This window comes from Dreissena polymorpha, chromosome 8 (genome assembly GCF_020536995.1).
Source record: "Dreissena polymorpha isolate Duluth1 chromosome 8, UMN_Dpol_1.0, whole genome shotgun sequence".
Taxonomy (NCBI): Eukaryota; Metazoa; Mollusca; class Bivalvia; order Myida; family Dreissenidae; genus Dreissena; species Dreissena polymorpha.
Genome location: NC_068362.1, coordinates 34,279,795 through 34,351,883, shown reverse-complemented (window position 1 = coordinate 34,351,883; position 72,089 = coordinate 34,279,795). Strand labels below are relative to the sequence as shown.

Below are 72,089 nucleotides of genomic sequence, written 5' to 3'. Positions count from 1 at the left end.
CCCAATATCCGAGACATTTTACTTTCGCACCTTGCCCTCAATGTCTGGCTTTTAAAGTTTACCGCCTTTTTGCGAATACAATGACGTTTACATATGAATTGCCCAATGAAAATTTCGGCGGGATGACGTCAGGCGCCAAAACTGGCGCGTGGTTTTTCCCGGTATAGACCCAGTGTGTCAACGCTGTAAATGCATTGTGGGAAACGGACTATTTCCAGCATGGCGCCCGTAAAGATTATGAACACGGAAGTAAAAATAGTAATAAATTATTATCAAAAAACAGGCCTCATCAAACCGGGTCAGCCATGATATATTCTTGGATGCAGTTTGTGCTTCAAAAGGAGCTACTTTTCATGCCAGCCTATCGATGTAATATTCACTAAACACGTTGCAATGACTGTTATCTTCGAAATAATAAATAAATATTTACAATGTAATACCTGCATTAAAACGACTTCTTTTACATGCCGGCTACTATTCCCAAATACATCAAGTTAAATGTCACAAATGCTTTTGTTTTACCGCATAGTTGCTGCCCATATAACTGGCTACTCAATTTTTTTGGAAAACACTGAATTATGCGTGACAAACACAACATTAAAATACATTAATATCCAAAGATTCAAATAATTTCCCACGAGATAAGTCAAAAATTGCATAATCAATTGAATGAAAAATTAAAGTAAAAAAGCCAGATTTTACATAAATTTCAGGTTAATAAACACAAGGTTAAGGTAGTTGGTGAGATATAATCATTATACAGTTAGTAAGGCTTCATTGGTCATTGTTGGCACAGTACTTACATGCACCTCAGGTACTCTTAAGTATACTTACATGTACCCTGGGTACGATAAATATACTAAAACGTAACTGAGAATTTTAATGCTAAATCAGTTGTTGTCGGCTAATTTGTAAAAATTAATTATGTTCACATTTAGGTCAATTTTCCTTTTAACAGCCTTTATATTATAGACATGCATACTCAACTAGAAATGGTGCGGCAGAGGCCGACGCGTATCCCCACGCCGCATGTTTGACCCAGGGGCACCCCAGGGTTGGTAATGTGGCCATGCATAGTTGAGATTGACCGTATTGTCATAAGAGAAGTTCATTATCAATTAGAAGTGAACTGGTGTAGAATTGAAGAAATTATAGTAAAAGGCAATTTTTGATGGGCGTGGCCTATGTGGGCGGGTTGCCCCAGGGTTGGTAATGGGGCCATACATAGTTGAGATTGATCGTATTGTCATAAGAGAGGTTCAGTATCAATTTGAAGTAAATCGGTGTAGAAATGAAGAAATTATAGTAAAAGGCAATTTTTGGTGGGTGTGGCCTATGTGGGCGGGGCGCTCCAGGGTTGATAATGGGGCCGAGGTTCCGTATCAATTTGAAGTGAATCGTTGTAGAAATGAAGAAATTATAGTAAAAGGCATTTTTGGGTTGGCGTGGCCTATGTGGGTGGGGTTCCCCAGGGTTGGTAATGGGGCCCATGCATATCTGAGGTTGATAGTTTTGTCATAAGAAAGGTTCAGTATCAATTTGAAGTGAATCGGTGTAGAAATTAAGAAATTATAGTAAAACTGCAATTTTTAGTGGGAGTGGCCTATGTGGGCGGGGCCCCCAGGGTTGGTAATGGGGCCATGCATAGTTGAGATTTACCGTATTGTCATAAGAGAGGTTTGGTATCAATTTGAAGACAATCAGTGTAGAAATGAAGAAATTATAGTAAAATAACCTAAAAAATGAGTAAAAATCTCTGACCCGGCCCGGGCCCAACCACATAACTTTTGACCCAGGGGTCAGATCAAAATTCCAAATAGTGCAGGGTCGCACATATGCTCATAGCTACCATGTGTGTAAGTTTCAAGGTTCTAGTGCATATAGTGTAGGAGGAGATAGTGGCCAGGCCAGGACGGACGGACGGCGGAGATACCCACAATATGATCAATATCCCCACGCTTTTCAAAAAGTGTGGGGATAAAAAGCAACATGATGCAGAAATTTTAAAATAGAAGTTTGTTTAAGGTAAACAATATCGTTTAACGGTAATCAGTAGCGTATCGGATTTTGGGAGGATATACAACTCAGGTACAGTCTAATATCACCGGGTACGTTTAAGTATATACTCCGTACCCGGGGTACATGTAAGTATACTACCCAGGGTACATGTAAGTAGTACCCGAGCCAACAATGACCAATCGAGCCTTAGTAAGTGAGTGATGGTGTATGAGATATACACCCTCAGTAATTTCATACCATACAAGACTGAGCTTTGCTGTTTGATCAGTTTCATCTTTTCTTTAATATCACGGGTTAGAGAAAAAAAACTCTATCATGATAAAAAACAATGTAAATAGAGGGACAAATGCTTACTTCCCATTCATTGTAGATTTAATGATTAATTTGTCCAGTGTGAGTCTTTGCATATAGTATACTGTTAATTTGTTTAACAGTTTAAACACAAGAGTTGTCGTTAAATTAGGACCTCTGTCACACAATATCATAATAAAAAAAATGATAATAATTATAGGCATATGAAATGGCCGTAAATAACTTTAAATAAAAAATAATTACGATTTCTTTAAACTGAATTTTTTTTATAATAGACTTGTTTTTTTACCTCAATTATTCAGCATTATAGATATAGAGAATATTATGTGAGTTTTGGATCAAGTTTATCATGCGAGGCTTAGAACCGATGAAGCGCGAGGCTTGCCGCTAACATGGTTCGTGCCGAGCATGATAAACTTGATCTTTATCCAGTTTATCCACATAATTTTCTATTTATCCTTTTTTGTGGTCATTTATCGTTCAAAAAAAGTATAAATACTTTAAAATTCAAAGAAACAGCGCTGGTTTTCCAAGTTGACTTCAAAGTGTTTGTTTACTTCAACGTCATCATTTGCTATGACGTCACATTTAAACATATAGTGTTCTTAAGATAGAGGTCGGAAAAAATAGCGATAGTATTAAGGTAAAGTTTATACGATCGTTGTTATACTATCGATTTTCAGCTGGTAATAGGATAAAAAAAATGTACCCATGGGGGTAAATACCCCCACTTTTCAAAGCATAGGGGTAAATGGTCAAATTTCGCCTTGGTTGAAGGGTAATTTGCTAAAAGTAAAACCAGAATATAGCCGGGGTACAGACACTCTACTTTAATAACAATTAACAACTAACTATGTGTATTCCTTCATATTAGTAGGTTTCTTAATTTCTTGTTATTTTAACTTGTTGGCAGATTACATTTAAGATCTTCGTCGTTATTATCCACCACCGTGGCCAACGGAGAACTTTTTTGCCAACTTTCAACAGTTGTTTTATTAGCATTTTAGTGGTTCCTTTTTGATTTTAAAACAGAGGAATTTAAATCATTCAGTATTGGCAGTACAATTTTATTACTCGATACAATTTTTGCCATACACAAAGAATCAATTGTACTTTGAGAAGTAATTTGTGTTGGCTTGGAAGAAGCCATGCTGACCACTTCATGTAATTTAATAAACACATAAGCGCTTGACTGTCTGTTAAAAAATCAATACTAAATTTACCATGCATCTAGATGCTACAGAGTATACATACCGACTGGCTAACTATTTCTACAACCAGCTCTAATTTTTACGATAACCAGTCTCATTTTTTGGCTAAAGACAATCAGCTGTTTATATTTTTTGTTTATGATATACGCATCAGTGCCCCAGATAAGCTGTGTATCTGCGTCTTTCACCCTATTAAAATGTCTAAAAACGCAAAGAAATTCAATAACATGCCTATTGAAAACGCAACCATTTTGATTTGTGCGCAAATTCGTCAAATTCAATGCGTACAACACAATAGCTTCAATCGAAAATACTAAATGCTCATTTTCGGTATTTTCTCTTTGAAATTATTATCGTCACGCGTATTTATTAAGCAAGCGCCTGGATGACGGACCATGAAAACAGTCAAGCTTTATTCAAACTCTCTGCGTTCTAGATTTCATAGTTAAATAAAGTGTGATCAAATTGTTTTCCTCGACATACATGCGTTTTCAATCTGACTTTATCCGTCGCTCATTGTGCATGTATTTATAAAGTGCCCGTACTTTCAGTTTCTATAACGATGCAAAATAAAAATGTCTAAGAGAGGTCGAAAGACTTCCGCTATTGTTGAGAAAAAAATATCAGTCGATCGCAAACTGTTTCGAACCAAGAAAGCAAGAGCCAAATGATCATTCGTGTTATCGAATTTTTGTTTGTTTTAAGTTTATATTAAGGACAGTTTCAATGATTAAAGATGTTATGAAACATCAGTTTATTAAAGTTAATTATGATAGTTTAAAGTTTTATTGAATCAGTACAAGTGAGCATCTTCCACAGAAGTAAAACATTAATGATATAAAGGTATGCATTTTTATAAATTATTTCACCCTATTTCAAGAAGGAAATCACCCTATTTTTCAAATCAATGGGTGAAAACCCTATTTCTCAAATAATTATCTGGGGCACTGCGCAGAGAATTTACAGCATTAGCGTAAGTCCAGATTGGCTTGCTTAAATGTACGCACGGAAATGATAAATTGAGCGTATCTTGATATTTCGAATGCGTATATTACGCTGATACGCAGCTTATCTAGAACGCTGATTATTATTAAATAAATAAATAGTGAAAGCTGTTTTTGCAAAAATTAGAGGAATTTGCAACGCAAATGGTCAGTATTTTAATTACCGGTAGAGGAATTTGCAATGCAAATGGTCAGTATTTTAAAAAGTGTGCAACTCATTTTTTCACATTTTTCGACAGTTAGCGACTTTTTTTCTCACAAATTTGAATAGTTTGAGACTCATATTTTCACAAATTTGAACAATGCTCAATTAATTATTTTCACTATTTCCAACAGTAACAAGTCATTTGTTCACAATTTTGAACAGTGTGCAACTTACAGGGGACAAAAATATTTCTAAACTGCACTCGTCCTGCAGGACGAGTGCATTTAAATGTGCACTCGTCCTGCAAACACATATGCACTCGTCCTTGAATATGTGTGAAATAAAGTTTGCAAAGGGCTAATATGACTAATAAAATTTACTATATCACTGCTAAAATGCTGCTTACTCAGTTATTCATGCCAGCTGATCAAAAAAGAAATGTTGAGCAGTGAAATAAGTTATTTATGAGGAACACAAAATAAATAAATGAAGACTGCTGTTTTACTTTTTTCTAATGCTTGCGTGCTTTCCTGTTTGGGATGTTTGAACACCAAACTCCCCCCCATCCCTTTAAAGAACGCTCAAATGTCAGACATTTTTCGGACGAAATTCAGACTAGTTATAAACTGTACTTTGCAGTTAAATAATTCTTTAAAAATCAATACTTACAGTGAATGCAGTCGGATGTTTCCCTGTCAACATTGACACCAATATTTACTCGCGACTTAGTCTCGCATAACAATGCGCACCTGTTGTATGAAATTTACAATTACAATTTCCAGTTCATTCTCGTTCTACTTTCGGAATAGATATGCTTTAAGAAAATGATTTTATTTAATTATTTACGGGTCTTAAAAAACATATTTTAACATCAGCTTTTTCTCTCGTCCTGTAGGACGAGCGCTTTAGGGAAATTCACTTGTCCTTTAAAGATTTCACTCGTCAATATGAGCAGACGAGTGGAATTTTTGTCCCCTTACTTATTTTTCCATAATTGTCTAGATTGCGAGGCTCATTTTTTACAACCTTCAACATTGTACGACTCATATTTCACAATTTTCAACATTGTGAGACACTTTTTTTACATTTTTCTAATGTTTGCGACTGATATTTTAAGTATTTTAAACAATGCGCGACTCATTTTTTCACATTGTTGAATAGTCACCACCCATTTTTCTTACTTTTACATGCAAGACTCATTTTTCCACAATATGAACAGTGTGCGACTAATGTTTTCAAAAAATGAGGCGGCAGATGTTGCTGCACAAAGATAAAAAAGCCAACTGCCATAAATTTTATCCAAAAAAGAGCAACATGGCTTATTGGAGCTAATCAACCCTTTCTACATGTACTTTCAACAAGCACACAGACCAATGACAGTAGGACTACTGGCACTGACCGTTGGTTCATCAGCATGAAAAATGGGTGTCAAAAATAGCACAAATAATGTAAAATGTGTAATATGCATGTATAACGATGAAACTTACCAACCACTCGACCAGGAAACATCTGTTGCAGACTATGTGGGAACTGGGATTCGGGATGCTCTCCCACTGGTATCATATGCAGATCAGTGGTCACAAGAACGTACACAACATCATTAATGTCAGCAATATATATCTCCAACTTCAAACACACAGCTTGCAAAATCGCTGAATATTGCACAAAAGCAGCTTCGTTACAAACTTCCAGCAACTCGAAATCCACAAGCAGTCTCGTTCCCCACCCACTTTGACTTCGTAGCGAAGGCATGTTTTTTTTGGGAAACCGTTAACATCTCACAACTAAACGTATACTACGGAGATTGACAAGTTGAAAAATAAATTACTGTAATCACTTCCAATTTGCGCACTAAGTTAAACTCCAGTTCCAGTTTGTCTTTATTGTTGAAATGTTACTCTACACATTCGCTTTGAAAATAGAGGTTGGCGTGTTGTTGGAAGTACATGTACATGTCGAATGTGTTATTGTAAAAACTATTGGTATTGTGTTTTTAGTGCAGACATTGTATTTAAGTTTCGATTTCTAGCATAAATTTATATATTTTGTTAAATAATTTGCGTTTGAATGTGATTGTTTGTTGCTTACTTGCGAACTATTTTTTATGTGTAAATATGCATAGACGCTAGTGGATATGTAATCAGGTTACCATATTTACAACAATAAAATTTAACGGCTGTTTGTTTTTGTTTGTTTTGTTAATATTTTCTAAAACGTATGTTAAACGAGAGATGAAATTATTAATTAATTTGGGAATAAAATCGCAATATGTATTATTTAAAATCAAATTTTAAGTGTCTAGCGCGTGAATTGTCTCTTGGGGGTGAATTGTGTTTGGGTTGCTATTAACGCTTCCAGCGAGTACTCATTTTATAGCGATTGCGCAATAAAAAACACCACTTTTTCGTAAATTTATCAAAAACTGGACTTTTCCCAGATATGACGAATACGCCAAAAGGTAGATCGCATTCTGGTCCATATACATGTCAAATTTCAGCACAAGTGTTGGGCCAGTTTTCAAGACTCCCAAATCGCGGCTATAACCAGGAGCTTAACGAATTTTAGTCGCCATTATCATTCGTTCAATTGAACGTCATCAAATGATGACGTCAATATAGCACTCATTCCATACAAATCTGATCATTATAGGGTCATTTAATCTATAGCCTAGGTAGAAAGTAATTTATTATTTTTTTATTTAAAAACAGTAAGTAGGATTTCTATATACGTATTCTCATATTTTGACCAAGGCAATTATTTTTTAGTTTTAAAGCGCAAAATAGACGGATTTCTACCTTGTAACCACCAGATACATTGTATATTCTAATTGGCATAGATAAAATTAAATCTATAGCCTAGTTACAAAGTAATATATTATTGTTCAAACGGTACCGCTTTTAAACTGAAAGTAGGATTTGTAGACATTTACGTCTATTTCTACAAACGCGATTATTTTTAAGTTTTAAAGCGCAAAAAAGACGGATTTCTACCTTGTAATCACCAGATATATTCTAAATGGCAAAGATAAAGATATGTTTCTTATTTATACTTAAATTTACTATGCCATGCAGTTAATTTTAAGGTGTGTGGCTCAAAGTCATTTAAAAAGATAAGCAAATATAATCATTTTTCTAAAAATAAATCATCCTCTGAAGCCCCCACTGAGATTCAAACTCAGACCTCTCTCCTCTGTGAAGGAAAGTATTCTATCTTGAAATACAAGGGCATGTAAGAGGAAAGTCAGCTATTTTAAATTTATCAACAAATAGATTTAAACAATATTTATATGGTATTAAAATATGCAAATATTAATGTAATATGACCAGAATTGGAGGTTCAAATCTTTGTAACTTTATTGTTCAAAGCAAAGAATTAAAGTTAAAATTGATGTACATGTAAGCATGTTGTTAATACTAAATTGAGTTTTTTTATGACTCCTTCGCTTCTGTATAGTATGAAATACATATCTCGTGTAACATAATTTCATGTAAACTCTGGACTTTAATGACGACAAGTTGGATGTATGGTTTCCTGTATTGTGTTTTAGGTCAGAATGGTTAACATTTTATACTTGACAAAGATTTGAACCTCCAATTCTGATCATCCGTCTCTTTCTCAAAATTTATTAAAAACCACACTATTTTTTTTAAAACTTGTGTATCAAATGCTAACCATTCTTACCTAAAACATGATTAAGGAAACCGAAATATTGACACAGCGAGTTATTTTATTCTTATGGAAGATTAAATTATGCATGACAAAAATACAATCGGAAATATTTTTTACAATCTCTTGATGCTTTAAAAATATTTTACTGTTAAATAAAATAACACGTCTGACTTGTCGTCATTAAAATCCAGAGTTTGAATGAAATTACGTTACACGAGATACGCATTTCATACCATATAAGAGCAAAGGAGATATTAAGAACTTAATTTAGTATAAGCGACACGCTTACCTAAATTTAAACTTTAATCCAATTCTTAAAACAATAAAGTTGCAAGATACAGTAACATGCACGCACTTCCATTTTGTGTTTTTTTTTCGTTCCATTTTGTCAAAATTTATTTACAACCACACTCATTCTTAATAACATTTGTATCAAATGCTTACCATAACAAAGCCGTAATCCTGTCGCTGTAAGTTATTTTATTCCTATGAAAATTTAAATTATGCATGACAAACACAAAATCCAAAATAATTTTGGAATATTTCTATGCTTTAAAAAATATTTAACTGCACGGCCGACTTGTAGTCATTAAACCCAGAGTTTAAATGAAAATACGCCACACGAGATATATATGTATTTCATATCAAGTCATGTGTGCTGAATTAATGTTACTCAGCTTTACATATTCTACCATTTATTAATTAAACAGAACCTTGTCAAGTTGACGATGCTTATAATTTGAGAAGTTAATGATTTATAATCATCGAGGGGGGTATTCCAGACGTAAAACATTGCATCATTACATGGAAAACAGCTGCACAACTGTATGCGAAAGGTAAAACAGTATATTCTATCGAGAACTAACTTGCAATTTGCATAGCAACGTCCGAAATGTGCAAACTCCGACATCTATTTCGATATTTATAAATTCAAGATATAACGTTAACTGAACTGTTATACAGAAATCAAACTATACAACTTGTGTTTTGATAAAAAAAATAAGCAAAGCAAACCAAAAAAAATTACCCTTTTAACGGCAAAACGATTAATTTATCCAATATTCAACACATGTATTTCCATTCAAATTATGAACTTGAACTTTAACGGTTGATTGTCGTTTCGTGCCAATACCAGTTCGTGCCACTAATATTTGTGTTGTTTATTTTTAAAGGTAAGTTTCGTGAGAAATAAATGTGTTTGAAAACTTTCTCGCATGGTAATGGTATATAAAATTCAACTCATCGGACAAATTCAAGAACACAATGACACTTACCAAGTTTTCTGAACAACCGTACACAGCGCAAAATGCGGGAGCCGCGTGATGTCTATTTCCATATCCACGGGTGTGTTTATGTCAAATGCTAGTGTTTTTCAATAGATCGTATACTTATCTAAAAAACGGCGAAGTAGCGTTCACTTTAATTATTTTGATGATGTTATTTTGTAAATACTTTCTCGCGTTCTTTTCGAACGTTCATTGGCAGCCATATTGAATGTTGGTTGTATACTTCCGAAATTATGTGTTTTAATGACTCTCAAAAATGTTTTTAGTGCAGAAATTGTATTTTTAAGTATCAATTTCTCGGATTTATTTTATATATTTTGTTAACTTATTTGCGTTTAAATTTGATTGTTTGTTGTTTACTTGCGAACTATTTTTCATGTGTACGCTAGTGGATATGTAATCAGGTTACCATATTTACATTAATGAAATTTAACTGTTGTTTGTTTTTGTTTGTTTTGTTAATATTTTCTAAACGGGTTCAGCTATGTATGTTAAACGCAATATGAATTTATTTATTAATTTGGGAATAAAATCGCAATATGTATTAATTAAAATCAAATTTGAAGTGTCTATCGCGTGAATTGTCTCCTTGGGTTGAATTGTGTTTGGGTTGCTATTAACGCTATTAACGCTTCCGGCGAGAACTCATTTTATAGCGATTGCGCAATAAAAAACACCACTTTTTCGTAATTTTATCAAAAACTGGACTTTTCCCAGATATGACGAATACGCCATCGTGTAGATCGAGTTCTGGTCCATATACATGTCAAATTTCAGCAAAAGTTACAGACCAGTTTTCAAGACTCCCAAATCGCTGCTATACGCTGGAGCTTAACGAATTTTAGCCCCCTTTATCATTCGTTCGATTGAACGTCATCAATGATGACGTCCAATACAGCACTCATTCCATATTTAGCTGGTACCGCTAAAATCAATATCTGTTATTACGTGCATGTAGTCTTACAAAGCGTCCCGTTAGTTTATGGAATAACAAAATTAAAACAAGCATTTTCGTTGACCACAACGGGGTTAAATAATGTTTCCGAAAAATACAGAGGAAAGAGATTTATGACATAAAGTGACATATATTTATCATATGTTTATCACTCATAATCACGTTTAAAGAGAAATCAATGTGCGTGTATAGACAGTTCAGTTTGCTCCATGTTCGTTGTTTTCACCTGTATAAAAGAAGTCTTCAATATTGTCATTCACTGTAAAAGAACATTAATTCAAGTTAAAATAAATTTTCTATTGCTTTTTCTTATGGTTGAGTCAAAACACATTTAACAAGTTTGATCGTTCATGAAAAATATTACAGGCCAACAAACATACCTTTGAAAATTTAATTTATATAATAACATTTTGTAGTATACAACTAATGTACGTATGCATAATCTTTTTTGCAATTATCAATGTTTATACTTCAGACCACATTTGCTCTGATGATCATGGGTATCTTGAATTTTAATAAAGATTAAATAACATGTATATACACGTATACACAAGTGGTACTGAATGCTATGGCTTTGAAATATGACTGAGGTGTAAGAATGTTCATTTTATAACCGCAAAACAATTCGTTGACTAAACAGCACATGAATGTATGCATATGTTTGCCGTAATTGTAAGCAGTGTCAGTGCTCAGGAAAATCCAGAAAGTAATAAAAATAAACTGATATATAATCATCGATATTCTCCGCCAAAGATCTATACACGTTCAGCCTCGTTCTGAAATTTGACGCGTCACGTGATATCTTAAAATAGCAACAGCGACAGTATTGTTAAACTGGTCTATTACTTGAGTAATTGTCATCGGATCGTCACCAAACTTCATCAAAATGTGTTTGGCAATAATATCTACGTCAAGTTAAACATTAAATCAGCCACATTTAAGACTCGGACACTCCTGAGCTACGGCCCTTAAATCATCGAAAAATTGCGTTTAGGTTTCGAAAAAGCGTTTTTTGGGGCATGTGTCTTTGGATTGAGATTGCTCTTGTTTTATTACTGCTTTTGCACAAAAATTGATAATAATTGTGTGTCTTACAGATAATAGGAGTGAATTACACAGAGATGTGCACTCCCTTTGTCGCAGATTTCAATCCACTGGTATATCTGGGTCATACGGATGTAGTGGAGAATTTTCTTGAACATGGGGCTGAAATTGAGGCCCAGTCTGAGAGGACCAAGGATACCCCACTATTGTTGGCCTGCTCCGGGGGCAGAAATGAGGTAACACTCCAGTATATCTTACAACAAGACTGAATGTGTTTCATGTTTGCTTGGTACGGATGCTAAAACTTAGGTCATATGTAGCCATTACTTACTTTGTAAATATTGTAATTCCTATCAGTGTTTCATGAAAGATGGAGTATTAAGGAACTAGAGATGTCCGGCGTCCGTTGTGTGTGCCTGCGTCCGTCCGTCAACAATTTGTTTGTGTAGACAGTAGAGGTCACAGTTTTCATACAATCTTTATGAAATTTGGTGAGAATGTTTTATCTTGATGAAATCTGGGCTGGGATTGTATTTGGGTCATCTGGGGTCAAAAACTAGGTCACTAGGTAAAAAAACTAGGTCACATAATAGGTCAAATAATAGAAAAACCATGTGTTGACAATAGAGGTCGCAGTTTTCATCCAATCTTTATGAAATTTGGTCAGAATGTTAATCTTGATGAAATCTGGGTTGGGATTGTATTTGGGTGATCTGGGGTCATAAACTAGGTCACTAGGTCAAATAATTGAAAAATCATCAACAATGTGTTTGTGTAGACAGTAGAGGTCACAGTTTTCATCCAATGTTTATGAAATTTGGTCAGAACGTTGATCTTGATGAAATCTGGGTTGGGATTGTATTTGGGTCATTTGGGGTCAAAAACTAGGTCACTATGTCAAATAATTGAAAAATCATCAACAATTTGTTTGTGTAGACAGTAGAAGTCACAGTTTTCATCCAATGTTTATGAAATTTGGTCAGCATGTTTATCTTGATGAAATCTGGGTTGGGATTGTATTTGGGTCATCTGGGGTCAAAAACTTGGTCACTAGGTCAAAAACTAGGTCAAATAATTGAAAAACCTTGTGTAGACAATAGAGGTCGCAGTTTCATCCAATCTTTATGAGATTTGGTCAGAATTTTTATGTTGATGAAATCTGGCTTGGGAATGTTTTTGGGTCATCTGGGGTCAAAAACTAGGTCACTAGGTCAAATAATATAAAAAAAACTTGTGTAGACAATAGAGGTCGCAGTTTTCATCCAATCTTTATGCAATGTTGTCAGAATGTTTATCTTGATGAAATCTGTGTTGGGATTGTATTTTGGTCATCTGAGGTTAAAAACTAGGTCACTAGGTCAAATAATAGAAAAACCGTCAACAATTTGTTTGTGTAGACAGTAAAGGTCACAGTTTTCATCCAATCTTTATGAAATTTGGTCAGAATGTTTATCTTGATGAAATCTGGGTTGGGATTGTATTTGGGTCATTGGGTTAAAAAACTAGGTTACTAGGTAAAAAACTAGGTCACTAGGTGAAATAATAAAAAAAAAACTTGTATAGACAATAGAGGTCGCAGTTTTCATCCAATCATTATGAAATTTGTAAGAATATTTATCTTGATGAAATCTGGGTTGGGATTGTATTTGGGTCATTTTGGGTCAAAAAATAGGTCACTAGGTCAAATAATAGAAAAACTTTGTGTAGACAATAGAGGTCACAGTGTTCATCCAATCTTCGTGAAATTTGGCCAGAATCTTTGTCTTGATGAAATCTGGGTTGTGATTGTATTTGGGTCACCTGGGGTCAAAAACTAGGTCAATTGGTCAAATATTAGAAAAACCTTATGTAGACAATAGAGGTCACAGTTTTCATCCAATCTTTATGAAATTTGGTCAGAATGTTTATCTTAATGAAAACTGGGTTGGGATTGTATTTGGTTAGCCAGATGAGCGATCCAGGTCATCATGGCCCTCTTGTTTATTGAATAGTACATATTTTTGTTTGTCTAAACATTTTCCATTTTGTTATTAATATTTCTTTTGTAAGTGTCATTTTAAAGGTAATATAAAAATCTATAGCCAAAATGAGGTTTGTGATTCTAAAATTGGTCCGGAAATATTTATTAGCGAACCTCTGTAAGATATCAGGTAGAGGCAAACTTTTTTTAACTAAATGTATGTATCTGGTTGAGTCTAAAACTAAAGTGCATTTTAGCAATTTCTTTTATTTAAAAATCGCTCTCAAGCTAAAACAAAAATCACTAGCCGGGATATGAATTTTGTGATTCTAACTGAACAAGTACCGGAGCTATTTACTTGCAAAACTGTGTAAGATGTCATAACACGGCATACTTTTTTTATTGAAAAGGACATATATCAGCTTTTGTCTATAATTTTCTTTTCTTATTATTTAAATAACGTTTAACATGTTATATCAAAGTTTATAGTCTGGGAAAAAAATAATTTTTTAGGCTGTTCTCAATATTTTTTAAACTGATTATATTATTTATTAAATTTCTTAATAACATCTAAATTCACGTTAAACATGTTCAACATGAAAAATATAGAGCCTTAAATAAACTTGAATAGTTCCAATTGTGTTTTCTAAATTTCCTAAACTTGTGTCTTTATTTAATTTTTGATAACAAAATAAAAACACGAAAAAAATAAGTGATTTTGCTTTGTTTATTATGGATGATTAATTTCAGTTAGATAAAGGTCTTGAAAAAAAAACATCATTGATAAAGGAGCGAACGAATCCACTCAATGGGAGGAGATGTCCCAAGTGTGGATTAAAAGCGTTTATGGGTATGCCCGTGACACCACATGTCTGCACATGTGTAGATACCATAATTAAGATAACATATCACGTGTCGCCTTTAAATAACATGTTAAATGATAATCAAGACCTTATTTTACCAGGGACTTTTACAAATAGGTCCCTGTTCATGCTGAGTTTTATTACTCTTAAATGAATGCAGATGAACCTTATATCTACTAATTACGTAATAACTGATCGATAACAGGAACTATTTAAGTCTTCAAATATATTCGATAAAATCGTTTCGCCTTCTTGTTTTGTTCAGGGACCTATACAAACATATATGTCCCTGTTGTTTTCTTCAGTACCGTTTTGGAGGCGCGTGCAAGTATTCAGGGGCGGTAATCCGGGAGTTATTAATTTCTGGGATTGTCTATATTGTTCAGAGGCACAAAAAGAATATGTCAGGATTTTCATTTTGTAAAATCAACTTATCCTCAGTACTCCATAAAGGCTGCATTACACTAGGTAAAGCTTCAATGTGTGTGTTTGCAGGACTTACAGAAGTGTCAGCAGTGCTTTGAGATAATCGTTCAGGCAAAGGACCGTCAGGCGGCAGAGGCCAATAAGAACGAAAACATCTTGCTGGAGCAGCTTGATAAGGAACGGCAGGAGGAGGAGAATAGGAGAGCAGTTGCAGCCAAGAAGCGTGAGAAGGAAAAGAAGAAGAAGCAGAAACAGGAGTCAACCAAGGATAATGAGAATGAAAGGTATGTTACATAAATTGTAAACATGTACAATCATTGTGCAGTTTTCTTGTATAAATGTAAGCTTTTAATATGGGATTTTCATGTTTTGGGTGTGAATATGTTATTGGAATAGATGTGTTAAGAAGATTTATTTAGCAGCTTTATTCCTCATTTATCTTACCATTGCCAGCTTATTCTCTGTGTATATTGATTTTTAGCTCACCTGAGCACAACGTGCTCATGATGCTTTTGTGATCGCCTTTTGTCCCTCGTGCGTCCTCCGTCGTGCGGCGTCCACATTTGCCTTGTTAACACTCCAGAGGCCACATTTATTTCAAATCTTCATGAAATTTGGTCAGAAGATTGGTCTCAATGATATCTTTGATGAGTTCGAAAATGGTTACGTTTGCTTGAAAAACATGGCTGCCAAGGGGCGGGGCATTTTTCCTTATATGGTTATAGTAAAATCTTGTTAACACTCGAGAGGTCACATTTATTGTCTGATCTTCATGAAACTTGGTCAGAAGATTCATCCCAATAATATCTTGGACGAGTTCGAAAATGATGCCGGTTGGTTGAAAAACATGGCCGCCAAGGGGCGGGGCATTTTTCCTTATATGGCTTTAGTAAAACCTTGTTAACACTCTAGAGGTCACATTTATTATCCGATCATCAATTCATGAAACTTGGTCAGAAGATTTGTCCCAATGATATCTTGGATGTGTTCAAAAATGATTTTGGTTGCTTTAAAAACATGGCCACCAGGGGCGGGGCATTTTTCCTTATATGGCTATATATGCTATAGTAAAACCTTGTTAACACTCTAGAGGCCACATTTATTGTCCAATCTTCATGAAATTTGGTCAGAAGATTGGTCTCAATGATATCTTGGATGAGTTCGAAAATAATTATGTTTGCTTGAAAAAAAATGGCTTCCAAGGGGCGGGGCATTTTTCCTTATATGGCTATAGTAAAATCTTGTTAACACTGTTGGCCATCCTTAAAAAATCTTTTGTTTGGAATAACCCGACCCAGGTAAATTTGGGTGGGTAGGTAGGTAGGGATTTTTTTTTGTATTTTTTTTCTGACATTGAACTCGGACATAGAGCTTTTTTTGATAATTACCTTTAATTATCAAATAAAGCTCTAAGTCTTCTGTCTCATAATAAGAAAATTGGTAAAGATTTTTCTGCACCGTCCGTATCACCACATTTGTATTGGTAATTCCATTTTTTCTATAAAGAACATCGAAAATATAATATAATCGACGAAAAATACTTTATCCGAAAATGACAGTCCGAAAAATTGTGCGCATTTTGCACATGAAATCAAATGTGCCTATCGTTTGACTACATAAAATGAAAAAAACAAGTAACCTAGCAAATACGTAATTAATATACTATTTGGTTGACATATTACTTTACAATAGCTTAGTTTGTGAATAAAAAACAACAAAGTACATTTTAATTTCAATCGATAACAAAAAGGTGTAACATCTTCTACATATAACTAATCATTTAATAATCATCCTTTAATTTAGATAGATAGTCGGTACAAAGGTGTAATGTGATCAGCTTAAAAATAATTTGTTGAGTGTTACGCTTCTTTTTATTTGTTAATTTTTTATACGACTTTTGCCATCGGCCATTATATTGTAGGCAGATGACAATATCAACTGTGTATTCCAGTATCTGCGCATGAATGACCCAATATTAATAGCTCCTCCCATTCTAAGGTTTTATTCAAATAAGTCATCTCATGTGTACGCGAACTCAATGTTGATTGGCCAGCTACCATATGCACTTCAAAACATTCATGGAAACAAAGAGAACAAATATGAAAAGAAACAATCCAGAATAAAATGGCGTTGTTTTTTTTCAATTAAATTTATCAAGATTTTAGCTTTTTCGCAAATTTGATTTTTCTTGAGCCAAATTCGCAATATTTTCACAAATGGCGATCGACAGCGCGAGCCCTGTAATAGTGAGCATTTATTCCAATTATAACACTTTCGCAATGCCGAAAATTTTCCATATCGTGTTTACATCAAATAACGTCACATAGCATGAGTTAAATTACCACCTAAACTGTAATTCCAAACAAGTGTTTCGTTAAAATTAAATGGGCATCGCATATGCATATGTCAAATAAATAGGCAACCCATATAAAAACATGTTTTGTTCATTGCTATTTTAGATATCCTTGAAAGAGTATTCAATTAAAGGATAAAAAGCAGAAAGGAACAATTTAGCTGAAAGAATTTTTGGTGAGCAAAAAAATTAATTTTTTTTTAAAGTAACAAACAAAAAAATTAAGTTTATTTTAGTGGGTCGGTCGGGTTATGCCAAACAAAAGAATTTTTAAGGATGGCCTTAGAGGCCACATTTACTGTCCGATCTTCATGAAACTTGTTCAGAAGATTCATCTTGATAAATATCTTGGACGAGTTCAACAATGATGCCGGTTGGTTTAAAAACATGGCTGCCAGGGGGCGGGGCATTTTTCCTTATATGGCTATAGTAAAACCTTGTTAACACTCTAGAGGCCACATTTATTTTTCGATCTTCATGAAACTTGGTCAGAAAATTTGTCCCAATAATATCTTGTTATCTCAGGTGAGCGACTTTGGGCCTTTCAGGCCCTCTTGTTTTATTTGATGAGGTGAACTTGTTACATATTAAATCATTAAGAGCTAGAAATTTGATACAATTTATTTCAAAATAAGTTTTAATTCAAAAATAGTAGACATAGCTCTTGAATGTTGAAATGCTTGTAAAATGGTGACTGCAATCTACTAGTATTTCAGTAACAGCAAGAATTCAGGTCCAGAGCCTGGGGCAAAGGGCACCCACTGTATTAAACTGCAAGTGAAGAGCAATGAAGGGGAGGTTATCATACAGCCCCATTCAACCACCTCTACCCTCGGTATGTATGCAGTGGGGTTTGACAGCAAGTGGGACCCATGTAGTGTGTCATTGGTCATATTCAAAAATCAGTCTTGCGCTGTGGAAACTACAACTGCAGGTTATAATATTTGAATAAATGTCTAGAGTTTAAATGCAATACATAAGAAAGCATATATATTCAACTTCATACAATTTTATTTCAATGAAAACTGGCTGTGAGAGAAAGTGCTCTGCAAATGTAGCTATTTCATTTGGTATTTAACGTTAGGCACTAGATAGCCTTACAATTATGAAAGGTGTCATGTTATTTTATGGTATAAAAGCACTTTCATTGGTTTAATTTTTCCTAATCACTAAATCTCAAACATCTGCATTAAACAAGTATTCTAACGTCCTTCGGACAAAGACCAGGGCATGAAACTAACTTTTTAGCTCACCTGAGAACAATGTGCTCATGGTGAGCTTTTGTGATTGCTTTTTGTCCTTCGTGCAGCGTCAACATTTGCCTTGTTAACACTCTAGAGGCCACATTTATTGTCCAATCTTCATGAAATTTGGTCAGAAGATTGGAGTCAATGATATCTTGGATGAGTTTGAAAATTGTATCATTTGCTTGAAAAATATGGCTGCCAAGGGGCGTGGGCATTTTTCCTAACATGGCTATATATGACTATAATAAAATCTTGTTAACACTCTTGAGGCCACATTTATTGTCTGATCTTCACAAAAATTGTCAGAAGATTCATCTCAATAATATCTTAGACGAGTTTTAAAATGATGCTGGTTGGTTGAAAAACATGGCCGCCAGGGGGGGGGGGCATTTTTTCTTATATGGCTATAGTAAAACCTTGTTAACACTCTAGAGGCCACATTTATTTTCCGATCTTCATAAAACTTGGTCAGAAGATTTTGTCCCAATGATATCTTGGATAAGGTAAAAAATGGTTTAGTTGCTTTAAAAACAAGGCCACCAGAGTGCAGGGCATTTTTCCTTATTTGGCTATACTAAAACTTTGTTGTCACTCTAGAGGCCACATTTATTGTCCAATATTGATGAAATTTGGTAAGAAGATTTATCCCAATGATATCTTGGACGAATTTAAAAATGGTTCTGGTTGATTGAAAAACATTGCCGATATTGAAAACATTTTCCCTGATATAGCTATAGTAAAAAAAAACAATCTTAAAATCACATTTATTGTCCAATCTTTATGAAACTTTTTCAAAACATTTTTTCTTATGATATCTTGAATGAGATCGAAAATGGTTTAGGTCTTTAAAAACATGGCCACAAGGTTGCGGGACATTTTTCCTTATATGGCTATTGTAAAACCTTGTTAACACTCCAGAGGCCACATTTATTGTCTGATCATCATGAAACTTGGTCTGAAGACTTGTCCCAATTATATTTTGGACCAGTTCGAGAAGGGTTCCAGTTGCTTGAATAACATGGCTGCCAGGGGGTGGGGCATTTTGCCTTATATGGCTGTATGAAAACCTTGTTAACACTCCAGAGGCCGCATTTATGGTCCGATCATTATGAATTTGGGTTAGAATATTTGTCCCAATGATATCTTGAACGATTTCGACAATTGTTTTGGTTGGTTGGAAAACATGGCCGCCAGGGGGCGAGGTATTTTTCCTTAAATGGCTATGGTAAAAACTTGTTAACACTCTAAAAGTCACATATAGAGTCCAATATTCATGAAACTTGGTCAGAACATTTGTTTTAATGATATCATGGATGAGATCGAGAATGGATCTGGTCTGTTGAAAAACATGGCCGCCATGGGGCGGAGAATTTATCCTTTTATGGCTATATTAAAACATTGTTTGCACTCTATACAGGGCTCGACACTAACAGTGGTCCGTTGACCCGGGGTCAGTAAAAAATAGGGAGTAACACTGAAACTAGAAATTTGGTTGATCTGTTGGACCAATGAAACTGGCCAGCTTATTGTGAATGACTGGTGGAAAGCTGTTTTCATCAATAAAACAACTTTGTATGTTCATAATAAACCAATAATGTCTTCATTATTTTATTGACCAACTCGAGACCGGGATAAAAATAGCAACATATTGGAAATTCCATTTTTTCTAGATGCCCGGATTAAAAAAATATGTTGTCGGATCAAAAAATTGATTTGTGATCAGCAAATGTATCCTGCAAATGTCTCCGGACTTTGCTGTGATCGATAGACAAATTAACATAAAATTCGAAGCGTTTGGATCAAGAAATAAACAAAATGGTATTTATTACTAGTATTTTGAAAAAGCAGCAATAATCAGCATTTTATCGATCTTAGTACCACCAGGATATACTTTGTTTACCGTGCGAATTTACACTGGAGGGCGCCGAATAATGTTTTGATATTGCCTGAGAGTGAATGTGCGTATTTTCAAGATTACAAGTTTTTGCGATGTGGAATTTCATTGCGGGGGTGGTTGAACCTCCGCCTAAAAAACCTTAAAGAACCTCCACCTAAAAAACCTATAACTGATGAAGAAAAGCTTGAAGTACAGCAAAAATATGAAAAAGATAAGAGATAGTTTAGTAGATAGTATAGTTTTTTTTTATAAATACACAATGCATTGTGAATAGTCCGGAAAGTAAGTTGAAATTTAGGTAAAATAACAGAGAAATTGTCAGACCACTTGAAATCTTGGAGGACCAGTAATTTCTGAAAGCTGGCGGTCCTTTGGGTCAGTAGGTAAAAAAGTTAGTGTCAAGCCCTGCTATAAGTTACATTTATGGTTTACTCTTCATGAAACTTGGTCAGAATATTTGTACTAATGATATCTTCGGCTGCACAGAACAGGTCAGTTTCTTTGTATCTCGGTGAGCGACTTTGGGTCTTTTATGCCCTCTTGTTTAATTAAATAACGCGTAGATATAAATGTTTTGATATTACTGTATCATGTATGAAATGCACGATTTCCACCAGGATAATGATTACACTCGGTTTTCATCTTAAGTCCCATAAGTAACTGTATACGATTTTATTCTGTATTACACATTTTGGACCGATTAGTGTGCTTTGTATCACAGAGCCACTGAAATTATTGATAGATATTGACACTGGGTTAATAACTCATGACTAATTCACAACCGCGCAAATCTTCGCTGCCTTTGAGGCATTCTCTGATACTAGTCGGCTTAGGAGTTTGGTCAAGGGGCAATAAAATGTTATCAATAAGGGCGCGTGGTGGCTTTTTCCTTTGAAAAGGGCAGAGTGGCCCTTAAGAAAGGAGGATGGCGCAAAAAGTGTCTGAGAAAAACACTATTTGAATCTGGGTCTTGTCTTAAAAACTATTCTCTCAGGTCTTATCTTAGAAAAACTTTGTTACCACTCTAGAAGCCATATATGGGACTCAATATGAATGAATCTTAGTCAGAATGTTGATCTTGACCATAAATAGGTCCATTTTCAAATCTGTGTGGCATGCGTCCAAAAAGTAGGTTACCATGAAAAATCTTTTAAACAACCTTGTAACTGCTCTAGAGACAGCATTTATGCCCCAATCTTTTACTGTAAAAAGTCGGTTATCTATTAACTAAATTACTGGCTGTCCAGTTTATTTGTATGTTTGACCTTTTGCATGTATTATCCTGTTAAATGTTAAAATGTGAAAGAGTGAACACTCAAATTGGAAGATACATGCTTGTATTAAGTAAGACAAATGGTAACGGCGGTAAAAAAAATTTTACTTAAAAACCGTGGTAATGTTTATACATGAAGCAAGCTGTTAAGTTATACACGACATCAAAAAGAAATTGAAATTTCAAAATTGTATAGCAAGAGTTTGTTTAAAACAAAATGTATCAAGTTAATCGTGTCGGCCCATTTACTCAACTAGTTTTAAGTGCTAACATGTCATCATCAAATTTGTTTGAAATTGTGGGCAAAATCTCATCCAATTACCATCCAGATAACCAGAATAACTTCTGAAAGATTGCCCTTGATTAGATTGAAATTGACTCAATAAAATATATTTAATGTTAACCGCTGTTTATTTCAATTGATTATCATTAAATCTAATTATCACATTGTTCACCATCATGGGACGGTGTGTTGCGTGAAAGAAGTACGTCGATATCTCAAAGGTCAAGGTCATACTTTGAGTTCATAGGTAAAATGCTTGTCCGGGCCATAACTTTGTCTTTTATTGTGAGATTTAAAAATAACTTTGCACGTTTGTTTGCCAATATTGGACGGTGTGTCGCGCGAAAGAATTAAGTTGATATCTCCAAGGTCAAGGTCACACTTTGATTTCAAAGGTCAAAAATGTCCATAAATTAGCTTGTCTGGGCCATAACTATGTTGTTCATTGTGAGATTTTAAATCAATTGGCACATTTGTTCACCATCATTGGACGGTGTGTCGTGCGAAAGAATAACGTCAATATCTCAAAGGTCATGGTCACACTTTGAGTTCGAAGGTCAAAAATGGCCATAAATGAGCTTGTCGGGGCCATAACTCTGTCGTTCATTGTGAGATTTTAAAATCATTTAGCACATTTGTTCACCATCATTAGACAGTGTGTTGCGCAAAAAAATTACGTCGATATCTCCAAGGTCAAAGTCACACATTGAGTTCAAAGGTCAAAAATGGCCATAAATGAGCTTGTCCAGGCCATAATTATGTTGTTCATTGTGAGATTTAAAAATTATTTGGCACATTCGTTCAATATCATTGGACGATGTGTTGCGCGAAAGAATTACGTCGATATCTCAAAGATCAAGGTCACACTTTGAGTTCAAAGGTCAAAAATGGCCATAAATGAGCTTGTCCGGGCCATAACTATGTCGTTCTTTGTGAGATTTTAAAATCATTTGGCACATTTGTTCACCATCATTGGTCGGTGTGTCACGCGAAAGAATTACGTCGATATTTCCAAGGTCAAGGTCACACTAAGTTCAAACGTCAAAAAGACCATAAATGAGTTTGTCTGGGCCATAACTGTGTCGTTCATTGTGAGATTTTCAAATCATTTGTCATATTTGTTCACCATCATTGGACAGTATGTTGCCCAAAAGAATTACGTTGATATCTCCAAGGTCAAGGTCACACTTAAAGTTCAAAGGTCAAAAATGGTCATAAAAAATCTTTTTTATTTTGTTCACACTCATTGGATGGCGTCTCATGCGAAAGAATTCAATCGTTCGAAGGTCAAAATGGCCATAAATGATAATGGCATAATAATTCTTAAAAATCGCCATAAATTAGCTTCTCTTGTTTTGTGAAGACAGAATGCATGATAGTCTGTGTCAATGCAGCATGTGGGGGTATACATCACGTCTGTGACAAAGCTCTAGTTATTTTTTATTCCGCTCACTTTCCACTTTCCAACCTTATTAGGAAGAAAGTTAGTGGCTTTTATTTCATAGTAAAATTTGCTCTATATCTCGACTTTACTCTGTGCGAATTTTTTTTAGCAGGATGACCTAATTAGGGCTCCACTAAGAAAATTTGCGGGGAGTAAAGTCGCGATATAAAGTGAATTTAAATACGAAACAAGGGCTGTTTGTAAAACATGCATACCCCCCATATGGGCTGTCAGTTGTAGTGGCAGCCATTGTCTGAATACGTTTTTTGTCACTGTGACCTTGACCTTTTGACCTAGTTACCTGAAAATCATTAGGGGTCATCTGCCAGTCATGATCAATGCACCTATTAAGTTTCATGATCCTATGCCTAATTATTCTTGAGTTATCATCCAGAAACCATTTTACTGTTTCGAGTCACTGTGACCTTGACCTTTGACCTAGTGACCTGAAAATCAATAGGGGTTCTGCCAGTCATGCTCAATATACCTATGAAGTTTCATGATCCTAGGCGTTAGCATTCTTGAGTTATCATCCGGAAACCATTTTACTATTTTGAGTCACTGTGACCTTGACCTTTGACCTAGTGATCTGAAAATCAATAGGGGTCATCTGCCAGTCATGATCAATGTACCTATGAAGTTTCATGATTCTAGGCCTAAGCATTCTTGAGTTAACATCCGGAAACCATTTTGCTATTTCGAGTCACTGTGACCTTTGACCTAGTGACCTGAAAATCAATAGGGGTCATCTGCCAGTCATGATCAATGCACCTATGAAGTTTCATGATCCTAGGCTTAAGCGTTCTTGAGTAATCTGGAAACCATCTAGTGGACGGACCAACCGACTGACCGACATCAAAACAATATACCCCCTCTTCTTCGAAGGGGGGCATAATAAACGCTTATAATCTTTTTACTGATATGGTTGGAAAGTGAGCGTAATAAATAAAATAATAGAGGGTATAAAACGGTGAAAAATAACCGTCTCGGTATGGAAGTCGCCATCTTAACTATCACATGATTATCCCCTCTGATGTTTATTCTCGATACAATATACTATTGTTAATGCAAAATAAATGATTGTGAACAAATACAGGACAAATAAATTAAATATTGTATGCTTTAATTAATATTGGCTTGCTATACTGGTCTGAATATGTGTTTTTAGTTAAATCATATTATATGTTGTTATGCATTTCATTAATAATGTTCATGTTAACATTCTCAATGCATTTACTTCCTATTCTATTTTCAGTGGATATGCCGTCTGGTAAAGATGAAGTCAAAGAGTCAGGCCAGATGCCCATTATGATGCCTGTGCAGAGCTTTGGCAAGCGACACAACCACTTGAAAAAAAGGTCTGCAGGTGATGCAAAAAGATCAGTTGTTGTTCGCAGAACAAATATTACAAAAGTATTTTGCAAATTTGCAAGAGCTTCTTTTGTTGGTCTGTTCATGTTAACTCAAATGCCTTGTGCTAATTCTTGCCCACCTTACCTGAGTGATCATCAGGTCGCTGTTGGAGGCAATCACACTGCATGTTTGCAGCTGACTTCTGGAATCGATTACGCAGTTTATGTAGATGATTTTTTTATTGGCTTATGTAACCTTTTCAATGGATTAGGTCAAGGGTCGGTGGAAAATGAATATCATAACAATTATCAGGTAAGCGTTAACAACACAGATTGCTGTGTAACCCTATACAAAGTATCCTGTGGTGACAAGAGCATTTGTGCCAAAGCGACAGGAATTAACAACTCTGTCTGTTGCTCACTACCAGTTCAGTGCTACCCACATGTCGACCATGATAACAATGTTCCGGTGTGGGTACCAGTACTTGTGTCTTTTGCTGTTGTGAGTGCTGTTGCCCTACTGATGATTTTGATCTGGTGCATTTGCAAAAATAAATCGAAAAAGATGTACCCACAATTGAGAAATTCAATGTTTTACCACAAAGTTTAACAAAGGCCTGTCTTAAATTAATCCCATTAGGGGAACAGAATTCATAATTTTTAGAAAAGACTAAATTTGAATAAATAATTTAAAGTAAGTTTTTAGCTTACCTGAACACAATGTGCTCAGTGTGAGCTTTTACAATCAGTCTGGCTTTTATTTTCATGCAGCATGTAACTTTTAGCTTGTTAACACTTCATTAGTTCAATGCAGGCATCATGGTTGGAGCAGCACAACACATTTGAAACTGTTGGGATTTGTATTATTCTTTCTCTCAAGTAAATGCTTCAGAGTTTATATGTCACTTGATGTGTTTTTGTTACCTTTCAAATGTACATATAATTTTTGTTAAATATCTATTGAAATAACCACAAATTTACCGAAAACAATCCAGTTAAAGCAATAAACAAAGTACGAAAAATAAAAATATGAATATTTACATCTGTTTTACATATTTTTTTATTTCCATATCGTTTGTTTAAAGACACTGGGTATTTAATGTAAAGTTCTATCGGCTCATAATCTTCAATTTCATAATTTTAATACATATATTAAAGAAAACTGACCGTTTTTTAGCAAGGCTGTTTTCATAGAAAACCCGAGGTATTGTCAAAGCCTGCTCGTCGTCTGCCGTTCGCGGCGTCGTGCTAAAACCTTTACATTGGCTCTAAAATCAAAGTGCTTCCACCTGCATTTTTGAGACTTCACATATAGATGCACCTTGATGAGTTCTACACGCCACACCCATTTCGGGTCACTAGGTTAAAGGTCAAGGTCACTTTTACCTCTATAAAAAATAATTCTGACAAGCTTTCGCAGCCGAGCGTGGCACCCGTTATGTGGTGCTCTTGTTAGTTTAAATTTTCCCAGCCTGGGTCTGTTGGGAGTAACTGTTTTATTCTTTATTATATTGATATGTTACATCAGATTGTAGTCCTCTGCAAATATTTTTGGAATAAAACCCTTTAGTTCTAAACTGGCAACGTCCCATTTCACAAAAGAGTGTTCTAATGTAATATTTGCCTTTTATATTGTTATTTAAGACCATTCCAAATATAACATACAGATGTTAGTAAATCATTTAAATGGATGTAGGAGCACTTGAAAAAATACGACAATCTTTTCTGTGAACAAGTTCCGTTTATGTGATTTTGTGGGAATGTTTATTTTGATAAATATGTTTTCCGAGTTCTAATCTTGATCATTTGTGTACTTAAACTGTTTCAATGGATGAAACATTAAAAAAATTCAAACCATTTTAGAATCTAAAATAATAACTGAATCTTGAAGAAATATGCGCTGAATGTTTATAATGTCTAGAACAAGTTGGAATCTGGATCATTTGTGTCAAAAACTTGATCCCAAGGTCAAAATGCAATACACCTCTTGATTCCACAAAATACGACCTAGTCTTGATGACAATTAGTAAGAATAAATATCTTGACATAAACTTTACATAAATTAAGCAATTTTCAAATATTGGTCATGAGTGCCTTACAACTTGATCGCCAGGTGCAATGATTGAACAAAAACTTGGCAAAATGTTTGTCTTGACAATATCTAGGCCAAGTTTTAAGCTGGGCCACTTGCATCACCAGGTAATTTGGGGTCACCACTTGGTCCTCAGGTCAATTGTTTGACAATTGATGTACCTTAAACTCAGGTGAATGCTTAAAGGTCATCATATCCCGTTTTGTTATTTTTACCCAGATTACCTTAGCAACATTTCAGCCTACCATATTTTCTTCAGTAAAATTAATTATCGTATATCTTTGTTATTCTTTTAAGCTCACCTTGACGGGAAATGCTATTTGTGTCAGTCTATTTCAGGTTTTCTGTGTCTTCAACTTTTTAGCTCATTACCACTCTAGCCATATTTTTATCCAATATAATATAAGTGTATCAGATTGTTAATGTTTGCAATGAACAGATCTGGGTCGTTGGTGTTCAAAAACCAGGTCAAATTTTCGTTACCTTGTTTCATCTCTATAAGCAAACTATATAACAATACCTTGGGAAGCTTTAATCTAGGTCATGAGCCTCGAAAAACTAAGTCACCTGGTCAGCTATGAGAACAAAGTGAACTTTTGCATAAATGGACTCACTATTGAAGTTTTCTTCTGTTGTCTGAAATTTCAGAGTTTTGCTGCAAACATGTGTGTGATGTTATGTTGCTTTTCAATTTCAAGAAGCTGTTTTGTGTTGATGTAGTCGTGAGTATGATTTTGTAAAATGACTGTTTCATTATTGTCTCCATCTGCTGTTGTGTGAAAGTATGCTAATATCTCTGCTAGTGCTATTTTTATTCAGCTTAAATTACAGACATGTAAAGTGTCATAATTGTTAACACATTGTTAACTGTGGCCATGATTAGTTTAGCTGAATTGTGCCACTTTTTTTACTTAAGAAATACAGTATTCAAGTGTTTCAATGTCTTATTTGTTTGGCAATTGTATGGTCATGTGTGGTCAAAGTATGCATTTTATCAAAGCAGAATCCACCAATAAAGCTTATTATCATGATAAAGCAATTTTTATTCAAATTTGATGCGAATATTTTGACACAAATTTGTGTTTTCAAATCTGTAAATAAATACAACCAAGTTTTGTATATGTTAAATTAATTGTATCGAAAAAATGGATTCTTAATGAAATTATGTGGACATTGTATATTTACATTCAGATTTATTTCAAGCAAGGTCTGTTCTTGTTTTACAAGTTTTATCAAACTATACATTATTTAATATAATACACACATATTTTGTTATACCCCCATTACCATTGGTAATAGGGTCTTTATAGGAGTCACTTTGTCTATCGGTCTGTCCCGAAAATTTCATCCGATCTTCATCAAACTTGGTCAGAAGTTGTATCAAGATGATGTCTGGTCAAGTTTGAATATGGGTTATCCCGGGTCAAAAACTAGGTCACTGGGTCACTTTGTGCTTTTTAAACCGATAGAATGTCCAGACAATAACTATGTCATTTATCGTTAGATTTTAATATGACTTGGTACATTTGTTCACCATCATGGGACGGTGTATCATGCAAAAGAAGAACGTCAATATCTCCAAGGTCAAGGTCACACTTGGAGTTACTCATACATGAGCTTGTCCGGGCCATAACTTTGATATTTATTGTGAGACTTAAAAATCATTTGGCACATTTGTTCACCATTTTTGGACGGTGTGGCATGCGAAAGAATTACGTCGATATCTCCATTGCCAAGGTCACACTTTTGAGTTCAAAGGTCAAAAATGGCATAAGTGAGATTGTCGGGGCCATAACTATGTCGTTCATTGCGAGATTTTAAAATCATTTGGCACATTTGTTCACCATCATTGGACGTTTGTCATTCAAAAATTTATGTCGATAACACAAAGGTCAAGGTCACACTTTGAGTTCAAAGGTCAAAAATGGCCATAAATGCGCTTGTCCGGGACATAACTATGTCATTCATTGTGAGTTTTTTTTAATTATTTGGCACATTTGTTCACAATCATTGGACGGTGTGTTATGCGGAAGAATTACGTCGATATCTGCAACGTCAAGGTCACACTTTGAATTCAAAGGTCAAAAATGGCCATAAATGATCTTGTCCGGGCCATAACTATGTCATTCTTTGTGAGATTTTAAAATAACTCTGTACATTTGTACACAATCATTGGGCGGTATGTCATGCGAAAGAATAAAGTTGATATCTCCAAGGTCAGTGTCACACTTTGAGTTCAAAGGTCAAAAATGGCCATAAATGATATTGTCCGGGCCATAACTATGTCATTCATTGTGAGATTTTAAAATGATTCTGTACATTACTTTTTATTCACAGTCAATGCAGCATGTGGGGTGTATGTCACGATTGTGACAAAGCTCTAGTTTCAAATGTTATATATGTATCTACAACGTTGTCTTCATCTTAAACCATTATATTTGTTGCTTTAATATTGTTTTTATTTTCATTTCTTTTTTGTTGTTGTTATTTGACTGTTATCATAAGTCCATACATGCATGTTATTGATATTTCTGTACGCATTTTTCCAATAAAATTGTCTCTTTACGATGTTTTGTTTCTTGTTAGCCTATATGTGATGACTAATTTTGTATAGACATGATATAAATAATATATACATAATATTATTTTACATCATATGACTCATCCACGTTTAGTTTTCATATAACCATCCCTTCTTATTTTGAATAGCCTTGACATTGCTGTATATGTACAAAGAAGTTTTATGAGATCCATCCGCGCTTGAGGCTGGTGAATGTGATGACCCAGAATATGTTCCAACACTCCTACCTAATAAATTATTTGACTCGGGTGAAACTTTTGAAATTTAGCTGTCATGTCCAGCTATTTGTTTTATTGAAAGACATTTGTTATCCTGCTGTCGTCTGCACTGTTGGTGGAAGCAATAGTATCCGGAGGAACCCCCACTTGTTCAGTATAATGCCTAACAACTAAACTCTCTTTCTTCTGGGAACATGAATTGAACCCAGGTCCCCTATGTGAGAAGCGCGTGTACCAACTACTGCGCTAACCCATGATGCCGCTATGATTTGTAACATGTTTATATCGCGCCTGTGCTGCTAAAAGTAGTAGTAGCATGTGTTAAATTCTTAAAGGTAATACCACATTAAGACGACATTTTGATGTACTCATTTTTCACCCCAGGAAACCCGTTATCTTGCGGGTCGTGTAATACCATAGGGGACAGTGCTGTGCATTTTGGCATGAACTTACATAGGGTAAGTAAATTGGAAACATTAAATTTATCAAAGTCCAATTTGAAACAACTGTGTATTAACATTGATAACAAAGGTATTGGCCTACATGTTGAAACAATCCTGAAAAATGTTCTTTAAAAAATGAACGAAATGTGGCTCCCTGAAGTAGAAGATCGGGCAAAACGGGCCATGTTCAGGCATTTAGGGGAGAAAAAACTGCTTTAATTTGCAAGACACTACCATTATTAAAGGATTTTTTACAAACTTTCACATGTCTGCCATAACCTCTCAGCAGGGTTTCTCCAGAAAACTATTTATTTTGGAGAAATTTGCGTTTTTAATGACCATGTTGGAAAATCATTGATACCATCTGGGAAAGACCAGGAAACCATATGTGGGTAGTGACCTTATAATTTTTTTTCGTGACAAAAAACCTAATTTTCATCCATTTTAATGCAATTTCTTTGCTTTGTAGAGGCCTATAGTAAGTGTATGTGGGCACATATGCATACAAATGTACTTTAAATGCTTTTTAATACATTAAATGATATTATTTGGCTTTCATCCAACATCATTTCAGAAACGTGAATCTTTTGTCTTATATACATGTATAATGTGGTTATTCAATGTCCACTTTAGATATGTAAAAAAGCTATCAAAATGCTAGTGTTGCCCCCCCCCCCCACAAACATTATTATACCGCCATAAAGTCTGTTTGGGGGGCTATAGAGGAATCAGTTTGTCCCGACCGTCCCTGTCCCAGTATGTCACGTCCGTCCCGATTTTTTGTCCGTTTGTCCGCCCGATTTATTTTCATGAAATAAATTTTGAACAAATGAACATACAACATTCAAACTTCATATGTTGATGCAACCTTATTAACTGTATATATACACCCCGCCGTCTTTTAGGTCACTAGGTCATAGGTCAAGGTCACTTAAATTTCTTATAGAAATCTTATCATAGACTGTATCATGGAAATGCTTCCACCTACAGCCTTCAACTCTAAATGCCTGAACATGGCCCGTTTTGCCCGATCTTCTACTTCAGGGAGCCACATTTCGTTCATTTTTTAAAGAAAATTTGTCAGGATTTTTTCTACATGTAGGCCAATACCTTTATCAATGTTAATAAACAGTTGTTTCAAATTGGACTTTGAAAAATTTAGTTTTTCCAATTTACTTACCCTATGTAAGTTCATGCCAAAATGCACAGCACTGTCCCCTATGGTATTACACGACCCACAAGGTATCGGGTTCCCTGGGGTGTTTTTCTTCGCATATTTCTTAGTATAATGGTTTTATGCATTTACATGTATAATGAAAGTTTTAATACAATTCCACGTATATGTTTTGTTGTTGACATTTTAAGTTGTCCCACCCCCCTAAAAATTCAAAAATTTTCAGAACCATATATTTACAAGTTTCACTCTCATAAATCTAAATATTGAACATACAACACATTTTTATCCCTGCCGAATTTTTCTTCAGAGGGGATATAATTATAGTCTCCGTCCGTCTGTGCGTCCGTCTTTCCGTCCGAAACTTTGTCCAGAGCATTACTCTAAATCTAATCAACGGATTTACTTTAAACTTACAATATAAGCAGATGGCAACTAGGAGAAGTGCAGTGACCAAAAACCATAACTCTATCTACCTTAGTTTATGAATTATCCGCCTTTATATAATTGCAAAGTAAATTTTTGTCCAGGGCATAACACTAAATCTACTGAAGGGATTTACTTGAAACATAAACAGATGGCAAGTAGGAGAAGTGCAGTGACTAAGAACCATAACTCAATCTACCTTAGTTTTTAATTATCACCCTTTATTTAATTTCGTAGTTAATTTTTGTTCGGAGCATAACTCTAAATCTACTGAAGGGATTAACTTGATATAAACTGATAGCAAGTAGGAGAAGTGCAGTGACTAAGACCCATAACTCTATCTACCTTGGATTTTGAATTATCTCCCTTTATTTAATTTTTAAGTAAATTTTTGTCCAGAGCAGAACTCTAAATATACTGAAGGGATTTATTTGAAACTTGAAATATTAATAAATGGCAAGTAGGAGAAGTGCAGTGACTAAAGAACAATAACTCTGTCTACCTTAGTTTTTGAATTATCTCCCTTTATTTAATATCAACGTAAATTTTTATCTGAAGCATAACCCTAAATGTACTGAAGGGATTCACTTGAAACTGGAAATATAAACAGATGGCAACTAGGAGAAGTGCAGTGAACATGAACCATAACTCTTTCGGCCATAGTTTTTTTAATTATCTCCCTTTTAAAAATTTTATTTATTTATATGTTTAAATTATATTTAATTTCATTGTAAATATTTTAGCTTTTTTTGCCCCCCTTGGAAGAAGAGGGGGTATATTGTTTTGCACATATCGGTCGGTCCGTCGGTCGGTCCGTCCACCAGATGGTTTCCGGATGATAACTCAAAAACGCTTAGGGCTAGGATCATGAAACTTCATAGGTACATTGATCATGACTGGCAGATGACCCTATTTGATTTTCAGGTCACTAGGTCAAAGGTCAAGGTCACAGTGACTCGAAACAGTAAAATGGTTTCCGGATGATAACTCAAAAATGCTTACGCCTAGGATCATAAAACTTCATAGGTACATTGATCATGACTGGCGGATGACCCCTGACTCGAAACAGTAAAATGGTGTCCTGATGATAAGAACTTTTAGACCTAGGATCATGAAACTTCATAGGTACCTTGATCATGACTGGCAGATGACCCCTATTGATTTTCAGGTCACTAGGTCAAAGGTCAAGGTCACAGTGACAAAAAACGTATGCACACAATGGCTGCCACAACAACTGACAGCCCATACGGGGGGCATGCATGTTTTACAAACAGCCCTTGTTAATATCTCCCTTTATCTAATTGTCCCCTACCGGTGAAAACGGAGGGGACTTATGCTTTGTGCTCTGACCGTTAGTCAGTCTGTCAGTCAGTCAGTCTGTCTGTCACACTTTTCTGGATCATGCGATGACTATAAAAGTTCTTCATATTTATGACCCCCTTCTAAGAAGAGGGGGTTTATTGTTTGCGCATTTCAGTCGGTCGGTCCGTCCACCAAATGGTTTCCGGATGACAACTCAAGAACCCCTAGGCCAAGGATCATGAAACTTCATAGGAACATTGATCATGACTGGCAGATGACCTCTACAGATTTTCTGGTCACTAGGTCAAAGGTCAAGGTCACAGTGACTCGAAACAGTAAAATGGTTTCCGGATGATAACTCAAGAACGCTTAGGCCTAGGATCATGAAACTTCATAGGTACATTGATCATGACTGGCAGATGACCCCTATTGATTTTCATGTCACTAGGTCAAAGGTTAAGGTCACGTTGACTCGAAACAGTAAAATGTTTTCCGGATGATTACTCAAGAACGCTTAGACCTAGGATCATGAAACTTCATAGGTACATTGATCATGACTGGCAGATGACACCTATTGATTTTCAGGTCACTAGGTCAAAGGTCAATAAGTCAAAGAGTTTCGAAACAGTAAAATGGTTTCTGGATGATAACTCAAGGATGCTTAGGCCTAGGATCATGAAACTTTATTCACACAATGGCTGCCACTACAACTGACAGCCCATTTGGGGGGCATGCGTGTTTTACAAACAGCCCTTGTTTTTCATGAAACGTGAAACATGGATAGATGGCAATATGGAGATTATGCACGTCATTTCATTTTGTTCCTACGTCAAGAATTCTGGTTGCTATGGCAACAAATATATATATATGAAAAATCTGACAATGGTGGAGTTTCACCGGTAGGGGACAATATTGCTTGGCAATCTGTTGTTTTACAACAACACTATATTGCTAATTGATCTTTGAAATATAAATAGATGACACAGGTGCCATGTTTTATGAATATTATTCTACTCTCTAAAACAAATGTTGTCATACTTGCAAACACATTTCGGCGGGGATTTGGCACTACTGTGACAAGCTCTTGTTAGTATGGTTTTATAGATAAATTTATGATTAATAACATGCGAGAAAAGGAATAAAGACAATATAAACAAGCAAGTGATATCATCTGTCGGAAAACCAAAATATAAAATAAAAAAAACCTGGCAGTTGTAAATTACAATCTTAAAACACATAAATTATCTACAATGTATGTTTGAATGAAAAATAGAAAAAAACATGGGGGTCACCATTAAAATTTAAAAGTTTCTGCTTTACAATGAATGGCACCCCCTTTTGCCAGAAACGCCATACTGAATTTAAAAAGTTTACATTTGAGCATATAGATTAGTTGAAATGTTCAAAAATATATTTACAAAATGAGGTAACACTTATAATAAACTCACAAACAACATACATCTCATATCATGTGCGACATGAAACCTACTCACAGTTGTAAAAATTGCTAACCTAGTTGAAATTTGTAAATTAAATGCGTTCTTCTACATATAAAAGTCGTGAACATGTAAAGGGGAAATTAAACAATTAATAGTAAACTATATTTATTTATGAATAGTGATGACATTTTATCTTCTTATGATGTACAAAACAAATACATGATTTTCAGGGTCGGTTTTTGAAGATTTCCGCCAGGTTGCAATAAGTGTCTCGGTTGGTATTGGTGATGCTGGGCTGACCGTCTGAGTTCTTCATTATGGATATGTTCCTAAGATCATCCTCGTCATTACATTTAAAGATCATTCTAAGATGCATGAGGTTGAGTCCAGTGCAAGCTATACTTTTCTATGTTGTTTCGGCTTTTCACACATGGCTTCACTATGAACTAGAAATGGCATGGCAGAGGCCGACGCGTATCCCCACGCCGCATGTTTGACCAAAGGGCGCCCCAGGGTTGGTAATGGGGCCATGCATAGTTGAGATTGACCGTATTGTCATAAGTTCAGTATCAATGAGAAGTGAATCGGTGCAGAAATGAATAAATTATAGTAAAAGACAATTTTGGGTGGGCGGGGCGCCCCATGGTTGGCGCCATGCATAGTTGAGATTGACTGTATTGTCATAAAAGAGGTTCAGTATCAATTTGAAGTGAATTGGTGTAGAAATGAAGAAATTATAGTAAACAGCAATTTTGGGTGGGCGTGGCCTATGTGGGCGGGGTGCCCCAGGGTTGGTAATGGGGCCATGCATAGTTGAGATTAACTGTATTGTCATAAAAGAGGTTCAGTATCAATTTGAAGTGAATCGGTGTAGAAATGAAGAAATTATAGTTAAAGGCAATTTTGGGTGGGCATGGCCTATGTGGGCGGGGCGCCTCAGGATTGGTAATGGGGCCATGCATAGCTGAGATTGACCGTATTGTCAAAAGAGAGGTTCAGTATCAATTTTAAGTGAATCAGTGTAGAAATGAAGAAATAGTAAAAGGCAATTTTGGGTGGGTCATATGTGGGCGTGGTCTATGTTGGCGGGGTGCCCTAGGGTTGTTAATGGGGCCATGTATAGCTGATATTGACCGTATTGTCATAAGAGAGGTTCAGTATCAATTTGAAGTGAATCGGTGTAGAAATAAAGAAATTATAGTAAAAGGCAATTTTGGGTGGGCGTGGTCTATGTGCCCAGGGTTGGTAATGGGGCCACGCAAAGTTGAGATTGAGCGTATTGTCATGAGATAGGCTCAGTATCAATTTGAAGTAAATCGGTGCAGAAATGATGAAGTAAATGTAAAATAACATAAAAAATGAGTGAAAATCTCTGACCGGCCCCGCCCCAACCAATAACTTTTGACCCAGGGGTAAGATCAAAATTCCGTCACTGTCACCGTCGCACATATGCTAATAGCTACCATGTATGTAAGTTTCAAGGTTCTAGTGATAATAGTGTATGAGGAGCAGGTGGCCAGGACGGACGGACAGACGCACCTCACCACAATATCCCCACTTTTTCTCCGAAAAACGTGGGGATAACAAGAACACTCAGTGATTGCAAGTTCCTAGCTTTTACTTGGTTGAATTTGGGTCCATAATCTGTTGGGTCTCATTTTCCTCCAGCACAGCTATATCACTGAAAAGATAACACCAATTTTCCTTTGATGTTGATGTTTGACTACTAATTATATTCAGGTAGGTTTATGTGTACTGCAAATAAAGACTTCCGTGGATGATTTTGCCTGCCTATTTTGAGGCTTCCACCGATCAGAATCAGAAGACATCTTTTACTTAAAGCGCCACATAATCCAAAGGTACATGTAACTTAAGATTGTATACACTATTTATGTGTAAGTATTCACTTCATCTTTTTTTTCAGAAATAAGTTACAATAAAACGTACTTAGATTAAATATACTGTTGCATTGTGAACTACTTTTCGAATGCGCAGTTGTATTGCATTTGTTGTATAATTAGTGTATGATATTCTTGCAGACATTATACTATCAAGACCACACACACGCATCAAAGTACATCCAGTACATTTTTGGAAACAACAGAGGATCTTAGCAAATTGTTTGATCATTTTTCAACAGTTTTTATGCCCCCGGATCGATAGATCGGGGGTATATTGTTTTTAGCCTGTCTTTCTGTCTGTCATTCTGTCCCAAAACTTTAATAATACAGTTAAGTTTTGCAATAACTTTTGAAATATTGAACATAGCAACTTCATATTTGGCACGCATGTGTATCTCAGGGAGCTGCACATTTTGAGTGGTGAAAGGTCAGGGTCATCCTTCAAGGTCAAAGGTGAAAAAAACACCAAAACTTTAATATTACAGTAAAGTTTTGCAATAACTTTTGAAATATTGAACATAGCAACTTAAGGTCAAAAGAAAAAGCGGCGCATTAGGGGGCATTGTGTTTCTGACAAACACATCTCTTGTTGTCCATGGGCTTTAGTTAAGGGACTTAATAAGCACAAATCGAAAAGACAGTCCCGTCGGTTGAGTGTAAAAATGCCCGGATGTAGTTGGATGTTTGCAGACGAAAGAGATAAGATAAATAGCATTCAATTTTCTAATTTTTGAAAGTTTTCACTTATAATCTTTTTTTCGAATATTTTCTGATGAGAATGTTTCTAGTTCCATTTTTAGTGAATTTCTCTATGACCATTTTTAGTATAGTGAATATAAACGTTATTGCTCGTAAAACAATTATATTATTTGCAAAAGCTTATGACGTTTACTATACAGATGTTGTAATAACGTGATAGTCAAGATGGCGTCGTCTATGCCGAGGCAGGTATTTTTTCGCCGTTTTATACCCTTTATTTATAATATGAAAATATTGAATTTGTTCTCCTTCTTACTTTGAGGAGAGGTAGGCGTATACCCGATGGCAATACACTGGTAAAAACGAATTGTGAAATAATTGGTTCGATAAAGAAATAGAAATTCGAGTTGCGGACACAACGGCGTGAAGGTTGCGAGTCCCAAATTCTATATATGCACCGATGCTTACTTATGATCATACATTTTTTGTACAATTGAATTACCGTTTTTTTGTTACAAAAATGTTACATTTGCCCACGTATGAGCTAGTTGCAAAGCGTTTATTGTGACATTGGTTTCGTTCAAACATTCAATTTCTGGTGTTAACATCTAAAGACAGTAATATAAGGCGGTCAAATAGGAGAAAAAAGGAGACCTTGAGAATTTTCTTGATAACTTGTTCCACCAAAAAGCTTTTCGTTTATATTTGCCAGCGGACTTCTACCTCAAATAAATGAGCCTCTGTTGCCTAAGACATTGATTGTTTATTCTTAAATTAACAGGCTTAGTTTTATTGGCAAATGACCTTTTCTTGAATAGTGTTTATGCGTTGAATAGGCCTCTGACCTTTGTGCATTGAATAAAGCATAAAGTATTGGGTTTATAAAAGATCAATGACCATCAATGTAAAAGTATATGTTTGATGGAAAATGTGTCATTTACCACTAATCAAAAAGTGTGTACATGTATATAATTGGAAATGTGTCATTTGCCTTCAATATAATGATATTCAATGATAAGAATTTAAGGTATGTAGGACAGTATCGAATAACCATATGTTTAAGTCAGCGTGCGCTATCTGTGGTAAATGTAACAGTACAAGACCTAAATCAACACACCGTCAAGGTTTCATAAATAAGCCTCTTATGGTCGATGCAAAAAGTCACAGTTGTTTTGGTTTTGAAATGGATTAAATAACGGAATTAAATTTATTGATAAAATTTTAAAACCATATGTTAAAGCTACCAAATACATTCAGTCATTAACAACAAGTTAAGACTCTTTTCATCTACTAGTATATAAAGGACTGGACAATCTACATGGATTGTGTAGATTTAACTTCGAACACCAAGATTACAGTCGTTGTGTAATACGATATTATACATATGGCGTATGGTTGTGTCTTTTTGAATATAAAAGACATCAATGTTGTTTGTAAGAGGAGTCCAGCTCGAAATAGCTAGCATATACATCACATTCATTTTGATTGTGAATAGCGGGGCAGGCCCGTAATGGTCTGACAGCCCGCCGTATTTTTAGCGAGGCTGTTTTCGGAGAAAACCCGAGCTATTGTCATAGCATGCTCGTCGTCCGCCGTCCGCCTGCGTCGTGCTAAAACCTTAACATTGCCTCTAAAATTAAAGTGCTTCCACCTACAACTTTGAGACTTCATATGTAGATGCACCTTGATGAGTTCTACACGCCACACCCATTTTGGGTCACTAGGGCAAAGGTCAAGGTCACTGTGACCTCTAAAAAAAATTCTGACAAGCTTTCGCAGCCGAGCGTGGAACCCTTTATGTGGTGCTCTTGATAATTATTAGACTACAATATTTTGCGATCTCGAAAGTAACTCAATGTATCTCATTAATTAGGACATTTTTGTGGACTTTTTGGCAGAATTAATTAGCAGAATAAAATATCAATCAACATTTCATGCGTGAAGTAATGGCGGGGTTTTAAATTGTACGAGAAAAATAAAATAAAAAAGTGGAATAAAACAGTGCTATAGTGAAACTATTGATCAGTAAACGTTCGTGTGAATGAATGGATAACCCGTTTCTACTACGCAAATTTTGTGTGATGTGTACTTGTGAATTAAATGGGATTTGATGGGGAAACGCAAAAAAAGCGGGATTTCGCCTCCAGACTTCACCAAAACAAAGTCGGTAAAAACATGACAGACGGTGAGTGCACGGCAGATTTGAGTGGGCTTTTTCAGCAACAGCAGCAACAGCAGCGACAGCAACATACAAGTGGTCCAGTCACACAAGGTCTGGTTGTTTCCAGTATTTACCAAGTACACCGGTCCCACCCAATTAGACATGCGTCACACCTATAAATAGCCAATGTTCGCCTCACTATATACAGTTTTAGCTATCACATGCTAATTTATACTCAAAATACTCATATGAGCTCAATGAACAATTGAAATTCTTAATTCACGAATACTAGCCAGAACACGATTGACGCTGACTTTTTGAAAAAGTTGCTGAACAGGCTTGACAAAATCGACAAAAAAAATGGGTCAACTAGATCAATCACCGCTAAAATTTCAAATATCACGAAAATATTTATCTGTTTCGAGACAAGGTGCTAGAAAATCGAGAAAAAAAAGCTAAATACTATGATCGCCAAAAATTTGAACTTATTACAACTAAACAATTACGTGTATATTAAGGAAGACGTGATTGATCTTAAATGCCGATCAATGAGGGACAACCTCTTGTTTGTCGGAATCACGGAAGTAGTTGACACTGAGCAGCCATCGATCGGTAGGTCACTCATTGCATTGGATGGCACTCAAGACGTTTCCAGTGACATCCCGTATGCAGCGAAGGGAACTACCACATCCGGTCGCTTTCGAACGGAAGACTGCGGATCAAAAGTCATTCGGTTCTGTCGTGTAACACTTACAGATTTCGGACCCAGAAAGTGTGATTCAGATTGACCGGGCACATAGAATCGGAAGATACGAAATAAATAAAGTAAGGCCCATAATGGCAAAGTTCAAAGATACCCAGTCAATTATCTGCATCAAGAACTCGCTTCAGCACTCCGGCGCTGAGCTGGCTCAGCATTCGCCGCAACACTTTTTAAACGAATGCTGATATAGAATGTCGCGCTGGAGTGCTGAGCTGGCTCAGCATTCGCCGTAATGCTTTTTAAACGAATGCTGATCTAGAATGTCGCGCTGGAGTGCTGAGCTGGCTCAGCATTCGACGTAATACTTTTTAAACGAATGCTGATATAGAATGTTGCACTGGAGTGCTGAGCTGGGTCAGCATTCGCCGTAATACTTTTTAAACGAATGCTGATATAGAATGTTGCACTGGAGTGCTGAGCTGGGTCAGCATTCGCCGTAATACTTTTTAAACGAATGCTGATATAGAATGTCGCGCTGGAGTACTGAGCTGGCTCAGCATTCGCCGTAATACTTTTTAAACGAATGCTGATCTGGAATGTCGCGCTGGAGTACTGAGCTGGCTCAGCATTTGCCCTAATACTTTTTAAACGAATGCTGATCTGGAATGTCGCGCTGGAGTACTGAGCTGGCTCAGCATTCGCCGTAATACTTTTTAAACGAATGCTGATCTAGAATGTCGCAATAAAGTACTGAGCTGGCTCAGCATTCGCCGTAACGCCTTTAAAACGAATGCTGATCTGGAATGTCGCGCTAGAATGCTGTGCTGGCTCAGCATTCGACGTAAAACTGTTAACATGAATACTGATCTGAAATGTCGAGACAGGTGCTGTGCCAGATCAGCATTCGTTATTGGCTTGTCGATTACTGATCGGTGAGCCAACTTCACGCACCTGCTGTATAGTGCCTCTTTAGATTAAAAAAATCTTTCGATCTCGTTTATAGGAACGGAATTTTGTACAAACTTTTGCAGTAAACTATGACATCTGAATTTGTCAAATTGATTAAATCAATGTATGGTTGTGTTAAGACAAGTAATGTAAGTATTATTTCGTGTACACTGTGTAGTAACACACGTATAGAAAATCAGCGTATTCACAAAATTAAAACTGCCTATTCTCTTTCTGAATTATTTGATAGTTACACTGGTGTAAAACATGTTGAGTCTTTATCAACATTATTTTTTATATTGTTCGTAAACGACATGACTACACTACGTCTAGTTTAAAACTAGATTTCTGCCTGAAACACAGTCCCGTGGACAATTTTTCGTCAGCGCGGATAATCATCGCGGTCTGAGCGTGGTCCCAATGTGATAGATCGCGGTGACAGTGAGTGAGCATCGGGGAATTAATCGGGAAATCGATCTCACGGTGGACCACAGCGATCGCGGTGGACCACCTCGGCCACGGTGGACCACCGCGGCCACCGTCGTTCGCGGTGATTACAGGTAAATGTATAGTTTCTGCATTAAGTTTTACTTAATGTTTATTTAAAGAATTGTTTTTGTTAAAATTTTGAAAATGCTTATGCGTTTGTGTACATATAGCTTGCCAATAATTTACATATAAACGTGTTTCATGTACATGTAATTTGATATCAGACTATTTTAGGGATTTCCTGTTTCTATTGTTACGTGTATTTATTCGAATACACATTCGAGTTTTTGGCAGTAAGTATTCAGATCAGAAATATTTTAATAAAAACAAATCAGTTGTTATGTTGGCGAGCGATTATGTACATACCTGTTTTATAAAGTAACAAGTTCATTTTGTCACATACTCTAAAAAAACGTAATCGATGAATATTGATGCATTGAATATCACAATATTAAGATTACTTCGTTCACGTTTTTTTGTACATTTGTATCGAAATCAGTTTATCGTGTTGTCAAGTGACCATTTGTATACATTTTATGTACATATTTTTTGTTAATACGATAATGATGTAGACATCAAATTTTCCATATTTTGTTTAATGTAAACAACCATTGTATTCGTATTTTAATTCGGGAAATGATCAATAAACAAATATACATGTATTTAAAGCTCATATTTGTAATATTATGTATTTAAATAATTGTTTATGATATAAATAAGAGATATATCGTAATCGTTGTTATTACGTCCTTATTTTCCGAAAAACATATTCTTGATCGTACCTGAAATAAAAAGTAAAACAGCTTTGAAAAAGCTAAATATGATATTATGAATCGTTCAATTAACTGCGATTTCTTATCAATATTTCTTATGGAGACTGCATATATTCTATAAACATTTACATTTTACTAAACACTAAACAGTGATTAACATGTTCATCAATCGAAGCGAAGATTTGTATATTTTACTTAATGATATGCATATAAATATTGAGACAAATATAGATTTACATATTATAAGTAAATCAATTATGATTACTAAGTTAAGATTCCTTCGTAAACGTTGTTTACATGAGTATCGAAATAAACAAGTTCTAAACAAGGCTAATGTATACAAATAGTCACTCGCCATATTGAAAATGATCTTTTTGCAATACTATAATATTAAAATGTCACTGTATTGAATATTTACTGCCGATGTCTCGAATTTACACATGTATCCTAAGCTAAATATGTCAAAGTAGAAACAGGAGTCACTAAAATAGTCTGATATCAAATTACGCCCAACATTTTTTTTAATGAAATTGGAAGCGAGCTATAAATGTACACAAGGGAGCAAGCATTTTCGAAATGCTAACAAAAATGTAAATAAAAATAACAAGTGAAATTTCATACAGAAACAATTTAAACAAAACGAGGTTTATTGCCCGATAACCCCCGCGCTCGAGTTCTTATCAACATATTTGACCGAGCCTGTCGCCGGCAACATCACTGCGTTTCACGGTGTTCCACAGTGTATCGCGCTGACGAAAGTAGTTTCCGCGCTGGGCTGAGGGCAGAACTCGCGCTAGACGTAGTGTTTTTGTGTAGAGATTGTACTGAATATGTAAATGTCGACAACATAAAATTGTATGTGAACACCGGTAAGACTGTAGTTATGGTTTTTAATAAAGGCAATATAATTAAAATATTGATGTTAAATATAATGATTTTAAGCTCGAGAGAGTAAATACATTTACTTATCTCGGTGTGACATTGTCCTCGAACGGCAATTTTTTAAAGCGAAGGAAGCCTTATCTGAACAAGCGTCTAGGGCAATGTTTTCTTTAAAATAAACTCTTGCCTAACAGCTCATGTAGTATTGCTGATAAAATACGTTTTTGACGCTATGATTTTGCCAATATTGACCTACTGTACCGAGATTTTGGAATTCCATCCGAGCCCCGACATAGAGAAAGTCTATTTAAAATTCAGTGCGCCCAAAATAATGTCTCTTGTGTTGCAACGGCAATAAGCTATTTGCTGATCTAACGTTTTGTTGGCATTGCCCATTTGCATGATTATTTGTATGGAGTTCTGTGGAAATGACTCATTTTCCTTTAATATAGCGGTTTATGTTTATTCAACGATAGGTAATTTGTCTTAAAGAAAGGAGTGTGTTTTCCTTAAAATAGTATCTCATGTACTAATGTAGTTACAGTTCAATCATATTTATGGATGGAAACCATTAACTTACAATTCAATTGTTACATCCTTTTTGTGTTATATGTGTATATCATGATATTGTTGGTTTTGGATAAAGGTTGATTTATATAATTTAATTGAGTCAGTAAGGTTATGAAAAAGCACAGAATAATGTTTTTAAAACAAGAATATGCGGCGCATCGACATAAATAAAACAACAACACATGCGTCGAAATAAATATATATATACAAATATACTATGTGTAATTGAAAATATAAGCTATAATAATATCGAACGTAGCGTATTCGTCATTACATGTCTTGCTGAAGTGTTGTTCTTGTATTTTTGTTCTAAAGTATTTTCTGCCGTTTGAACAAGTCTACAAAAGTGAAATAGAACATGTTTTGCTTTTTTTATAATGCGTGCTTAGTGGCAATAGAAAACATTTAAATTAACACAACCGAAGCAAACCCGCGGTAGCGAATTATAGTAGTAATACATATTATTGGTAATGCCATTTTATTATGCAATTGAATACTTTTTATAGTATTTACCTGTCAACTTATTACGGTCTGTTATACTGTTTCCCTAATTCAACTATAAGGGCGCTCATCCATGTCGAACCCATTTCGTCCGCGAACTGTGCGGCTTGAGACACTGCAAACAGGAATCCTGCCCAGTCTGGTTTCTCAAATTGACCTTGGTGATGACTATCCCCGCAGTTCCAGCGCCAAGAACTAATGTCGTCTGTAGTTGGCGTTTGATAATTTAGATAAAATTCAATTAGCACATAAAAAGAAATGCAGCAAAATCATATAAAAAATTATACTGGTATTGTCTAGCGGGAAAACACTTTATCACAACTTTAAATACAGATCGGTCGAGCTAACGCATGTACATGAGCGCTTAGACCAACACATGCACATATATTAAAGAATTCATACATGACCCGTGAGAACGGTTTATTTTATTTTATTTAAATTCCCTTTTGTGTTTGCAGGGTAAACATATGTTCCACACGTTTTATTCCTTAATGCTTTATATTTAACTTTTCTATAAATTTGCTGAGAAAAGGATATGACTCCTAAATCAAGCTAAAAATCCTTTCTTGAGATTCCAGATCAAATTCATTTTGTCGGTGCAGAAAATCAGTTTATTATTAACAAATTAGTTGAATAAGCAACGCAGCACGGAATGTTTGTTTCGGTGGTAAGTTATGATGGCTTTTAAGCCGTATCGACACACATTAGCATAACATAAATACGATCAAAGCTGTCTGAAGCCGCTAAAATACTGAATGTTTCATGGTTATTACCTATAGTCAACGCAGTTTTTTTACGTCGCGGATATATTTGGTTAACTGTGTTTTTCATTCGTGTCGTATAAGAATTGTGAACTACTTTCCGATTTTTATATTGAAGCGTTTATCTTAAAAAAGATTAGAAAATGGGGACATGTTTTCCGTAGACTAAAGAAAACGTATAGATATTTTAATGGAAAAGATTATTCATGAATATACATCTCTCAGGTCGGATATCGTCGTCTTTTATGGCATGATCGCGAGTTGTAAACTAGCATTAACCTCTAAATATCCAAATTCAGTATTTTAGTAGATTAAATATTTAGATTGTAAAGTACATGTATGTCGAATAAAAAAGGTTATGACAGACAGTACTACTTAAGACAAAATAAAAACAATAGCCGATATAACGCTTTTTATGGTGGTGTTATAACAGGATGAGTTTTATAAATATGTGTTGGATTCAACAATTTATTATTTAAATTCTGGACAAGGACAATACGAAGCTTTCACTGATAAAGATCCTAGAAATTACAAAACTAAAAGACTCATCAACGCCTTAGATTTGTTTAAACGTATTTGTTTTTTATGTTTTATATTGTTGAATATCATTACAACAAAGAATACAACATTCTAATTTGAAGCACTAACTGTGCAGTATTATTTAGATTTAGATTCTAAAAAGCTGAAAAAATGAAGAGTTCAATGAATGTATAAGCTGTGAGTTTTTCCAACTGATGAGTTGTAAATCAATTTCAAAACATGAAGTGGGTTCACCACCGTACATTTTCACATTTTGATGGTATTAAAACAAAGGTAAACTAGATATTTATTTTAAAACATACTATAACATGCGCCTGTCTCGCATTTCATCTTTTCAAGGGCGTTGAGAGACACAGGATCCTTATGTTTCGAACAAACCCAAGATTTTCCTTCTTTTAATCTGAAACAATGATGTTTGTTTATTGTTTTGTTTAATTGAAACAGCACGTTTCGTGTCAAATATCACGAAAATATTTATCTGTTTCGAGACAAGGTGCTAGAAAATCGAGAAAAAAAAGCTAAATACTATGATCGCCAAAAATTTGAACTTATTACAACTAAACAATTACGTGTATATTAAGGAAGACGTGATTGATCTTAAATGCCGATCAATGAGGGACAACCTCTTGTTTGTCGGAATCACGGAAGTAGTTGACACTGAGCAGCCATCGATCGGTAGGTCACTCATTGCATTGGATGGCACTCAAGACGTTTCCAGTGACATCCCGTATGCAGCGAAGGGAACTACCACATCCGGTCGCTTTCGAACGGAAGACTGCGGATCAAAAGTCATTCGGTTCTGTCGTGTAACACTTACAGATTTCGGACCCAGAAAGTGTGATTCAGATTGACCGGGCACATAGAATCGGAAGATACGAAATAAATAAAGTAAGGCCCATAATGGCAAAGTTCAAAGATACCCAGTCAATTATCTGCATCAAGAACTCGCTTCAGCACTCCGGCGCTGAGCTGGCTCAGCATTCGCCGCAACACTTTTTAAACGAATGCTGATATAGAATGTCGCGCTGGAGTGCTGAGCTGGCTCAGCATTCGCCGTAATGCTTTTTAAACGAATGCTGATCTAGAATGTCGCGCTGGAGTGCTGAGCTGGCTCAGCATTCGACGTAATACTTTTTAAACGAATGCTGATATAGAATGTTGCACTGGAGTGCTGAGCTGGGTCAGCATTCGCCGTAATACTTTTTAAACGAATGCTGATATAGAATGTTGCACTGGAGTGCTGAGCTGGGTCAGCATTCGCCGTAATACTTTTTAAACGAATGCTGATATAGAATGTCGCGCTGGAGTACTGAGCTGGCTCAGCATTCGCCGTAATACTTTTTAAACGAATGCTGATCTGGAATGTCGCGCTGGAGTACTGAGCTGGCTCAGCATTTGCCCTAATACTTTTTAAACGAATGCTGATCTGGAATGTCGCGCTGGAGTACTGAGCTGGCTCAGCATTCGCCGTAATACTTTTTAAACGAATGCTGATCTAGAATGTCGCAATAAAGTACTGAGCTGGCTCAGCATTCGCCGTAACGCCTTTAAAACGAATGCTGATCTGGAATGTCGCGCTAGAATGTTGTGCTGGCTCAGCATTCGACGTAAAACTTTTAACATGAATACTGATCTGAAATGTCGAGACAGGTGCTGTGCCAGATCAGCATTCGTTATTGGCTTGTCGATTACTGATCGGTGAGCCAACTTCACGCACCTGCTGTATAGTGCCTCTTTAGATTAAAAAAATCTTTCGATCTCGTTTATAGGAACGGAATTTTGTACAAACTTTTGCAGTAAAATATGACATCTGAATTTGTCAAATTGATTAAATCAATGTATGGTTGTGTTAAGACAAGTAATGTAAGTATTATTTCGTGTACACTGTGTAGTAACACACGTATAGAAAATCAGCGTATTCACAAAATTAAAACTGCCTATTCTCTTTCTGAATTATTTGATAGTTACACTGGTGTAAAACATGTTGAGTCTTTATCAACATTATTTTTTATATTGTTCGTAAACGACATGACTACACTACGTCTAGTTTAAAACTAGATTTCTGCCTGAAACACAGTCCCGTGGACAATTTTTCGTCAGCGCGGATAATCATCGCGGTCTGAGCGTGGTCCCATTGTGATAGATCGCGGTGACAGTGAGTGAGCATCGGGGAATTAATCGGGAAATCGATCTCACGGTGGACCACAGCGATCGCGGTGGACCACCTCGGCCACGGTGGACCACCGCGGCCACCGTCGTTCGCGGTGATTACAGGTAAATGTATAGTTTCTGCATTAAGTTTTACTTAATGTTTATTTAAAGAATTGTTTTTGTTAAAATTTTGAAAATGCTTATGCGTTTGTGTACATATAGCTTGCCAATAATTTACATATAAACGTGTTTCATGTACATGTAATTTGATATCAGACTATTTTAGGGATTTACTGTTTCTATTGTTACGTGTATTTATTCGAATACACATTCGAGTTTTTGGCAGTAAGTATTCAGATCAGAAATATTTTAATAAAAACAAATCAGTTGTTATGTTGGCGAGCGATTATGTACATACCTGTTTTATAAAGTAACAAGTTCATTTTGTCACATACTCTAAAAAAACGTAATCGATGAATATTGATGCATTGAATATCACAATATTAAGATTACTTCGTTCACGTTTTTTTGTACATTTGTATCGAAATCAGTTTATCGTGTTGTCAAGTGACCATTTGTATACATTTTATGTACATATTTTTTGTTAATACGATAATGATGTAGACATCAAATTTTCCATATTTTGTTTAATGTAAACAACCATTGTATTCGTATTTTAATTCGGGAAATGATCAATAAACAAATATACATGTATTTAAAGCTCATATTTGTAATATTATGTATTTAAATAATTGTTTATGATATAAATAAGAGATATATCGTAATCGTTGTTATTACCTCTAATAATTGAAACAGCACGTTTCGTGTCTCAGATGCTGCTTTATTACAACTGACAGCTCTTAAATGAGGTCTATGAATCAAATGATGTCACATTGTAACTTATAGCTGCTTAACCCCGGTTTCTATACATTAAACATAAAGAAGTTATTTTTCAGTGTGAAAACCCGATGATAAATTCATTAATTGTCGCATACAAACAACTAAATTACAATATTTTATTCCTTATAACGCCAAAACAAAGATTTTTTTTCAATCGTCTAATTACAAAACACAACATTCCTTGTGAAAGAAGTTATAAATCTCCCTCCCTCCATCCCTCCCTCCCACCCTCTCTCCCTCCCTCCCTCTCTCTCTCTCCTCAATCTCTCCTCTCTCTCTCTCTCCTATCTCTCTCTCTCTCTTCGCCTCCTCTCTCTCTCTCTCTCTATCTCTCTCTCTCTCTCTCTCTCTCTCTCTCGCTCTCTCCCCCCTCTTCTCTCTCTCTCTCTTTGTATCTGATGAAATTATTTAAAAAAAACTAGTAGTTAACGTGACATATTTCCAATATATTTGCAAGTCACCACTCGCTTTAATTGTGTTACTTTGATCACTTTTTATAAGTATAAAGTACATATTTAAATGTACTATTTTTAAACAAAAGCGACGTTTGAAAGCGATAATTTACGAAATACTTGTAACAATACTATCTTGAAACTTAGATACCATTTTATCCTTTTTTAATATGTAACACACAATAATTGACACACTGTTACAATGCAATACTTGCCTTGAAGGACACGTTTTCACCGGGCACACAAAATCTGTCAATGTTATCCACGTTGAAGGGTCGGTCATTCTAGACCAAACACGTACTAAAATTAGTATAAATTAAACATCTCAAATGTATTGATATAACCGCGATTGTATCTTCTGATACCATAAGGACTAGTAAAAATTCCAAATAATTATTTGTATTATACACGAATACGCCCTACTTGAATATTAAAATTGTAACTAAACGAATATTCTGTTAATCAAAATTGAATTACTTAGATACATGAATTAGATATTGAATGTAGAAAGATATCCTGTAACATTAAGTAAACGCGTTCTTTATCAGGATCACTTCCTCCTCGGAAAGGAGTGTATCTTCAGTGGAAACCGATAGTGACACTTATTGCACCACGTATTGCTTCACAATCTACCTCATATACGATTTAAACATTAAAGCAACTCCAGCCAAGGAATATAAAACACAGAGCTTTATCTGTCAACACTTTCAAACCAGTGCATAATAATGTCCAAATGAAATTGCATAAACTTATCGTTATATTGTTGGATAGACGCTATTATCTTTAGGTTGTACACAAGTTTGTTTTCTTTGGTTTAAACATATTTATTTCGGAATGCATATACATCAAATAAATACACAGTAATATGTGGATTGACCTGGAAGCTAAACTTAGCTTATTGTAGGTCGTTCCACAAGCATGAATAGGCGATGCATTAGGCGAGAAGGACTTCAATACATAAATGTTGATGAAGAGTGGTTGTGGTGGAAGGTACATGTGTATAATTAAATTGAAGTAAGGTTTAATGTGGGAAAAGTAGATGATTATGGATACATAGATAAAGTGGATGTGTAAGTGATAGTAGGGAAGAGTTAAAGAAATGGAAGCGGAGATATAGTGGTAGAACGAGGTTGGAGAAAGAGTTTAAAGGAGCTGGGGAGCACGTTATAATAATGTGGGAATTGGTACCGAAGGCGTCTTATCAAAACGTTTAGATACATCAATAAAGGTATGTACTGCTGCAAAAATAGTGCAGTTGTCTTCCAAAGAAAGAATAGGATTTCCAAAAAGCAATACCTTGGTTGAGGGTAGGCAGAAGTGCGATACACAGTTCAAGAGGCGCACTCGAATGGTGGAGTACAATGGGCAGTGTAAAAAATAGTGGCCAGCTGTTTCTTCTTCGCCACAAGAGCAAAGAGGGGATTGTATAATGTTTTTACTAAACAGGTCATGTGAAAGCACACTGCAGTTTGTGCGTAGTCGCGTATGCATTATCTGGGATATACGTTTGCCATAGTAATAATATTTTGGAACTTTGACCGCTGATGATGGAAGACTTCTTTTAAATGTGTGGATGGATGATGCGTTCGAGGTTTCGGTTGAAAGGCTATTGAAAGCACGAGTTGTGGATGGGATAAATGAGTTGTAGTAGAGCGCAGTTCTAGCTCTAGGAACATAAAGTGATTGATTATTCCTTAAATTATAGCGGTCGTTGGTATTCATTGGTGGACATAAGTCAGACAGATAGGATGGGGTTAGGTTATTAGTCATTTTGTAAAAAAGAGTGAGTTTATGTTTGGCTCTGCGATTACTTAAAGTTTCCCATCCGACTTCTTCCAAAAGCTTTTGGATAGAGATTAATTTCGTGGAACCTGTGACTATTCGTGCAGCCTCATGTTGGACGTTTTCTAACAGTTCTTGGTCTTGTAATGTACAGTTGTCGAAAACGACATCGCCGTATTCGAGTAAAGGACAAATAAATGATAAGTACATGGTTTCCAATGAGGAACGATCTAAATTAAATTTTAACTTTTTCATTACGTGTATTCTTGTGTAGGCCTTATTAACTATGTACTCAATATGGGCGCCCCATTTAAGATCTTTCGTAAAGTAGAGTCCTAGATGTTTATGTTTTGTTACTTCGCTAATGGCGACGTTATCCATATATACAGGGGGATGTTGAGTTGTGTTTGTCTTGCGACTTATGATCATCGATTCCGTTTTCTTAGGATTAAAACTGACAAGCCACGTTTTAGCCCATTTATTGATTCTTTCGAGGTCGGAGTTAAGTATAGCTGCAGCGTTGACTGGATTGTCGACTACAACATAAAGGCTAGTGTCGTCGGCAAATAACCTGATGTTTGCATGAATATCTTTTACAATATCATTAATGAAAATTAAAAACAAAAGAGGTCCTAAAATTGAGCCTTGGGGTACTCCAGCGTTGATATGAGACCAATTGGATTCTGCGTTTGGGAGAACAACTTTTTGTTTGCGGTTAGTAAGGTAGGATTCGAACCAGGATAAGAGACAACCGCTTATGCCTATATTTGTAAGCTTAAACAACAAACCCTTATGCCAAACACGGTCGAATGCTTTGCTAATGTCGCAGAATATAGCTCTGACCTCTTTTCCAGAATCGATAGCCTCGCTAAAGAAGTTATAGAGAAACGTAAGCTGGTTTATTGTTGAGTCACCAGGGACAAATCCAGACTGTAAGGGGGAGAGGATCTGATGAGTGTGCAGGAAGTTAAATGTATATTTAAATACAATTCTTTCAAATACTTTTCCAAGTGTGCTAAGTAAAGAGATAGGACGATAGTTGGCTGGGTTAGATGAGTCTCCCGATTTGAATATTGGGGTGACAAAAGCTTCTTTCCATGGTTCTGGGAATACAGAGGTGCGTAAGAAAGTATTGAAAATATCACATAAAGGAAGAGATAGTTCAGCTGAAAGTTCTCTCAGGATGCGGTTATTTACTGAATTTGGGCCAGAAGCTTTATTTAATGGTAAGCCTCGTAGCACTGATTCAATCTCAGTTGGAGTGACCACAAGTCAGAGTTTCGTTGTTATGATATATGAATTGCCTTAGGTTAGGTGCTTCTTAGTCGTCCAGGATAGTTTGTTCTGTGAAGAAGTTGTTAAGGACAGTAGCTTTCATGGTGTCGTCTTCAATAATTGAATCTTGATGGATAAGTGAGGGTATGGATGATGTCGAGTAAGGTCGAATGAAGCTTTTCAAACATGACCACCAGGATCTAGAATTTGGTGTTGATTGAAGCTTTTCAGCCAATTTGTCTTGATGATTTAGTTTTGCGCGTCTAATTTCGGCCACAACTTTGTTTCGCAGAGTCCTGAATTTGAACCAGTCGCGTTCAAGTGTTGTGTGTTTGGCTTTGCGAAACAACCGTCGACGACAACGAATGAGATGTTTTATGTGAGTGGTTATCCAGGCTGGTTCGATTGGGCGAATTGTTATTAGTCTGTTTGGAATATAGTTTTTCGCCGTGGAAATTATGTACTCGGATATGTTTTTAGGATAAATATTAAGGTCGTTATGCTTTATAGCGTCCCAGTCGGTGTTAGCAATAACTTCGCAAAGCGCTTCGTAATTGCCCTGATCGAAAATCCATATATGGCGCTTAAATGTGCGTTTATGTGCCTTTTTGAAGTTAAGAAGACCATAGATGGGGCAGTGATATCTAATATTTTGTTCAAGACAGGGGTCTCCCACCCCCGATGAGTGAATAAGGTTAGGCTCAGAGGTGAGTATTAAGTCAATTGTTGAAGAGGAACGCTCAGTGTAATGTGTAGTGTCATTAATGGTTTGGTAGAGGCCGCATTGGTTGCACAACTGTTTGAGTTTGTTGTTAGGGTCCTGGAAGTTGATATTAAAGTCACCGGTTATAATAATGTTGGGGATTCCCGTGTCAACAGCAAGATGTATAGAATTTTCAATGGCAGCATGTATATGTGCAGGTGTATCTGGGGGTCGGTAAAATACGCCAAACAGGGTATGTTTAGAAAATGTAAGAAGTTCAATCCAGATTGATTCAGTACCATTGATTTCGAGGTCTGTGCGTCTTTTGTAAGATAGATTATTTTTAATGTAGACTAAGACACCACCGTGGCTGTCTCCAAGCCGATCTTTTCTTTCAGGGGGGTTAAAATCTGGAAAATACAGATCTTGTGTAAGGGACGTTCCAGTGAGCCATGTTTCTGAGAACGATAGAATGTCGAAATCCTTAAATTCGGTATATAAAATGTCTAATTTCTTGATGATACTTTGGACGTTGTAGTGTATAAAGGATAAGTGATTACTTATATCAACTGATTGAGAAGAAGAGGTGAATGATGTTGAGGCAGATTCTAGGTTCTGTCTCGAAATAGGACCGGGATTTGGGTGGATGTCACCACATAGTAAGATAAAGAGGAACATGTAGGCGACATAACACACGAATGACGAAATCAAAAGTTTTAGTAACACGCATGTCAGCTCGATATTAGATCTGTGAATTTCCGAGATTACGATATTTGAATTGGTATACGGTGTTAATGGTCTGGCAACCGTGAAGGTTTGTAGATGCTGTAGGATAGAATACTTCTCCACTTGAAAGAGGACCATGGTGCATAAGAAAGAGATTACAAGACGCCATTTGTATTTGAATCGTATGTTTCTCGTGTAGACGCAACACTTGCTAGTCATCATGTAATTCCTGTGCTGAAAAATGCATTGACGCTAGGCACGAGAAACAGTACCGGAACCATCGGTAGTTGGGATACGAATTCCAAATTAAACCAGACTCCATGAGGTGCTCCAAGAAGTATAGTGAAGAGGGTTAGGAACAGAAGACAGGAAGAAGGATGAAAGAAGCAAAGAGGCATGTCTCGCATGTCTCAATTGAAGTAAGAATGAGTGGCTATTAGGAATGGGGTTGTGTTTAAAGTTTGTGGTAAAGCGTTCAAATACAATGCAGTTGCCAAAAGGCCAATTCAGTCAAGTTGGATTGAAATACATGTGAATCAATTTAGTGGTGTGCCTATGTATGTGTGTATGCGTGCGTGTGTATGTGTGAGCGTGCGTGGCGGAATGTGTATGTTGGTGTTGGTCCATGTAGATGTGTAAGAGGTGTGCATGTGCGAGTGGGCCTAGACGGGCGTGAGAGACGACGTTATGGTTTGACCTGACTTAAGAGACTCAAATTTAAATCAGAAATGAGAAATGACCTAAAAGGAAAACACAATATACACAATTAAGATAACACACACATCCAACCATGGTTAAGTAAAGAGGTATGTCCAAGATAGTTATCCCGGCCTCGGGTAATGGTCATTTTGTTAACAGCTTCTTTTTACATTGTTAACATTTACAACAATTGGCAGGCAGTGTTTATAACAATGTTAAGAGAAAGTATAACAGTTCACTACATTAATTTAAAAAAAGAGAGCTGAATACGCGTGCTTGAAAAAAAATCAGGATAAAAATAGTTACAGTGGATTCCTTGGTTATGGTTGGAATAACAAATAAAAAAATGACACACTGATTATTGATACAAAGCACATACAAATTGTAAACACAACGCTTGGATGTGAATGAGTAAATATCGTGTGTTTACTGGTTTATCTATACTGTCCAAAATAGAAAGCGTTGTCTAGCGATATGGCTCTAAGTCCTGTGGGGAAACTATGCGTAAGGTAGGAGTGCCATCGTCGTGTTTAGCTTTGATGAGAATGTTTCCATCAGAAGACCATGCCTCAAGGAGATTGCCTGCTTTGACAAGCGAACGAGCTTCGAACAAGAGATTCGAACGAACAGATGTAAGCTGTTCATTGACGTAAATGCATTTGAACTTGTCACCAATGTCCTTCAGACAAGTGCGTTTAGTGTAAAGTTTCTGTCTGGCTCTGTACGTTGCGAATTTCACCAGAATATCTCTTGGGCCCTTTTGCTTTAGTCTACCTAGATGGTGGCTTCTATCGATGTCGGCGACATTTATATTGGTTTGAAGGGCCTCGCAAACTCCAAGTACCAAGTCGTCGGTGTTTTCACTATCAGATTCTGGTAATCCGGAAATCCGCAAACAGTTGCGCTTACTGTATTGCTCAGCTGCGTCGGAACGAAGTTCAAGGTCGCGAACACGTTTTCTAAGGACTTCGTTTGAGGATTTCAGGTTGCTGTTTTCTTCTTCAAGTTTGCTAACTTTGGATTGGAGACCGAAAATCACGCCCTCGACAATCGTTTGAATTGATGACTGAAGCATTACCTCGATGTTGCTTTGTATAGTGTCTTTGAGCGCAGCGGCGATAGCCTGAATAGCGTCCTGATCCAGGGATATATTTGTTGCCATGGTTATGTTTCGAGTATTCGTGTCGCAGGGTTCTGGAGATACGTTAAATTTATGTTTCTTGTAATCCAGTAAAAATTCTGGTGACGACAAGTCCCTCTTTTTAGTATTTTGAATCGGTGTCGATGTATTTGGACATACTACAAGGAACACAATGGGTGAATGCTATCTTTTGCGAGAAGTATACTTCACAAAATTGGCTGGCAGAGTCCGATAATCACGAGTTCGATAAACACGAGACAGATAAACACGATAATCACGAGTTGTCTACGGATCAACATTAGAGTAACGGTATTTCAATGTCCTGTTGTACAAAATCTTGTAATGTACATGCATTTTTTAATACTTTTTCATAATAACAGTCAATATCAGTAGCTAAAAGAAAACTCAATGTAAGCGTGAACGCTTTAGTACCTTAAGTTCCTCTCAGGTTCAAAATCCCATTCCTAAATCACCGAGTTAGCCACTAAAAGATCTCATTTAGCTAGCACAAAAAACAAACAAGCTTCTCGCCATATTACCGGAAATTTTCTTTCATTTTCTCGAACGATTATTTTGTATGCCTTCCCTGAAATTTTATATGAATTTTGTTAAACCTTATTGAATACCAATTTATCAATCCACTTTAATCAGGATGTGCTGTTTATGTCTTTCCATATAATAAACATAATTATCATGACGGTTATTCCCCATTTGTAACTGATGTATTTTCGCCGCTTGTTTCACGATTTGTTAACGATTCATATGCACTATCTGTATACAACGATTAAATAATTTTGTTTGGGGGGGGGGAATACAATACTATCTTAACTTAATGCCAATGCGTAAAAATTTACTTCTTAAAAATACTTTTCACAAAAAGATGACCAATATTAATTTAAGTATGTAAAACTTGCTATAATTAAAAATGATTGAACGAATGCATGAGTCACATATCTTTATTTTTTAATGTCATCAGGCAGTTTGCACCACTGACATTGTTAAACGATTATTATAAGCCATCTGAAATGCTTTATTTCCACGCTGACTTACACAAATCACACATAAGATAATTGTGACTTAATTCTTAATAATTATGTAATGATTGGAGAATTTAATGGGCAATTATTAAATTGCCTGTTTGTACTGATAATATGCACGAAGTCACCAACGTTATTATTAAGATAAACGTCTTTATCAGGTATATGCATGATAGTGTTAATGCATATAAAAAATTTACACAAGCTAAGCATGGAAGACATGAAAACATTTACCCAAAAGCAATTATTTACAGGTTCGTCCTAACTTTTATGTCATCTATTCCCGCTTCTTTTGAGGTACTGCGTACACAGTTTACTTCATTCTGTAAAAGCGCCGCTATTTGTACAACAGGAAAAAAAACCAACAACGAGGTGTCAAAGTCGCAGTTAAGTAAATTACGTTTCAATAGCTACTTTTAACTGAAATTTAAGGTGTACATATATCTCGTAAATTTACGTAATTCAAATTGTGGCCATTCGATTTCATTTTTTAAGTTCATAATAGTCTTCTTTTTCTGGTTTTGTCTTTTCGATCTGCAAATTTGCTGATCATACATGCAACAATGTGAAATACCGAACCTTTCAATGATCATGTTTATATACCCGTAGCTCAAGTTTACTGCAATTTTCACATTGAATCATTAAGTAGTTCCTTAAATATTATGATATATTATTTTATTTTTTTATTCAAAATCGTCAACAAATTATAAATGAAAATAAAAATTCAAATTTTCGAAAATTTGCTTCTGATTTCTTTTGGAGGTATAGTACCAAATACGAACATTATTTGGTGTACAACGTATTGTTATAATTGCTGCGTATATTTTACACACTGATTTAAAGTGACCGTACTTCCGTGCCAACGGAGTGTGATCTTGATACTTTTAATTAATATTAAACTTCCTATGTTTTGTAATTACTTGACTGCTTTTATTAACCGGCCGAAAAAGACTTTATAACTATACACTCTTAACTCATGACCCATATTGCAATGTGACAACATACAATATACAAAATATAATATAAAAAGTAGTTTACCATGAATACATAATGGCATAGCGCAATGATTCAACTGAAAATAAATTCTAACAATAAAAACACACAACAAAATATAGCAGCAAAATATGTAATAATGTCGGAGAATAAATTGTACAATTCAAATAACCAGAAAAGTACGGAATATTGATAAATTTTACATAGGTATTCGTTCATCAGTCCTCATACGTTTTAAAAAAAAAAACGACAATGCTAGGTGACAAAAACAATGAAGAATGTAAGGAAGTACGAAACACATCTGGGAACACAATAAAACTCTTCTATGAGAGAGTAAAGTTACCTCCTTGTTTCTGTTTTTTTCATAATTAAAACCCGAAATCGTCTTAAGTTTATAACATTTAATTACTAAAATCAAATTGAAAAATACGCGATATGTGGTATCTCAATTAAATACAATTATTATTTAAAGATATAATTAAATCATGGTATATATCAGCATTTATAAAATGTATATTAAATAACAGTGCCCTATAAACAATATCGTTGAACGTAGTTAAAGGGGCCGTCCAACATATTTTGGCATGTATTGAAGCTTGTCATTAAATGCTATAAATGCTTTATATTGATAAATTTAAACATTTGAACTAAAAATCTCCTGTAAAAAAACAAGACTACAATTTAAAAAAAGTAAACCTCAACAGGGCTCGAACCACTGACCCCTGGATTCCTGGAGTAAAAAGCCTGCCGCCTAGACCACTCGACCATCCACGTTCATGTTATGACCGAATGTATTTTATAGCTATACAAGATAAGTATTGATGCAAAGCATCAAAGGGCGTCGGGAATTTCAGTGTAAAAGGCACTCAATGAAGTTACATGGAACGAATTTTGTTTCTACTGTAAATATTAATATATTGGCCGATTATTTTAAACAAAATAGAAAAAGATACTGGTATAACCATTATCTATAATTTTGTGCTATAACCACCAAACAACCATTATTTATGATGTTGTGTTATAACCCCCAAAAAACCATTATCGATGATTTTGTGTTGTAACCCCACAAAAATTTTATTGTTCATTTTATTTACATTGGTTTCCTTTTTTCACTGGCATCCGTGTGCAGTTTTTGTTAATAGAACAGAACTGTGTAGGTTTTAAAAAATCTGCTTCATCTTGTAAGCGTAATTTCATATTTTCTCAACTTCAAGGGGAGATGATTCTGAACTTATTCTTACGTTGCTCATTTACGCTAGGGGTGGAGTACTCATTGATATGAAAACATTGTAAAAGTTTGAAAAAAAATGAATGAAAACTGTAAATTGCATAAAGAAGCTGCATTTCACAATCCTTTGAAATTCAGTAAAAGATCATAATAGATTTATTGCTCCGATATTCATCATTTTCAATAGGGTTCGAGTAATACTGATATAAAAACACTTAACAAGTTTGTAAATATTCAGACGAAAGTTGTGAAATCTTTTAAACAAGTGGAAATTGTTTATTTTGTCAAATTTAATAGAAAAAAATTTTGGACTTATTGTCCCGATGTTTCTCATTTTAAATGAGGTAAAAATGCTCATTGATATAAAGACACTGTAAGTTTGGAAATAATCTGATGACAAATGTTTACATAATCACCTAACCAAGCAGTTTTTCACTTTTATTTTTAAATTCAAAGATACATAATTCTGGACTTATGGTCCGATATTGCTTATATAGAGTTTGGGTTGGGTCCTCTTGATAAAAAAACCTGTGCAAGTTTTGGAACAGTCGGATGAAAATTTTGGACTTCGAACAACGATTTCAAAATTTCTCAAATTCTAAGGAAGATAACTATGGACGTAATGATCGGATAATGCTAAAGGGCCCATACCACCTGGAATGAAGTAATACGTGTCGCGCTTCGCGCTCTATATGTGGTTCTTAAAAAAAACAACGAGGAGTGCTTGACTCAAGGGAAACGGGTTTCTGGGACACAGCTCCTCCTTGATAAGCGGCTGCTTCCTTTATCGCAACTCATTGTTACAATCAATAATACTTGTCGCGCTTCGCGCTCTATATGTGGTAGGGATAGTACTTAGGGCCTGTAATAGACAACCATAAAAATACATGGATAATAGATGTGTTGTTTGAATTTATTTGTTAATATAAAAACACGTGTATTTTTTTATAAGATATTTAAGTGATGTAAGAAATTTGAATTTACGTTGTCACCACGCGGCATCCATTAATTTTAATAAAAATGTCCAATTGTAGTAAAATGGATTTTAAAATGTCTACATGAAATAAAGCTTTATTATATTTATTAACCTGGCTGAAAAAAATTGTCAGCCGCCGAACTGTTCCGTTCGTGCCGGAACCCGGGATTGAACCGGGGGCCTTTAGATGATTATTGCGTAAACTGTGATCAGTTGTATATCAGTGGTACAGGTCCATATTGCTCTCCCCTATTTAAACATCTTTACACTTTCAAGATAAGTGACACGTATGCAAACGTCGTTGAAAGTAAGCCTATCAGTTACATTTGATAAAACTGTACTTTTTATTTAATGGCGTGTGCTTTAGGGCACTACCATTGCACATTAACATAATAATAAGGACACGTTGCATGCATGAATCGTAGAAGACGGAGCACTTATTTAGTACATGACATTTGTTACTTCAAAAATAAAGCTTACACAACTATCGGTGTTTGGAATAGGAAGACTGTACGGGGTTTTGCGATAGCAATAGTTATCGCGTAAGTTATCAATCTGAAACCCGGAAGATTATTTTGAAAAAGTATAGCCTTCTGCTCGTACGTGACTAGAAGTGTTAGCGACCAAAAAGGCTAGCATCATGAACAGGTATTTTTACTTTTTTCACCACCACCACAACCACCAACACCACCACCATCATCATCATTATCATCATCATCATCATCAACATCATCATCTTCTATTTTGTCTTCTTCTTTTTTTTCTTCTTCTTCTTCTTTATCTTCTGTTCTCCTTCTTCGTCTTGTTCTTCTTCTTCTTTTCCTTCTTCTTTATCTCCTTTTTCTCCTTCTTCGTTATGTTCTTTTTCTTCTTGTTCTTCTTTTTTTAATTTGTTCTTTTTTTTCTTCTTCTTCTTCTTCTTGTTATTTTTTTCTTATTAATATTACAATTATGTTTTCATCGATTTCAAAGAATGCGGCGGTACTTTTTGCTTTATTCATTAATTGTAATAATAATGTTCAAATGAAATGTGTGTTATTTACTCAGAGGGAATACAGAAACTCAAGTGCACGAGAAAACTGAAATGGATTATACAAAAACACCGACTAATAACGAAGGACATGAGGTCATGGATTTGGAAGAGGGTGCGGAGAGACCTGACATTGATACGAGACATCAGCAAGATGAAAACACCAAGCCTAAAAAAAATGAAGGAAGCGTAAATAAACAAGCAAACAACAAACAATCATCACCAGAAGTAGAGAAAGAGGCGCATAAGGGAGACTCAAATACTGGTAATAAAACAGAATCCTCCGGATCTGAGGTCGTGGATTTGAAAGAACAAAAGAGCGAGAATGCGGAGAGACCTTACATTGATACGAAACTGCAAAATATTGACCTCTATTTCGAATCGATCGCTGAATCTTATGTCCACTAACAACAAGACATGAAGCAGGCAATGATGCAAATGGATCGCGCAGAAGAAGGTATTTAATTGTATTAATGGTAAAAACAAACTAATTTTTTGAAGCTTTAGTAGTAGGAGTAGAATGTTATTAGTAATTGTAGTAGTAGAAGGAGTAGTAGTAGGATTAGTAAACGTCGAAGTAGAAGGAGTAGTAGTAGTAGAAGTAGAAGAAGAAGTAGTAGTAGTAGTAGTAGAAGTAGTAGTAGTAGTAGTAGTATGTGTAGTGGTAGTGGTAGTGGTAGTGGTAGTGGTAGTAGTAGTGGTAGTAGTATTAGTAGTAGTAGTAGTAGTAGTAGTAGTAGTAGTAGTAGTAGTAGTAGTAATAGTAGTAGTAGTAGTAGTAGTAGTAGTAGTAGTAGTAGTAGTAGTAGTAGTAGTAGTAGTAGTAGTCGTAGTCGTAGTCGTAGTAGTAGTAATAGAAGCAGTAGTAGTAGTAGTGGTAGTAGTAGTAGTAGTAGTAGTAGTAGTAGTAGTAGTAGTAGAAGTAGTAGAAGTAGTATTAGTTTTTGTTGTTGTTGTTGTTGTAGACGTATCAGAATTAGAATTTAGGTCATATTCTTTGATATTTATTTTTTTAGCCAGCAAGCAGATGTTGTACGGTGTGTACGGCAATTTCATATCAATTCTTGAAGAGTTCGAAGCACGGACGCAAGAGAAAAAACTCGTTAGATCAAAAATAGAATTACCCGACCAGTCCAAAAAGGACGTGAATGATGTAAGATTGTTTATCACCAATTTATAAAATAACTTAACATTTAATTTCAATGACATTGTTTTCGATACTAAAAATACCTAAGCGTTGCATCGCTCATACTATACATACATGTACTCGCATTACTCAAATACACCTTACACTATATTACTATTGGATCACGATTAGGTGCAGAGCATTGTGCAGACGCAACTGTTGGTGTTTAAAAACCTGCAAATAGCATCTGGAGATAGGGTTAGTCAAAGCGTTAACAAAGACCTGAGGGAAAGAACACTTCATTGGGCCGCCGTACGGGCTGACCAAGAGATACCATTACAGACCACTGACACATATATCTGTCAACTGTATGAAGTTCTGACGAAAGGGAAAACCAAACATGAAATTCTGAATAAAGCCATCATGTATGAAAATTGCATTTAACTGCACATTTATAATGCAATAATGACTCGCTCCATGCTAATTGCAAATTATATAAATTATTATCAGTGGATTATTTGTTAGTTATACATTTTGGCGACAACGAATACATTATATAATGGCTGTTATTTCACGACAGGAAACCCGTCTCTGCCAAGACATTGAAAAAAAAACGTTCGGCGCATTTTTAAAGGGAAACATGACGTAATGGAAATTGACCAAAAATTCAAAAACGACGACAAGATGAAGGCAACAAGCCCCGATACGCGCCGCTCAGGACTGGATGACGCTTATAAACGCGGTAATATAGTAATTGCCAATTTCAAGTGGTTATTACAATAAATTGTCGCTGAACTTTGTCCAATGCAATGACCTCCGTAGTAACATGTTACTTGTGTAATTCTTCTGAATCATCACGTTTCAAAATACGAGGCTATAAATATTCACAACATTCAAAATACTCAAAAGTAATTATTCTGTGTTTGTTGTTTTGCCTATTTAACACAGATTAAGATGAATGACGTTTTTCAAATAGCATCTAGATTCATTTAAAACTATTTATTTTAGATTTAATACCACTAACCTTTATTTGAATACTCCTTTTTTTATCCACGTAAAATTGTCTGTTCCAGGGGCAGATCGTATGATAAAAGCACTGCCTGCATTATAAGAGGTACTTTCACAAGATTGTCAGGCGTTTTTTGATAACAAATAAGACAACGTTCTTCGCAAAAAAAGTGATTAGGCACGATGATGTTTATACTTCATTAAGCTTTAATTTTCTAATTAAAGGTACATACAAAAAGGTTTGGTAGTATGGGCCGGCATGCATGATGTCCTCGTGGAATGTTATTATTTGAATTATAAGTGTGACGTTTGCGTGTGTAAAACATTAGTTTACATTATAATCCGTTTATTATAGTGATATGTGATGAACTAAATAATGGTCATCTCAAATTCCCTTCCTTTTTTATATTTATCTTTAACTATATTCATGTAAAGATATATAAATGATGTAACCATACATAGTAAATGTATTCACAATGTGATTAAATTTGTATATATTGTGACAAGTTTAAATGCGCTATGTGTTGTGATGTTTTTGTCTATAGTCGGTTTTCTATAATATTAATTTGGATTGGTACACAATAATTTTAGTAATCGTATCGCTGTTTATTTTTTTATATCGTCTGGCTTAAGTAAATGTATATGAAAGCTAGAACATAAAATAATATAACCTTAATTGATCGGCATCCTCAAATCCGTTCGGATATAGAATTACTCTCGAAAATGGGTTTAAATGTTGATTAAATTACCTACATAGAGTAAGAATTTGCGCAAAACATTGATGCCATCCTCATATGACTCTACGCGTTTTTTGGGAGGGTGGGGTTGCAATTTTTATGTAGTATTATAGTGCTGATGTTCGTGTATCGTTTGAAATTACCAAAAACTCTTCTTTACTCTTAACTATATTTTGATGATAAAGTTTGGATCATAGAAAGTAATTTATGTTTAGCAGGAACGCAAGTGCCGAATTAGTAAATGATCGACGGATCAGAAAATGTTCTCTATTTTAAACTCAACTTCACCAAAATGTAAAATTTCGAGCTCCTATTGACAATTTATTTGCATTTACGAAGAGAATATTCAAATACCGAGAATTGTATTGCACATATTATTAAGGTCCACATTATGCAAATGCACAATATAGTTCCGGCATTAACATGCTTTAAAGTAACTTTGTATACAAATCTATTCAAATCAATATGTTTTAGCTTCTAATATCCTATTAATCTAATAAAGTTATTATTTCAGAAAAAGACTTTGCGTTTAGCTTTTTTTTTAAATGGCTTATTAGATTATATTATACGTTTGACGAAACAAGTTCAACAGTTCGACACAATTATTTCTTTACATGTGTATTTTATGTATGTCTTGAGGGAATACAAAGTATTTACATTATCAAGATTTTAAACAAATTAATGATTATCATAGGAGAAACGACTGACACAATAACTATTATAGGAAAGTTATGTTAAAACAAAAATGTGTACGCAATGTGTCCCACGATTGTATACGTTGTTTTTTGCAATTTTATCATTTATATGCAAATGATACGAATATAATACACACTGCTAGAGTAATAAAAATTCATAAATTTGAATACACTGACATTTTGGGATGTTCAAGACTCTTGTTATCTTTTTGTAGGTAAGTGTTGGCGTTTTTATCAATTAAGATAGTACACTCATGTAGTGAAGTATTGATAAAATGTACTCGTGACTACCATGTTGATGTCAGAATTGATAAAGCGGGGCAGGAGCAAAGATTAATTTATGTTTACGGTAAAATATACACCACTCTTTTAGTACGCATTCTTTTATTATAAAATATATATTATAGCAATCCATAATACTTTAGCTAATATCAAATACATAGAACATGTTAATACCTTTACATTTAAATTTAAAAAATGAAACGATCATAACGCGTCATTTGATGATGACAACACAAATCATCAAACTGATTACTAGATGGTAGTTGTCTTTAAATACTTCCCAGAAGCAATTACCCTTCCGTTCAAATGTACCATTTACGAGATGCAAGCGTCAGTCAACTAATGTTTTTCACATAAATAGCTTCAAAACGTAAAAGTTAACATGATATGCTATCTGTGAACGAAAACTAAAGGTATAATATATAGCTTGAAAACGTTTGTGAATTGTCAAGCGTCGAAGCGACATGATTGGAAAAGCAAGCGCCGCAGCGAAATCGATTTTGACGTCCGAGCAACGCGGGGCCGCTATGCTAAAACCGCCTGGGGAAAAGCTATATTATTATATGTATTGCGATTGTGCGTTATCTTTATTTATAAATCATTGAAACATCTGCGCATACACAATACGCCCAACTTATTATACATTGACTTTTACCGGTGTAGTGTAAATGTTTTGGTCTAAATACCATACACCATGTTTAAAACCAGTTTACCTCCTGTAACAATTTACGTTTGACAATTTACGTATAATGATGATTTAATGTAAGGCATTTACTTATCACCTTTAATTGTGTAATAAAACATTCACTTTAATCTTAAAGCATCATTATTCGACGCTTCATAATGTACTGATCAAAGATATATAGTGTCTAGAAAAAAAGGCCTTGGTAAACAGCGTAGATCCAGATGAGACGACGCATGATGCGGCGTCTCATCAGGGTCTGCGCTGTTTGCTAAAAGGAATTTCTGTAAGAAATATTTTGAATATAGAAATAAATATACTAGACATCCCGAATTTTGGAAATAAATTGATTCAATTTAGAGGGATGGGAGAGTCCACAAGGCTTAAATGGGTTAAACGTCTATTGCACATATTGGGTTCGATATTCTAATACAAAGATTAGTTACTTGTTCCATGGAAAATAAATATGAATAAATGAAAACATGAATATATAGATATATTTATTACTCTTTGGACGGTTTGTTTGATACATATTTTGATTTGGTTGTTGTAGAAACACATTTGCATCAATACCATTAGCTTTGGGGAGCAGAAAGACACATTTCAATTTTTAATATAACTCATATTTTCTCAATTTGTAATGTTCTCACTCATCGCTTTATTGCATAGAGGGTGACACGAGCAATATATCACTAATAATTAGGGAATAAATTCGCCTGTAAATTAAAATAATTAAGAGACCGCATTTGTTTTATACCTTATGATAAAATATGACGTTTCTGCAGTGAAATAACAGCAGTGAAAATATACAAATTGTTCTTTTCAAAGAACACATTTTCGGAACTCCCTTTTCTATTTTTATATTATCATAAATAATCATTTTATTTTCTATGATCACGAGTGAATTAAAATCGACATTCCACCGAATCCATCACTTTTTTTTTATTTCATGTTTTCTTACCGTTTATTTACATTTTAAAAGAGTTTAACTGCATTCTATACATAAATGGTGACGTCACTACGTTATTATCACCTCTATACTTAGACGCATCACGCACCTCCATTTGGAGGCATTTATGACTACGACACAAAGAAGTCCGCGGATGAATGAAGAATTTGCTTTATAAGTAAACTTTCATGTTATGATTTAAAAGTTAAGTATAATTTTGTTCAGTCTTACGGTCTTATGTTAGTATCAATTAAAATTTTCGTAAGATTTCAACAATTTCGCTCTTTATTCATTTTTTTAAAACTGTACTTTCACTTTAGGTTGTATAACAACATGTATCCTTTATTGACGAAAGTTTGCAATGAAATAGCGTTTTCAAAACCGCTTAAAAAATTTCAGAAGGTTATCTGATGCATGTTATGAATAGACACAATGTCATAGCTATATTGCCGACTAGTATGGGAACAATTTGGTATTTCAAGTGGCTCCATTTGCATTGCAAGAGAAGTTCAAATTGACTTGTTCAGTTTGTTAAATTTTGACACCCTAATTATATATTTTTTTATAAGTGCCTGATAGCTTTTTTTCTTTAAAAAATTGAGATCAATGAAAATTTTAGTAAAAGCACAGCATTGATGTTCTATGATGGTCATTTTTTAGTGGAATAGTATGTTACAATAAAACAATTATAACTATTGTATTAATGAATTTAGATTAGGTGTCATCTTTAAATGGGGTAGTAATTCATTATATGAGATTAGCACATTATATAGTTGAAAAATAAATAACACTTTAATGACTTACCATAGTAAAATAAAGTAGCATAGAATATGTTGCAGGTCATAAAATGTAAAACTGAAATTGAAGAAGCTTTACAAATATTTTACACTGACAACACTGTTGGTTTTCCAAGAAAAAATCCTTCCTATCTACATGTACCTGCCCTAGTTTGTTGGGGCAAATTTAAATATAATTAATATCATTGAGTTAAATTATTAAAATATCAATATTTTTTTATTACATTAGCTTATTTTATTATTAATAATAAATACTTTGCAAGGAAAGTCCAATTCTGTTTTAATTAGTCTTAATTAGGTACTAGTAAAATTGAAAATATCAGTGACATCCAAAACTTGGCTTATATGCGTATGAATGCATATTTTCTTTGACAGTTACATAGTACCCTATTTAATTGGATTAAAAACAACAAATAACTTTAGTTCCACAACCCAGCCAAAGCTGACTCAAACTGAATTAATTCATCAATTGATCCTATTTAATTATATTAAAAACAACATGTGTAAGATTTTGAGAATATCCCATGTATTCCTCTAGTATTCCTCTAGTACACCAACATGCGCGTCTTACTAATGATTTACATGCACTCCTTAAACAGTTTAACAAAAATAATGAATGATTAATCCAAAGAAAACAACAAACAAGCAGCTTCATATAAAAAGTTAATTACATAAGATTACATAAGCAAACAAGATGTGTTTGTGAAACACAATGTCCCCCTATATGATGTTTGACCTTGTAGGATGACCTTGGCCTTGACCCTTCACCACTCGAAATGTGCAGCTCATTGAGATACACACGCATTTCAAATATAAAATTGCTAGCTTCAATATTGCAGAAGTGACATTACATGCGCAATTTTGACCCATATATTTGACCTTGAAGGATGACCTTGACCTTGACCTTTCACCACTCAAAATGTGCAGCTCCATGAGATACACATGCATGCCAAATATCAAGTTGCTATCTTCAATATCGCAAAAGTATTCATAAAATAAGCGATTTGGGCCACATATATTTGACCTCTGACCTTGAAGAATGACCTTGACCTTTCACCACTCAAAATGTGCAGCTCCATGAGATACACATGCAGGCCAAATATCAAGTTGCTATCTTCAATATTGCAAAAGTATTCATAAAATAAGCGAATGGTCCACATATATTTGACCTCTGACCTTGAAGGATGACCTTGACCTTTCACCACTCAAAATGTGCATCTCCATGAGATACACATGCATGCCAAATATCAAGTTGCTATCTTCAATATTGCAAAAGTATTCATAAAATGAGAGCGATTTTGGCCACATATATTTGACCTCTGACCTTGAAAGATGACCTTGACCTTTCACCACTCAAAATGTGCAGCTTTATGAGATACACGTGCATGCCAAATATGAAGTTGCAATCTTCAATATAGCAAAAGTTATTGCAAAATGTTAAAGTTGGCGCAAACAGACAGACAAACAGACAGACCAACCAACCAACCAACCAACAGACAGGGCAAAAACAATATGTCCCCCACTACTATAGTGGGGGACATAAAAAATCATTTTGATAATAAATCAAGATTATACTTCAACCAAACCATTATAAATTTATTGTGGGTGTGGGGGGGGGTAATGTAAGCACTAAAACTAAAATGGGGGAAATTTCTGGGGAGGGAACATCTTAGGGGGGGGAGTCCGGAATTCCTGCTAAGGGCGACAGTGTTGTTAATGTGTCTTTAGAAGAAATAACTGAAGGAAAGTACTCATTGGTGTATGCCCATCCAGAAGCATTTCTGAGCATATCAATTGGAACAGCAATATTGAGTGCATTTGAAAGAGATATAACTGTTTCATGCATTGCTTTTGATGAAGCCCACAAGTCATGGTCCTTTAATGGTAGCTTTCCTATTAGGGAATTTTATACTTATTTTTTACTCTACAATCTAGCTCTTTTGTCATAAAATGAGAAGTTTTATTATCCAACAGGTTTTGTGTTTGAACCTCACAAATTTTATAATACCAAAGTTCCATCACATAATCATCATCACAATCAGCAGCAGCATTATCATATTCATCATCATCATCGTTAGCAGCAGCATCATTGTGTTGTATTATCAGAATTCAATACAAATACAAACACAACCATTACAACTCTTACTACTACTACTACTAATTAATTAATTATCTACTACTACAACAAGAACAATAACTACTACTACTACTACTTCTACTACTACTACTACTACTACTACTACTACTACTTCTACTACTACTACTACTTCTACTACTGCTACTACTACTACTACTACTACTACTACTACTACTACTACCACCACCACAACCACCACCACTACTACTACTACTACTACTACTACTACTTGGTACACCAGAACTTGTTGTCCATGGAGACGATAATGAGAACTCCCAGAGTATTGATCGAACCCACGCCCAGCGGACATCATTCTCTACACCATAGCGACCATGAATTAATATGTGACGCCATGTAAAACATAATTCACCTTATTACAAAAAACATGGAATTCACAAAATGACTGAAAATGCTTTAAAATAAATGCAAATTTGAAATTTGAAAAAAAAACCTAAGCAATACATAACAAGAAACACTACATTATTGAAACACTGATACCATGAACATTTTAGGGTGTAACAACTTATGTACATGTACCAGACCTTTTATGTACTACCGGTACTTTGAAACTTTATGTACCACCTACATAAAATATAGGTGTTATTGTCCATTCATTCATAGCAGTCCTAATGAATTAAGGTCATTCTCTAAACATGATTAAAGTGTAAAGAAGGAAATAATTTGATTTTTTTACAGTTTGAACATTAAGGTTATTCTCTCTTCTCTTCAAAATATCACATTTCAATTATACAATATAATACAAACATTTTAGACTTTATAATCCTTAGTCAGGATAAGATAAGAGACAAATGAATTTTTATAATTTACTTCAATTTCAGGTAAGACTAATAAATCATTTATTAAGTATTACATGTACTTGGGCTAATAAATTAAACTAAGACACTCAGTGACACTTAGACAATCTGACAAAATATAAAATCTATGGCCAATATATAAGTCTAAATTCATAAATACTATCACACAAAATACATTTCATCAATAACACACATTCATATTAAATTAGTTATCTCTTTATATTATAAATATGGTACATAAAGTGTCAGATAGTGGTACATAAAGTGTCGGTACATAAACGGACTGGTACGTAATGTGTGACATTCAACATTTTAAAAATCAGTTAACAATATATGGACTTCATTGTTTTGCATATACGCAATCAAAGCATATTTATTAAAAATTAAAACACACTGTTCATGGCTGTATCTTTTTATTTATACATGCATAAACTATTCTAGTTATTAATACATTTTAAAAATTATATAAACAAGAGCACCACATTATGGGTGCCAAGCTAGGCTGCTTTGCAGTTTTGAATAAATGAAATTTATTAAAAGAATTTTTTAGAGGTTAGTGACCTTGACCTTTGACCGAGTGACCCCAAAATGGGTGTTGTGTGTAGAAATCACCACGGTGCATATACATGTGAGGTTTCAATGTTATAGGTGGAAGCACTTTGATTTTAGAGCCGATGAAAAGGTTTAAGCACGACGCGGACATCTGACAACGAGCTATGACAATACCTAGGGTTTTCCCCGAAAACAGCCGAGCTAAAATTGAGCGCCATTAGTCAAAATTTTTGACGCTCTTAAATATTAAGCTACTTTTAATTTGGGTAATATTTGGAGCAACGAATTTAGCCCATATAAAAAGTATCTCTAAATTCTTTGCGCGTCTTATAAATAAGACTAGAGCGCCAAATAAATTAAATGGAAAACATACAACATTATGTCAAGAAAAATAAAGCTGTAAAAATCTCACCTGCTCGTCTTTGATGTTGCAATTAGCACATTCAGCATTTTCAGTATCTACTAAATAAATATATGAAAGTGCCAAATGTCCAAGATACCATGACGTCCTCCTCAAAATGTTAGATCCTTTGAACTCCATTTATTTTATCCCTGATTAATCATCTCACACATGAGGCCTACATGTAAGATTCCTTGTAATGTTCACAGCGTTTATTTTAAATCGTTTACGTTCTCAAATTTCAGCAGGTATTTAATTATAAATATTTATTTATGATTTTGATTTATTTACTATTTCGAAGATACAGTCTTGCAACGTGTTTAGTTAGTCTAAGTAACGTGTTTAGTGATTCTTACAAACAATAGACTGACATGAAAAGTGGCTCCTTTTGAAGCACAAACTGCATCCATGTTTATATTACAGCTGGCCCGGTTTGATGGGGCCTGTTTTTGATAAAAATTAATTACCATTTTTCACTTCCGTGTTTATTATGTTTACCAACGCCATGATGGAAAAAAGTCCGTTTCCCACAATGCTTAGCGCGCATTCACACAGGTCAGTAAGACCGGTGTGAAACAATGGTTTAACTGGAGAATTTCGCTGGGATTATGATGTCATTCCGTCACACTAATGACGTCATTTTGTGTTTTGAACTGTATTGAGGCACGCCACGGGAGAATGGGTAACTTTTCAGCGAAAGGGAAACAGCTGTTAATTATTTTATTGAAAACGGGGCATAAAAGAAACAGAAAATGTGTTCATGTCAGTGTAAGATCGTTTGTTATTTCACGACTGATCATAGAAAATATATTTTCACGAGTGGCGCATATCCTCTATATATTGATCAACGTAACAAGCTAAACAGAACAGGAAGATTCTCGTGTTTCAAATACGCGGTACATGTTCAAGAGAATTTGATGAAAATATTAATATAAAAACACCTTGGTTCAAACAATAGAAGATATACTTGTAATATGTACAAGCGACCGTTAAAATGGAATATTTCGATTTTGAACAAAAAAATATTGCGTCGTGATAAAATTTTAAAGAAGGGGCCAATCTGTTCTATTGTTATATAAGTCGTATGTTTAAACTTAAGTATTTGTGTTTTTGCATTTTTATATACATCGAATTACAGTAGTTTATTGTCTATTTAAGTTTTCGTCATTCATACTTGTAAAATGCACCAATTTGACAAAAAGCAACACTATTGTACTTCGCATTTTAGCGGCTTCGTTATATTAATGTATATCACATCGCCATTTGGTGAGAAAAAAAAGATCAAATGTCGAAGATTAACCCCATGGATTCTACATATAAACGGGGATCTGTTACAATAACAACTTTAAGTGTTGTACGTAAACGAAGATTTTCGAATTATAAATGACAGCTTATATTTCCGGTTGTCGAAACACTCCCGAGATTTAACACAGACATAAAATGACCGCTAATATTGTTTAAGTACGTTTT

The 72,089-nt window shown here is 35.1% G+C and overlaps 1 protein-coding gene and 3 long non-coding RNA genes across 7 annotated transcripts; 2 read left to right on the top strand and 2 right to left on the bottom strand.

Annotated features, from left to right (window-relative positions):
• The first annotated feature begins 11,702 nt into the window (after positions 1 to 11,702).
• Positions 11,703 to 29,400, top strand: LOC127842217 (ankyrin repeat and KH domain-containing protein 1-like). 3 transcript variants are annotated; one of them, XR_008031515.1, is made up of 5 exons: positions 11,703 to 11,881; positions 14,964 to 15,178; positions 17,964 to 18,082; positions 24,647 to 28,915; positions 29,078 to 29,400. XR_008031515.1 is itself a non-coding variant. In XM_052371630.1 (4 exons), exons 1-4 carry the CDS (start codon positions 11,723 to 11,725, stop codon positions 25,351 to 25,353), a joined length of 1,200 nt encoding a protein of 399 aa, XP_052227590.1. In that variant the 5' UTR covers positions 11,703 to 11,722; the 3' UTR covers positions 25,354 to 29,400. The 3 variants fall into 3 exon arrangements, 2 of the variants coding, with proteins under 2 accessions (XP_052227590.1, XP_052227591.1); XM_052371630.1 differs by having other exon boundaries at positions 24,647 to 29,400; XM_052371631.1 differs by lacking the exons at positions 24,647 to 28,915; positions 29,078 to 29,400 and having other exon boundaries at positions 17,956 to 18,082.
• Positions 29,401 to 43,731: 14,331 nt separating this feature from the next.
• LOC127842236 (uncharacterized) lies at positions 43,732 to 46,027 on the bottom strand. The gene is made up of 4 exons (XR_008031523.1): positions 45,970 to 46,027; positions 45,649 to 45,746; positions 44,058 to 44,250; positions 43,732 to 43,882 (listed from the first exon to the last, which is right to left on the bottom strand). It is a non-coding gene; the product is annotated as an uncharacterized LOC127842236 (long non-coding RNA).
• Positions 46,028 to 49,064: 3,037 nt separating this feature from the next.
• LOC127842237 (uncharacterized) lies at positions 49,065 to 49,555 on the bottom strand. Its single transcript, XR_008031524.1, has 2 exons — positions 49,327 to 49,555; positions 49,065 to 49,133 (listed from the first exon to the last, which is right to left on the bottom strand). It is a non-coding gene; the product is annotated as an uncharacterized LOC127842237 (long non-coding RNA).
• A 10,150-nt stretch (positions 49,556 to 59,705) lies between these two features.
• On the top strand, positions 59,706 to 63,817 carry LOC127842235 (uncharacterized). 2 transcript variants are annotated; one of them, XR_008031522.1, is made up of 6 exons: positions 59,706 to 60,057; positions 60,457 to 60,915; positions 61,456 to 61,592; positions 61,758 to 61,990; positions 62,146 to 62,307; positions 62,639 to 63,817. It is a non-coding gene; the product is annotated as an uncharacterized LOC127842235 (long non-coding RNA). The 2 variants fall into 2 exon arrangements; XR_008031521.1 differs by having other exon boundaries at positions 59,709 to 60,057; positions 60,457 to 60,896.
• The last annotated feature ends 8,272 nt before the right edge of the window (positions 63,818 to 72,089 follow it).

Bases quoted from the DNA above. Each gene is read 5' to 3' on its own strand.
- LOC127842217 (XM_052371630.1), top strand. From the start codon at position 11,723: ATGTGCACTCCCTTTGTCGCAGATTTCAATCCACTGGTATATCTGGGT. The intron at 11,882-14,963 runs GTAACACTCCAG...GTGTGTTTGCAG, and splicing joins GCTCCGGGGGCAGAAATGAG to GACTTACAGAAGTGTCAGCA. The intron at 15,179-17,963 runs GTATGTTACATA...CTAGTATTTCAG, and splicing joins AAGGATAATGAGAATGAAAG to TAACAGCAAGAATTCAGGTC.